The following is a 72,089-nucleotide window of genomic DNA, read 5'->3' on the forward strand; positions in this document are numbered from 1 at the left end:
GCTAGATTTGAAGTTCAAGTACTTATACAACATAAGTTCACCGTCAGTGCAAAAAAGAAGCAAGTTTCATTTTTTTAATTAATGCAGACCAGTGCCCATCGATGGCGAAAGCTATACTACAATCATTTCCAAACACCGTCCACAAGCTATGCCGTTGGCACATCATGAAGAAGTACATGGAATACCTCGCGTTGCTGTACAAAAAGTATAAAACATTCAAAGAGGAGTTCACATCTATATTAAACTGCCCGCTGATGCCAACGGAGTTTGAAGATGCCTGGGCTGAACTCGTGCACAAGTACAACCTCGAGAACGACCAGATGATGATGCAGCTCTGAGTGATAGGTGATACGTCTCCAACGTATCTATAATTTTTGATTGCTCCATGCTATATTATCTACTGTTTTGGACATTATTGGGATTTATTTTCCACTTTTATGTTATTTTTGGGACTAACCTATTAACTGGAGGCCCAGCCTAGAATTGCTGTTTTTTTGCCTATTTTAGGGTTTCAATGAAAAGGAATATCAAACGGAGTCCAAATGGAATGAAACCTTCGGGAACGTGATTTTCTCGCCGAACATGATCCAGGAGACTTGGACCCTACGTCAAGAAACAAAGGAGGAGGCCATAAGGTAGGGGGCGCGCCTACCCCCCAGGCGCGCCATCCACCCTCGTGGGCCCCCTGTTGCTCCACCGACGTACTCCTTCCTCTTATATATACCTATGTACCCCCAAACGATCAGATACGGAGCCAAAACCCTAATTCTACCACCGTAACTTCCTGTATCCACGAGATCCCATCTTGGGGCCTGTTCCAGAGCTCCGCCGGAGACCATAGCCTCTCTGATGAAGTGTGAGTAGTTTACCTCAGACCTTCGGGTCCATAGTTATTAGCTAGATGGCTTCTTCTCTCTTTTTGGATCTCAATACAATGTTCTCCCCCTCTCTTGTGGAGATCTATTCGATGTAATTGTTTTTGCGGTGTGTTTGTTGAGACCGATGAATTGTGGGTTTATGATCAAGTTTATCTATGAACAATATTTGAATCTTCTCTGAATTCTTTTATGTATGATTGGTTATCTTTGCCAGTCTCTTCGAATTATCAGTTTGGTTTGGCCTACTAGATTGATCTTTCTTGCAATGGGAGAAGTGCTTAGCTTTGGGTTCAATCTTGCGGTGTCCTTTACCAGTGATAGTAGGGGCAGCAAGGCACGTATTGTATTGTTACCATCGAGGATAACAAGATGGGTTTTTTGTCATATTGCATGAATTTATCCCTCTACATCATGCCATCTTGCTTAAGGCGTTACTCTGTTCTCATGAACTTAATACTCTAGATGCATGCTGGATAGCTGTCGATGAGTGGAGTAATAGTAGTAGATGCAGGCAGGAGTCGGTCTACTTGTCTTGGACGTGATGCCTATATACATGATCATACCTAGATATTCTCATAACTATGCTCAATTCTTTCAATTGCTCAACAGTAATTCGTTCACCCACCGTAAAATACTTATGCTCATGAGAGAAGCCACTAGTGAAACCTATGGCCCCCCGGTCTATCTTCATCATATTAATCTTCAAAAACTTAGTTATTTCCTTTGCTTTTACTTTGCCTTTATTTTACTTTGCATCTTTATCACAAAAATACCAAAAATATTATCTAATCATATTTATCAGATCTCACTCTTGTAAGTGATTGTGAAGGGATTGACAACCCCTTATCGCGTTGGTTGCGAGGAGTTATTTGCTTTGTGCAGGTACTAGGGGACGCGCGCGCAACCTCCTACTGGATTGATACCTTGGTTCTCAAAAACTGAGGGGAAATACTTATGCTACTTTGGTGCATCATCCTTTCCTCTTCGGGGAAATCCAACGCAGTGCTCAAGAGGTAGCAAGAAGAATTTCTGGCGCCGTTGCCGGGGAGGTTCGCGCAAGTCAATATTTGATTCCTGACAACGAGCCATTTCTGGCGCCGTTGAGTCAACATACCAAGTACCCATCACAATCCTTATCTCCCACATTACATTATTTGCCATTTGCCTCTCGTTTTCCTCTCCCCCACTTCACCCTTGCCGTTTTATTCGCCCTCTCTCTCTCTCTATCCTCCCTCTCTTTCTCTATTTGCCTCTTTTTGCTCGCTTGCTTTTTGTTTGCTTGTGTGTTGGATTGCTTTCTTGTCACGATGGCTCAAGATAACACTAAATTGTGTGACTTTACCAATACCAACAACAATGATTTTTTTAGCACTCCGATTGCTCCCCTTACCGATGCTGAATCTTGTGAAATTAATGCCGCTTTGCTGAATCTTGTTATGAAAGATCAGTTTTCCGGCCTTCCTAGTGAAGATGCTGCTACCCATCTAAATAGATTCGTTGAATTGTGTGATATGCAAAAGAAGAAAGATATGGATAATGATATTGTTAAATTGAAGCTATTTCCTTTTTCGCTTAGAGATCATGCTAAAGCTTGGTTTTCGTCTTTGCCTAAAAATAGTATTGATTCTTGGAACAAGTGCAAAGATGCTTTTATCTCTAAGTATTTTCCTCCCGCTAAGATCATCTCCCTTAGAAACGATATTATGAATTTTAAGCAACTTGATCATGAACATGTTCACAAGCTTGGGAGAGGATGAAATTAATGATACGTAATTTCCCTACTCATGGTTTGAATTTGTGGATGATTATACAATTTTTTTATGCCGGATTGAATTTTGCTTCTAGAAATCTTTTAGATTCGGCCGCGGGAGGCACTTTTATGGAAATCACCTTAGGAGAAGCTACTAAACTCCTAGATAATATTATGGTTAATTATTCTCAATGGCATATTGAAAGATCTACTAATAAAAAGGTGCATGCGATAGAAGAAATTAATGTTTTGAGTGGAAAGATGGATGAACTTATGAAATTATTTGCTAGTAAGAGTGTTTCTTCTGATCCTAATGATATGCCCTTGTCTACCTTGATTGAGAATAATAATGAATCTATGGATGTGAATTTTTTTGGTAGGAACAATTTTGGTAACAACGCGTATAGAGGTAATTTTAATCCTCGGCCTTATCCTAGTAATCCCTCTAATAATTATGGTAATTCCTACAACCATTCTTATGGAAATTATAATAAGATGCCCTCTGATTTTGAATCTAATATTAAAGAATTTATTACTTCACAAAAGAATTTCAATGCTTTGATTGAAGAAAAAATGCTTAAGATTGATGATTTGGCTAGAAACGTGGATAGAATTTCTCTTGATGTTGATTCTTTGAAACTTAGATCTATTCCACCTAAGCATGATATCAACGAGTCTCTCAAATCCATGAGAATTTCATGAGTGCAAAGAAAGAACCGCTAGGATGCGTGCTAAGAAAGATGCCTTTATAAGAGCGTGTTCTTCTAGTTCCTATGAAAATAAAGATGAAGATATAAAAGTTCTTGATGTGTCCCCTATTAAATCTTTGTTTTTCAATATGAATCTTGATAATCATGGGACTGAATATGATCCACCTTTACCTAGAAGACGTTCCAAAAATTCGGAGTTTTTAGATCTTGATGCTAAAATTGATGAAAGTGGGATCGAAGAAATTAAAACCCTAGATGTTGCTAAACCCACTATTTTGGATTTCAAGGAATTTAATTATGAAAATTTCTATTTGATTGATTGTATTTCCTTGTTGCAATCCGTGCTAAATTCTCCTCATGCTTATAGTCAAAATAAAGTGTTTACTAAACATATCGTTGATGCCTTGATGCAATCTTATGAAGAAAAACTTGGATTGGAAGTTTCTATCCCTAGAAAACTTTATGATGAGTGGCAACCAACTATTAAAATTAAAATTAAATATCATGAATGCTATGCTTTGTGTGATTTGGGTGCTAGTGTTTCCACGATTCCAAAGACTTTGTGTGATTTGTTAGGTTTCCGTGATTTTGATGATTGCTCTTTAAACTTGCACCTTGCGGATTCCACTATTAAGAAACCTATGGTAAGAATTAATGATGTTCTTATTGTCGCAAATAGGAATTATGTGGCCATAGATTTTATCGTACTTGACATAGATTGCAATCCTTCATGTCCTATTATTCTTGGTAGACCTTTCCTTAGAACGATTGGTGCTATTATTGATATGAAGGAAGGAAATATTAGATTCCAATTTCCGTTAAAGAAAGGCATGGAACACTTCCCTAGAAAGAAAATTAAATTACCTTATGAATCTATTATGAGAGCCACTTATGGACTGCCTACCAAAGATGGCAATACCTAGATCTATCCTTGCTTTTTATGCCTAGCTAGGGACGTTAAACGATAGTGCTTGTTGGGAGGCAACCCAACTTTATTTTTATTCCTTGCTTTTTGCTCCTTTTTAGTAATAAATAATTTATCTAGCCTATGTTTTGGTTGTGTTTTTTGTGTTTAATTAGTGTTTGTGCCAAGTAGAACCGTTGGGAAGACTTGGGGAAAGTCCTGATATCTTGCTGTAAAAAACAGAAACTTTAGCGCTCACGAGAACTGCTGCCATTTTTATTTGGAAAGTGATATTTAGTTAATTATTTTTGCATATGATTAATATATAAATTCCTCACTTCCAGAAATTTATTTTAGAATTTTTGGGGTTCCAGATATTTCTCTAGCTACAGATTACTACAGACTGTTCTGTTTTTGACAGATTCTATTTTTCGTGTGTTGTTTGCTTATTTTGATGAATCTATGGCTAGAAAATAGTTTATAAACCATAGAGAAGTTGGAATACAGTGGGTTTAACACCAATATAGATAAAGAATAGTTCATTATAGTACCTTGAAGTGGTCTTTTGTTTTCTTTCGCTAACGGAGCTCACGAGATTTTCTACTTTGAGTTTTGTGTTGTGAAGTTTTCAAGTTTTGGGTAAAGATTTGATGGATTATGGAACAAGGAGTGGCAAGAGCTTAAGCTTGGGGATGCCCATGGCACCCCCAAGATAATCTAAGGACAACTAAAAGCCAAAGCTTGGGGATGCCCCAGAAGGCATCCCCTCTTTCGTCTACTTCTATCGGTAACTTTACTTGGAGCTATATTTTTATTCACCACATGATGTGTTTTGATTGGAGCGTCTTGTATGATTTGAGTCGTACACACCTTTTGAGAGAGCCATACATGATTTGGAATTTGTTAGAATACTCTATGCGCTTCACTTATATCTTTTGAGTTATATAGTTTTGCTCTAGTACTTCACTTATATTTTTTAGAGCACGGTGGTGGATTTGTTTTATAGAAACTATTGATCTCTCATGCTTCACTTAGATTATTTTGAGAGTCTTAAATAACATGGTAGTTTGCTTAAATAATCCTAAATATTCTAGGTATTCAAGATTAGAAAAAAATTCCTATGAGTATTTTGAATACTAAGAGAAGTTTGATGCTTGATGATTGTTTTGAGAAATGGAGGTAATAATATCAAAGTCGTGCTAGTTGAGTAGTTGTGAATTTGAGAAGTGCTTGTGTTGAAGTTTGCAAGTCCCGTAGCATGCACGTATGGTAAACATTGTGTAACAAATTTGAAACATGGGGTGTTCTTTGATTATCTTCCTTATGAGTGGCGGTCGGGGACGAGTGATGGTCTTTTCCTACCAATCTATCCCCCTAGGAGCATGCGCGTAGTGCTTGGTTTTTGATGACTTGTAGATTTTGCAATAAGTATGTGAGTTCTTTATGACTAATGTTGAGTCCATGGATTATACGCACTCTCACCCTTCCATCATTGCTAGCCTCTTCGGTACCGTGCATTGCCCTTTCTCACATTGAGAGTTGGTGCAAACTTCGTCGGTGCATCCAAACCCCATGATATGATACACTCTTTCACACATAAACCTCCTTATATCTTCCTCAAAACAGCCACCATACCTACCTATTATGGCATTTCCATATCCATTCTGAGATATATTGCCATGCAACTTTCCACCATTCCTTTTATCATGACACATTCATCATTGTCATATTGCTTAGCATGATCATGTAGTTCCCATAGTATTTGTGGCAAAGCCACCGTTCGTAATTTTCATACATGTCACTCTTGATTCATTGCATATCCCGGTACACCGTCAGAGGCATTCATATAGAGTCATGTTTTGTTCTAGTATCGAGTTGTAATCATTGAGTTGTAAATAAATAGAAGTGTGATGATCATCATTTTCTAGAGTCCCAAGTGAGGAATAAAAAAAAGAGAAAGGCCATATAAATAAAATAAGAAGGCCCACAAAAAATTAGAGAAAAAGAGAGAAGGGACAATGCTACTATCCTTTGCCACACTTGTCCTTCAAAGTAGCTCCATAATCTTCATGATAGAGAGTCTTTTGTTTTGTCACTTACATACTAGTGGGAAATTTTCATTATAGAACTTGGCTTGTATATTCCAACAATGGGCCTCCTCAAGTGCCCTAGGTCTTCGTGAGCAAGCAAGTTGGATGCTCACCCACTTAGTTTCTTTTATTGAGCTTTCATACATTTATAGCTCTAGTGCATCCGTTGCATGGCAATCCCTACTCCTTGCATTAACATCAATCAATGGGCATCTCCATAGCCCATTGATTAGCCTCGTTGATGTGAGACTTTCTCCCTTTTTGTCTTCTCCACATAACCCCCATCATCATATTCTATTCCATCCATAGTGCTATGTCCATGGCTTGCGCTCATATACTGCGTGAAAGTTTATAGGTTTGAGATTGCTAAAGTATGAAACAATTGCTTGGCTTGTCATCGGGGTTGTGCATGATGAGAGCATTCTTGTGTGACGAAAATGGAGCATGACTAAACTATATGATTTTTTAGGGATGAACTTGCTTTGGCCATGTTATTTTGAGAAGACATAATTGCTTAGTAAGTATGCTTGAAGTATTATTATTTTTATGTCAATATGAACTTTTATCTTGAATCTTTCGGATCTGAATATTCATGCCACAATTAAGAAGAGTTACATTAAAATTATGCCTAGTAGAATTCCACATCAAAAATTCTGTTTTTATCATTTACCTACTCGAGGACGAGCAGGAATTAAGCTTGGGGATGTTTGATACGTCTCCAACGTATCTATAATTTTTGATTGCTCCATGCTATATTATCTACTATTTTGGACATTATTGGGCTTTATTTTCCACTTTTATATTATTTTTGGGACAAACCTATTAACCGGAGGCCCAACCCAGAATTGCTGTTTTTTGGCCTATTTTAGGGTTTCGAAGAAAAGGAATATCAAATGGAGTCCAAACGGAATGAAACCTTCGGGAACGTGATTTTCTCGCCGAACATGATCCAGGAGACTTGGACCCTACGTCAAGAAGCAAAGGAGGAGGCCACGAGGTAGGGGGCACGCCTACCCCCCAGGCGCGCCCTCCACCCTCGTGGGCCCCCAGTTGCTCCACCGACGTACTCCTTCCTCCTATATATACCTACGTACCCCCAAACGATCAGATACGGAGCCAAAACCCTTATTCAACCGCCGAAACTTTCTGTATCCACGAGATCCCATCTTGGGTCCTGTTCTGGAGCTCCGCCGGAGGGGGTATCCATCACGGAGGGCTTCTACATCAAGACCATAGCCTCTCCGATGAAGTGTGAGTAGTTTACCTCAGACCTTCGGGTCCATAGTTATTAGCTAGATGGCTTCTTCTCTCTTTTTGGATCTCAATACAATGTTCTCCCCTCTCTTGTGGAGATCTATTCGATGTAATCTTCTTTTTGCGGTGTGTTTGTTGAGATCGATGAATTGTGGGTTTATGATCAAGTTTATCTATGAACAATATTTGAATCTTCTCTGAATTCTTTTATCTTTGATTGGTTATCTTTGCAAGTCTCTTCGAATTATCAGTTTGGTTTGGCCTACTAGATTGATCTTTCTTGCAATGGAGAAGTGCTTAGCTTTGGGTTCAATCTTGCGGTGTCCTTTCCTAGTGATAGTAGGGGCAGCAAGGCACGTTGAGGGAGTCCGGGATTAGGGGTCTCCGGACAGCCGAACTATATCCTTTGGCCGGACTGTTGGACTATGAAGATACAAGATTGAAGACTTCATCTCATGTCCGGATGGGACTCTACTTGGCGTGGAAGGCAAGCTAGGCAATACGGATATGTATATCTCCTCCTTTGTAACCGACCTTGTGTAACCCTAACCCCCACCAGTGTCTATATAAACCGGAGGGTTTTAGTCCGTAGGACACAATAACATACAATCATACAATAGGCTAGCTTCTAGGGTTTAGCCTCTCCGATCTCGTGGTAGATCAACTCTTGTAATACCCATATCATCAAGAATAAATCAAGCAGGACGTTGGGTTTTACCTCCATCAAGAGGGCCCGAACCTGGGTAAAACATTGTGTCCCCTGCCTCCTGTTACCATCCGCCTTAGACGCACACCCGAGATCCGCCGGTTTTGACACCGACATTGGTGCTTTCATTGAGAGTTCCTCTGTGTCTTCATCATCAGGCTTGATGGCTCCTTCGATCATCGTTAGCAATGCAGTCCAAGGTGAGACTTTTCTCCCCGGACAGATCTTTGTGTTCGGCGGCTTTGCACTACGGGCCAATTTGCTTGGCCATCTGGAGCAGATTGAAAGCCACACCCCTGGCCATCAGGTCAGGTTTGGAAACTTAAACTACACGGCCGATGTCCGTGGAGACTTGATCTTCGACGGATTCGAGCCCCTGCCATGTGCGCCAGGCGGTCCATATTCTGGAGATCGCACCAGCAGCCACTCCGAGCCTCAATTCGGAGCCAATCGTGCCATCCATGGATGGGTGGATAGACCCCGTCATGGAGGCCGTATCCTCAGCGGCGATCAAGCCGAATATCGACCTTACCCTTCACGAGAGCCGTGTTGCCAAACTGCCGGATTCTTCCCCGGCCACGGACTCCGAACCGCCTGCGCCCGTGCCTATCAAATCCGACTAGGCGCCAATCATGGAGTTCACCTCCGCGGATATCTTTCAGCACTCGCCCTTCGGCGACATACTGAATTCATTAAAGTCTCTCTCCTTTTCAGGAGAGTCCTGGCCGAACTATGTCCGGCAGGATTGGGATGCGGATGATGAGGAAATTTGTCGCCCACCCACCACCCACTTAGTAGCCACTGTCGATGACTTAACCGACACGCTCGACTTTGACTCCAAAGACATCGACGGTATGGACGACGGTGCAGGAGACGAACAGGAACCACTGCCCACAGGGCACTGGATGCCCACTTCATCACATGACGTATACATGGTGGACACACCAAAAGAAAACGACGACGAGGAACGGAAGGACGCAACGAAGGGTTGTCCCCTCGAGAAGCAGTCAAGGCGGCTGCGTAAGCGCCGCCCCAATCCCGCCTCGGCAGAAACAATGATCATATAGACCCAGCCTTAGAGCAGGGTGAACAATCGCCGGACCACGGCAAAACGGAGAATCAAACCGAACAACCCAAATCTGTCAAAGATAATAGTCCGGACGACATCACACCAGACGGACACCTGGAGCAATAGAATGCCCGTCAAAGGCTTGTTGCCACCGCGAGGAGTCTAAAAAAGCAGAAGCAAAGGCTCAAGGCTACGCAAGACACACTCAGAATCAGATGGAGTAAAGTACTCAACACAGCAGCGAAGTACGGCGGTAATCTCCCCACCAAGAGCTACCCGAAGCGGAAGTTGCTACCTAAATTCGATGAGGAGGCCTTAGATCCCTCGCAACCAAAAATTAAAACGGCCATCTGCCCGGATAGACGACCTCACGGCCAACATAGAGCAGCAAACAATGCCGCACATAAGCCAATACGCGATCCACGTGAGGGCTCGCATCAAAATTACGGCGCAACCAGATCCATCTATGGACCACGCAAGCGCGCTCCGGCATACGATGCAACACAAAAAACATCCGAACATCACGGTACACCCAGATACAGGGGTGCCTCACACCCCCTATGTTTCACCGACGAGGTGCTGGACCATGAATTTCCAGAGGGATTCAAACCTGTAAACATAGAGGCATACGACGGAACAACAGACCCTGGGGTCTGGATTGAGGACTATATCCTCCATATCCATATGGCTCGAGGAGATGATCTCCATGCCATCAAGTACTTACCCCTCAAGCTCAAAGGGCCAGCTCGGCACTGGCTCAAAAGCCTCCCCGAAATCTCCATTGGAAGCTGGGAAGAGCTCGAAGACGCTTTTCGGGCAAATTTTCAAGGGACTTATGTCTGACCTCCGGATGCGGACGATTTAAGTCATATAACTCAACAGCCCGGAGAGTCAGCCCGAAAGCTTGGGAACATGTTTCTTACAAAAAAGAACCAAATAGTCGACTGTCCGGACGCCGAAGCCTTGGCATCTTTTAAACACAGCGTCCGAGACGAATGGCTCGCCAGACACCTCGGCCAAGAAAAGCCGAGAACAATGGCAGCATTAACAAGCCTCATGACCTGCTTTTGCGCGGGCGAGGACAGCTGGCTAGCTCGATGCAGCACCAGCGACCCAAGTACATCCGAAGTTAGAGATGGAAATGGGAAATCACGACGCAGCAAAAATAATAAGCGCTGGAATAAAGAACACAACCCGAAGAGCACGACGGTAAACGCCAAATTCAAAAGCTCTTGGCCAGGTCAGCAAAAGCCGCCCTCTAAAGGCGCTAGAGATGAACTATCCAGCCTAAACAAAATTCTAGACCAAATATGTCGGATCCATAGCACCCCCAATAAACCTGCAAATCATACCCACAGAGAATGTTGGGTCTTCAAGCAGTCCGGCAAGCTCAATGCCATACACAAGGGGGAGGATACACCAAGCGAAGACGAGGATGAGCCTCTCAAGCAAGACACTGGGGAACAAAAGAAATTTCCACCAGAAGTCAAAACAGTAAACGTGTTACACGCGATCAAGGGGAGAAACAAAGCGGCACTCCTAGAGAAATATGCCCAAGGGCCTATCACCGCGGAGTCCTGCCACTGGCCATCTCAACCGATCACTTTCGACCATCGGGATTACTCAGCAAGTATCCGGCGTGCAGGATGGGCTGCCTTGGTATTAGATCCAATAATTGATGGATACCACTTCACACGAGTCCTGATGGACGGTGGCAGTAGTCTAAACCTGATATATCAGGATACAATCTGCAAAATGGGGATAGACCCAACGAAATTTGCCACAGCAATACTACCTTTAAAGGAGTAACGCCAGGCCCAGGGGCTCATTGCACGGGGTCCCTGCTACTAGAGGTTATATTCAGCTTCCCCAATAACTTCCGTAGCGAAAATTTAACCTTCCACATTGCTTCGTTCCAAAGTAGCTATCAAGTACTTGGACGCGAAGCTTTCACTCGCTTTAATGCAATACCGCATTACGCTTCCCTCACGCTTAAGATGCCCGGTCCATGTGGCATCATTACAGTAAATGGAAATATTGAGCGATCCCTGCGCGCCGAAGAGAGTGCGGCTGCCTTGGCAGCCGCATACTAAAACGGCCTCACCAACTAAAGCATTCGATAGGTCGTCAAGACTATAGACACGGCTAGACGAGTCCGACGCAGCTATATGTAATTCATACAGGTTTGATGGCCACACCCCTATTACAAATACAAGGGGCTCAACGCGCGTAGACAAGTGACAATTTTTACGCATCTTGAATTCTACATGGTTTCTTTAATATGACCTACTTTTTTGCACGACAAGTTTTCACCTAAGTTCCTCTCTTTTACAGATGACCATCGTGCTACACCCGTCCAGGATACGGCACAACGGAGACACAGGCGTAGACATGCAGCAGGGACCCATTCCAAGGATTCTTTTTAGATTAAGACCCTGCGTAAACCTTTCTTACTGTCTCTTGTTGATACACATCCCTCGGATTCTCAATACTATTGAGAAGGATGCTGGCGTCTTGGCATGTGGCCACGTCAGAATAATGCACGTACCTGGACACTAGGGGCTTCTTACAAAGGGCACTATTTAGGCCCGGTTTATACCATAAAGACCGAATACCTTAGGAAGTGTTCGGCGTCGCGAGTTTGGCCTTATATGCATCAGCTCTGAATCATGTCTTTGGTAAAATGTTGGGTTTGCCCGGCTCCTGTGTTTTGCTACCTTATTTTCCGCTCTATCGGCTAAGGCGGCACCAGGATAACTACTGCGATTGTTCCCTGGTTCATCCGGACGAGCACCTCAATAGAGAAAGCCGAAAACTGACTGTCATGATATAGCGTGAGACTGGTCAACCACTCGATGACCTATTGGAATGTTAGAATTCCTCCGCCTTAACGAAGGGCCGTTTCCCGGCTAGGCATGTACGCACCCTGAATTCGGGAGAGTGCGGAGCCACCAGGGGCTATATAGTAGCCCCACCATCAAACTCCTATGGCTAAGTGAAAGTGTTAAAGCATTATAGTCCGGTTGCCTCATTCGCTGCACTATCACCTCCTTATTAGGACCAAGACGTTGGATTAAGTGTGAAGACGCGTCTTCTGCGAACACCCCCGCATTATATGCGTGGGGGCTGAAGGCAACGACTGCAATCTTTCAGGTTATATACATATATACATAAACGGCCGCACAGGAGGCATCATATTACTTTCAGGCAAAAGTATAAATACAACCTTAATAAATTTCGTAAACATTGTTTTTATAATGGGAATACATGTCACTCAAACATAATATTCTTCGAGCACTGGGCCTCTATCAAACGAGCACCCTCAAGAACTTCTTCAAAATAGTGCTCGGCAGCCACTCGACCTATGGCCGAACCCTGCGCCACAACAGTGGTAGCATCCATCTCCGCCCAGTATGCTTTGACACGGGCAAGGGCCATCTGCAAGCCTTCTATGCACGCTGACCTCTTCATAGCATTGATGCGCGGCACCGCACCAAGGAACTGCTGCACTAAGCTTAAATAGTTGTTCGGCTTCGGCTTTTCCGACCATAGATGATCTATGACGAACCTCATGGCGAGTCCGGACAATCTATTGAGTTCGGCCCATCCGACAACTTGATCAGTTAGTGGAAGAGGACGCTCTGGAACGTTAAACTGCGACCAGAATAGCTTGTCCACTTCACGATCTGTTTGATCTCGAAAGTATTCGGCCGCATCGACAACACTCGCCGTCAAATCAAGATATGCGTCTGCCGAACTCCACAGCCGATCCAGGGGGGCATACCGCGGATCTCTGAACATCCTCCGCAGCAAAAAGGGCTTCCCAGCCACAATATCACTAGCTTTACGCAGCTCTTCCTTCTTTTCCCTCATGGCAGAGCGGGTGTCTTTGGCCGCCATCGTGGCCTTTCGAGGTCCGTCGCATTCGCTCGGTTTTCTTCTTCAAGGAACTGCCAACGGTCGGCAGTGTCTTTTAACTTTACAGCCATCTTGGCCATCTTTTCTTTGCTCTCGCAATGCGCGGCCTTCTCGGCTCTTAACTCTTCGGCCGCCTTTTAAGCGGCCGCATTACTAATCCTTGTTTGTTCGTTGGCTTGGGCAAGTTCCGCCCGAAGGGTCTCCACGGCAGCAGCTCCATTTGCAGTCACAACATATTAAAGATACTGGCATCACGCTGCTCTTACTATGTGACATTGACCGGAAAAACATTACTTACCCCGTGCCTCGTCAAGCCGCTTGTTAACAAGCTCGATGTCGGCATCTTCCGCATCCAGTTGCCACTTTAGTTTGGCAAACTCATTAGTCCGGCCAGCCACCGGAGCTTCCATCACCTGCACATAAAGCGGTATGGTTATTACCTGGGACTACGATCCTCTGTTTGCGCCGTTCTCGGTGACAACCAGAGTCTCAGGGGCTACTATCTACACAGGGCACACCTAAAAATGTGCTGTACCATCACAAATGTACATCATTTTATGTACCTCAAAGCCCGTCAGTAGACTCATAATGGCGTCATGCAACCCGCTTTCGTGGATGAAATCCTTTCCATCACCGTACCCATCAATGTACGGTGTTCTTCCGAGATGGTCACCCGCCTTAGCAGATCCCTCAGTGCGTCCGACCGCATACCAGACGGCGCCGGACTCTTTTGTTTGCTCTCTTCAAGAGCCGGATGCTGGGGACTTCGGGTGACTATAGGATTATCTTATGGCCTCACTGGATCCAGAGAGGCCCTCCGTGACGACAATTCAAGGTCGCCCGCTTCTTGAGCGGGGGAGTCCGGGGGAGGCGTTTCACTCTCCATCTTCTCTGGAAGAAGGTCCCCTGAAGACGAGCTCCGTTGAGAAGGGCTAAGATCCGAACTGCAAGATAAACGCTTCGGTTATTTTCCTCGGAAGTAAGGTAGAATATCTTTACTATTAAGTATTTTTTTATCACTTACGGCTCGTTAGAGGGCTGATCCCCGCGCGGACTTTGTGCGGCAAAAGCACCCTCCGAGGCAGGACCCTCTGGTGGAGACTTCTTCTCTCGTTTGGAAGCCTTGGTTTCCGGATCTTCAGAGGCAGTCCTCTTCCTTCCCCGAAACGAGAGAAGGTCAGATTCTTCCCCTTGGTTATCCTCCTTCACGTAGGCGCTCATTCCCTCGGTTGGAATTGGTAGAGATGGGGCCCCGCTTTTGACCTCATTATTCCCCCTTTATCTTCCTTTGAGGGCTCCGGGCAAGGTGCTAGCTCGAGCATCTTTTCCAGTACCGGATTGTCCAAACCCTCAGGAAGGGGGGCCGATCACCGAATCATATTCGCCTTTGTTAGCTAGTCCTGGTCAAAGAGCGATTTCTTAGAATGACGTCATGGTAAATGAAAGATGGTGTGTTTGGCTAGAGGATTACTTACTTGGTCGGCGATACGGTTGCTGCTCAGGCCCACGTCCTCGGTAGTATCCGGACACTCTATTTGGGGTCCGAAGAATGATTTGTACATCTCCTCGTGCGTCAGGCCGAGGAAATTCTAAATAGTGCGCGGCCCTTCTGGGTTGAACTCCCACATGCGAGGGGCCGGTGTTTGCAAGGCTGGACTCGATGAACCAGCATGACTTGCACCACCATAACCAGACTAAAATCTCCGTCGAAGAGATCTTGAATGCGGCTTTGCAGTATAGGCACGTCCTTGGCTGGACCCCAGCTCAGCCCTCTGCTAATCCATGACATCAGTTGTGGTGGAGGGCCCGAGCGGAAAGCAGGGGCGGCCACCCACTTGGCACTTCTAGAAGCTGTGATGTAAAACCACTCCCGCTGCCATAATCCGGACACCTCTAGAAAGGAACCCTTTGGCCATGGAGCTCCATCAATTTTACTTATTAATGCGCCTCCGCGCGCTACGTGCTGCCCCTCGACCATCTTCGGCTTCACGTCAAAGGTCTTGAGCCACAGGCCGAAGTGAGGGGTAATGTGGAGGAAGGCCTCACATACGACAATAAATGCCGAGATGTGGAGAAAGGAGTCCGGGGCTAGATCGTGGAAATCTAGCCCGTAATAGAACATCAAACCCCTAACAAAGGGATCCAGAGTGAGGCCTAGGCCTCGGAGGAAGTGGGAGATGAACACAACGTTCTCGTTGGGTTCGGGAGTAGGGACGACCTGCCCTCGGGCAGGCAACCGATGCAAAACCTCGGCGGTCAGGTATCTGGCCTCCCTCAACTTCTTGATATCCTCTTCCGTAAAGGAGGAGGGCATCCACCGGCCTTGAAGGCTAGATCCAGACATGATTGATTATCCGAAGCACCTGACCTGGGCTTTGGGTGTTAGAACTCGAGGCGGGGGAAGGATTCGATTGAGCACGGGAGGGAAAAAAGTAAAAGCCTTGTCCCTTTATAAAGAGGGTGAATATCAAGCGTCCTCCTAGTGGCCGTTTGGGACTTGCCTAAAATCTATGAGTCCTAGGCATGGTTGGGTTACCCATGACCGTATTGACGAGAATCCCATAATTAGGGGAACACGATCTCTGCTTTGACAAGACGTGTCAAGAAACCGCCTCGCGTTATGTGTGGAGCTGGTTGAAGAAAAACGGTTCGAATAATCACCAAGCCATGGCCTGATGTCATGTTGCCAAAGCGTGTCAGCAGATTAAGATTTTTGGAAATATTACTCTTTCTACGGTGGTATGTGGAATTTATTTTGCAGGGTCGAACACTATCCTGGTATTCAAACTCTTCCGTGATGTGTTCGGAGGAGGAACCCGCCTTGCAATGCCGAAGACAACACTGTGCGCCGGACTCATCGTCATTGAAGCCTGGTTCAGGGGCTACTGAGGGAGTCCGGGATTAGGGGTCTCCGGACAGCCGGACTATATCCTTTGGCCGGACTGTTGGACTATGAAGATACAAGATTGAAGACTTCATCTCGTGTCGGGATGGGACTCTACTTGGCGTGGAAGGCAAGCTAGGCAATACGGATATGTATATCTCCTCCTTTGTAACCGACCTTGTGTAACCCTAACCCCCTCTGGTGTCTATATAAACCGGAGGGTTTTAGTCCGTAGGACACAATAACATACAATCATACCATAGGCTAGCTTCTAGGGTTTAGCCTCTCCGATCTCGTGGTAGATCAACTCTTGTAATACCCATATCATCAAGAATAAATCAAGCAGGACGTAGGGTTTTACCTCCATCAAGAGGGCCCGAACCTGGGTAAAACATCGTGTCCCCTGGCTCATGTTACCATCCACCTTAGACGCACAGTTCGGGACCCCCTACCCGAGATCCGCTGGTTTTGACACCGACACACATATTGTATTGTTGCCATCGAGGATAACAAGATGGGGTTTTTTATCATATTGCATGAATTTATCCCTCTACATCATGCCATCTTGCTTAAGGTGTTACTCTATTTTCATGAACTTAATACTCTAGATGCATGCTGGATAGTGGTCGATGAGTGGAGTAATAGTAGTAGATGCAGGAAGGAGTCGGTCTACTTGTCTTGGACGTGATGCCTATATACATGATCATACCTAGATATTCTCATAACTATGCTCAATTCTGTCAATTGCTCAATAGTAATTCGTTCACCCACCGTAAAATACTTTTGCTCTTGAGAGAAGCCACTAGTGAAACCTATGCCCCCCAGGTCTATCTTCATCATATTAATCTTCAAAAACTTAGTTATTTCCTTTGCTTTTACCTTGCCTTTATTTTATTTTGCATCTTTATCACAAAAATACCAAAAATATTATCTTATCATATCTATCAGATCTCACTCTCGTAAGTGACCGTGAAGGGATTGACAACCCCTTATCGCGTAGGTTGCGGGGAGTTATTTGCTTTGTGCAGGTACTAGGGGACGCGCGCGCAACCTCCTACTGGATTGATACCTTGGTTCTCAAAAACTGAGGGAAATACTTATGCTACTTTGCTGCATCATCCTTTCCTCATCAGGGAAATCCAACGCAGTGCTCAAGAGGTAGCAATAGGAGATGTGGATTTCCGCATATTACAAGAACATTTTCTGTGCTAGAATGACTTCCACACAACGAAGTGAGAGCATGAACCACGTCCTCAAGAAAGGGTTTGTCAAGGGAACCCAGAACCTACACAAGTTTGCTAGGCGGGTCAATGCTTGCATACAAACTCGGATGTAGAAGGAGAATGAGCAAACAATGACCAGCATGGTACGATGACAAAAAACACCCCAACCATGTTCTGTTTACATTCAACATGTGCACTTTGAATTTAAAAAAAAATGAAACCCATGACTCTGCTTCGACTAATATCTTACTTTTTGACATGTGCAGACCAATCCTGTGACAAAAACAACTTACGGCTACGAGGAGGACATGTCTATTAAGTACACAAGAGCCGTGTACACCGAGATGAGGAATAGGATGTGAAAAGCCACGCTATTTCTCTCAAAGCGTACAACAGAGCACACTAAGTACCTTGTGTACTACCACAACAAGCCTACCCATGATGATCAAGAAAGATTTTCCTGGTCAAAGCATGAATTCCAGATTGTAGCTGACCCAGAGAATGAAATATACGAGTGTGAATGCAAGCTCTGGACACACACAGGTGAGCGAAAAAACAAACTCATTAAACAGCTAAACTAGTAGTATCATATCAAAATTTATGAAACTCATTCCTGGCTCACAAACCATGTATTCTGCATTCATCACAAAATGCAGGCCTGTTCTGCCTTCACATCATGAACATACTGGACTACCTGAAGCCTGAAAAATTTCCAAACAAGTATATCCTCAAACGGTACACAAAGACTGCAAAATCACAACCAACCTTTGATACAAGGGACTGCAACACAACCGCATCGGATGGCAGCTCAAGACTATCGAAGTAACACATCTTGCTGCAGCTAAATTTGATGGTTAACAAGAAAGCGATGAGATGTGACCAACAATATGACAGAGCCTACTATGTTATCAAGAGGCTCGTGGAAGAGCTTGATGCAATACATTCAGCAAATCAAGTGGATACTGACGAAAGGATGGCTGAAGAGGACGCTGAAATTGAAGATGACCTTCATTATTATGCAGCTGAAATGCTCAACGCTGCTACTGAAGCCAACCAATGCAAGCATGGTGATGGCCAATCAATGGAGCAACGATAGCAAGAGACGATGAAACTGCCACTGTATTCTAAAACAAACGGTAGGAAGAAAATTACTGCAGCAAAGAAAAGTGACAAGAGAGCTCAAATAAAGGCACCACCTGCAGGAAGAATCGTCGTGCTCGATGAGAATGGAGTGCCACTTGGAGACAGGAAATGTAGTGTGTGCAAGCAGGTTGCGGGACACAATAAGCTGACATGTCCAACACTCTTGGAAAGAAACAATGCCGAGGAGGTCAAGTAACCCAAATCTCAAAAACATCATCCCAAAGTTATAGAACAAAAGAAGGGATCACACCCACAAAAATCAAGCACCAGACTTTGTAGCATATGCAAGGAGTATGAACCACATAATGCAAGAACATGCCCGAAGCGTGCAAATGCTGAAAAGACAAGAAAAAATTCAGAGAAGAAACAGAAAGCAAAACCTAGAGACAGCAACAAGAAAGTGGTGGAAGATGAAGAGGAAGACGAAGGTGAAGACACCGTCGAAGAAGAGGAAGACGAAAAGGAAGAGAACGATGAAGAGGAAGAGGAAGACGATGATGAAGGGGAAGAGGAAGATGAAGAGGAAGAGAAGGAGGAAGATGAAGAGGAAGAGGTACATGTCAAGCAAAAACCTATACAACCAAAGCCTAGGAGGAGCGCAAGGCTGATGAACAGTTAGAATAGGTCAATTAACACAATGCAAACTTATGTCATGTCAATGTGCAGAATATTATGTCATCCCCTTTTATTGTTGAACTTTCAAAGCAATTATACAGTAGAAGTCCTGGTAACATATACTATGAAGTTTAAGTAATATTACTGCAGAAGTCCTGGTATATTATGAGAGGAAGTGTTGTGCTGGTGATGTATTGCATGCAGAGTGCAAGCAGTAATTAATTGAAAAATATACACTATGAAGTTCAAGTAAATTACTGCAGAAGTCCTGGTATATTATGAGAGGAAGTGTTGTGCTGGTGATGTATTGCATGCAGAGTGCAAGCAGTAATAAATTGAAAAACATACACTGTGAAGTTCAAGTAAGATTATTGCAGAAGTCCTGGTATATTATGGCAGGAGGTGCTGGTGTTGTATTCCATACAAGAGCAACCAACAAATAATCATACAGTTTTGAAGTTCAGGTTAGCTTATAGAAGAAGTTCTGGTATATAAAATAAATGTAGGAAAAAATATACTTAAAAAATAAAGTTTCGCCGCATAAACTAAGGTTAGCAAGCCTAAGACGACGCGTTCAAATGTGAAGTTCTGCTTGGATATGTGCAGAAGTTCATGTACAATGCCGACAAAAGATAAAGAAACATCAAGAACACTTCTGCACAAAGTTACATCTGAAATACATTCGCACTTGAAAAAACAAAAAACAAATATAGATTCTATGCAAAAGCATACATATTGGTTGGGTTCAAAATTACCAATACATTCCACAACACAGAATATCCTATCCATCTGAAACCAGCTGCCCAACCACATCTCAAAGCAGAAGTTCAAGTCAACGATCATATGTTGGGGCCCAAAAATAAACAGCACAAAAAATCAAGCAGTTAAACCATTACCGAGGTAGCAGTTCAGGTACATCTGTTGGGGCAAAAACATGCAACACATGGATACTGAAAACGATGCAGTACATTGAAATACACAAAGCCAAATCATTCTTCACACCAAATACATTTGTCCACAATATCATAAGTAATAGTGCTACACCTATAGATACACAAATCACTAAAACATTCTTACAACCAAATCTTTACGAAATTGTTCCAATCATTATCAAACCTAAAAATCTGTATGAAATCAAATCTACAATGAAACTAATGCTTCGAATTCACGGGGCAAAGGACTGGATCTGTTGGGGATATTACTACTGGACGTAAACCGGCCAGGAGTAGCCGGGTTAACTCTATGAACATGGAAGCCCATTAAGATGTGAGGATGGTGGCGCTTTACAAAGGCCCAAGACCCGAAGGCGGGTTAAGGCCTGTAGATGTAAACCGACTCTTTCATGTAACTTGTATTGTAAGTTAGAAGGAATAGAGACCGAGCCGGACACGCTTATGATCCGTCCTCGGGACTCTGTAAACCGGCGGGCGTCAACTGATGTATATAAAGGGACGACCCGGCAGCGGTTTAGGCACAACACACAACAACTCGAGAGCCAGGCAAAGCGGATTCGCTCCCTAGTCATCGAAACTCTAGCAATACCAATACAACTAGACGTAGGCTTTTACCTTCATCGAAGGGGCCGAACTAGTATAAAACCCTCGTATCCCTTGTCCGGTTTAACCCCTTTAAGATAACCCGTAGTGATGGCTCCACGACTAAGTCTTTTCACGAGGACATCTGCCGTTTCAAACCCACGATAGTTGGCGCCCACCGTGGGGCTATCGCATGATGGTTTCGAGTTCTTGAAGGGAAGCTTCGAAGGACTCAAAGGATATGCTGTGGGCCGGATGACGAAGAGTCGCCGTGGCAAGCTCTACATCGACGACGCAGGATGGGGTCCCGAGGCCGGTTCAATCGAATACGGGTACCGGGTCCCCTTTGGTGGGATTCACATCTTCATCGGCGAGATCGGCGAAACGGGTCCTGAGCCGGACACCTGCACCGACATCATCGAGACGGCTCAGCGTGCAAGCCCTGCCCAGGTTCAGCCCGCAGCGAGGCATGTTATCGTAGGTGTCATCCATGGAGCGGAATATGAGGATGGACCGGCATCTGATGGGGAAACTGTTGTCTATTCTGATGACGAGTCTTCAACCGGAGAGACCGAGTTGCTGTATCAGCTATAGGACGGCCGGATTAGTGGAGGTTCCGATGGCAACAGTATTCCGGACCCCCTAGATCTGCCAAACCGGGTCGCTATCTTCATGGCCGGTACACAAACGGCGCAACACTGTTCTACCGCCGCCGCAATGCTCTCCGGTTCAGCAACAACGACGCCAATGGGAGCAGGGGGCTCTGCGCCGCCTCCGGCTCAGGTTTTATCTAATTTGTTCGACGCTTTAGCAACATTGATGGCAGCAGAAGTGGACGCTGCAACCCGAGATCAGCACAATGCGGAGATTGCCAAGGTAAAGGATCAGATAACTCAGGCTAAAGCGGACCTGGCAGTAGAGAACGCCAGGATGGCTACAGAACGGGCCGAGTTGGAAGCTCAGGCCTACCGGCTTAGGCTGGATCAGAGTGCCTCAGAGGATGTCATGAGGAGGAGATACCCGTCGCACCTCCCGCCGGTTTATGAGCCAAGAAATCTCTACAACACGCCAGGAGTAGGAACCAGTAATCAACCGGTGGGAAACCGGATTGAGGCACCGGGAACAGGAGCACCGGTTCAGCTGCGCACGATGGACCCCCCTTGTCAGAACAACATTGTGCCATAGTACGCTCCGACGCCTTCGGGGCATTACTCCAACCAGTTGGATAACATTGTGGCCACCGCTTCACGATTGGCAGCCCTCCCAATGGACATCGAGTAACCAGTGGCGATTGAGACACGACATGCCAGAGAGCTCCTTCAAACAGCTTTAAACCAGCACCAGGCTTATTCGCATAGTCGCTAGAGGATTCACTCCACCCCCCGCCCGAGTTGGAGCTATAGCAGGCACGTTGAGGATGAACCGGCCGTGTCGAGCAGTGCGCGTCACCGTAACTCGCCGCGAGGGCATAACCCGGCAGGTGGTGGTGCTAATGCGCAGGATGTGGTAGATCATGGTCGTGCACGTCGAGAAGCCGAGTTAGCAGCCCAGCATGCGGCTCGTCAGCTCACTCCGGTTCGCCCTACCACTTCAGTGGAGCCAGGTGTGGTCTTTAGTTCCTTAGGGGTGCCGTGTCTTATCCCCGCATTGCGCAATGTGCGGTTACCGAAGGATTTTAAGGGACCTCGCAAGGTGCCCAATTACGCCGCCAATTTGCAACCAGAGTCATGGGTTGAGAGTTATGAGATGGCAATGGAGATGCTGGATGTGGATGAAGCGGTGTGTGCTAAATACTTCACCATGATGTTGGAGGGGACAACTCGCACTTGGTTAAAGAGCTTACCGGCTAACTCTATTGGGTCATGGGCCCAGTTAAAACACCGGTTTATCCAGAATTTTAAAGATACTTGTAAGCAGCCTATGTCGATTGTGGACCTGACCGCTTGTGTTCAAGAGGAGGGGGAATCTACAACCCATTGGGTGAAGCAAGTTTCAGCTATCCTACATTCGTCAGACCGCATCAACGCGGACACAGCAGTTTTGACGTTGGAGGGCAATTGCCAGTTTCTACCGTTAAAGCTGAAGTTAGGAAGGCCCAAATGTCACTGCAACGACATGTCAACACTCATGGCCGCTTGGTGAAATATGCCAATTCAGATAGTACCAAAGACCCTGAGTCTGAGGAGGGCAAACCGGGGAAGGGGAAAAGAAAGGCAATACCAAAGGGCAGCAGCACAATCCGGCAGGTCATGGGAACAATGGTAAGTGCAAGGCAGACAACAGTTTGGACTTTGTGGCTCACACCAACGCTCAGGACAACGGTCAGCGACGTAAGGGTAAACAGCTCCAGAGGGGCGGAGGGTCAGGCCCCAATCTGGAACGCCTGTTGAACCAACCTTGTCCCAAGCACGGATCGAAGGAAAGGCCAGCTTCACATCTTTGGAAGGATTGTTTCATCATGCGGGAGTTCAAGAATTCCAATATGTTTCAATATGACAATGGCCCGCCCGGCGGTTTAGGAGGCGGTTTTCATGGGCCCGATTATGGAGGTGGCAGCTCCGGTTCAGGATTCCAAGGCAATCAGACCAGAAATGGTAATCAAGGTAATCAGGGCAATCAGGGAGGTTATAACCATCAGGGGAATCAGCAACAACAGTAGTCGGGTTATCAGAGCAGTCCGAAGCAGTTGAATAGTGGGTAGTATCATGTCTTCACCACTAGCTTGTGCAAGCGTGATCAGAAGCTTCACAAGAGGGCCGTGAACTCTATTGAACCGGTAGTGCCTCAGTATTTGCGCTCGTCAGAGCAACCTATTTTATGGAGTTGAGAGGATCACCCACCCCGGGTTGATAATCCAGGTCATCTGGCCTTAGTGGCGGCACCTCAAATTGGGGGGTATAAGTTCACCAAGGTGCTTATGGATGGAGGAAGTAGTATCAATATCCTTTATTATGATACCTTCCGCCGTATGGGGTTTACAGAGAGGAATCTTAAACCGTCAAACACCGTTTTTCACGGTGTGGTGCCCGGTAAGTCTGCATATCCAGTGGGCAAAATAGCCCTAGAGGTGGCTCTTGGAGATGATCATGACTCAAGGTCAGAAACATTGACTTTTGAGGTGGTGAAAATCATGAGTCCGTATCACGCCCTATTTGGATGACCGACTTATGCCAAGTTCATGGCGAGGCCGTGTTATGTTTATCTGCAACTTAAGATGCCAGGTCATAAGGGGACCATCACAGTACATGGGAGCAGGAAGATTGCATTGGAATGTGAGGAAGGTGATGCGGCTTTCGCTGAGTCGGTTTGTGCCACAAAAGAGCTAAAGTTTCACAAAGACAAGGTTGATCCGGCAGACATGACTTCTTTGAAAAAGCCAACTACGGAGCACGATCTGGCGTTGAAGTTTAAATTGGCCACAGACACTAAGATGGTTGATTTTGTTCCTGGCGATTCATCCAAGCAGTTCAACATCAGCGCTAACCTGGATCCCAAATAGGAAAGCGCGCTCATCGAGTTCATTCATGAGAACCGGCACATCTTTGCATGGAAGCCTTCTGACATGCTAGGTGTACCGAGGGAACTCGCTGAGCACACACTTAATATAGATCCTAAGTTTAAACCGGTCAGGCAGTTTCTCCACCGCTTCAACAAAGAAAGGTGTAAGGCTATTGGTGAGGAGGTAGCTCGGCTGTTGGCTGCAGGGTTTATTGTGGAGGTCTTTCACCCGGAGTGGCTGGTGATACATCTCCAACGTATCTATAATTTTTGATTGCTCCATGCTATGTTATCTACTGTTTTGGGCAATATTGGGCTTTATTATCCACTTTTATATTATTTTGGGACTAACCTATTAACCGGAGGCCCAGCCCAGAATTGCTGTTTTTTTGCCTATTTCAGTGTTTCGAAGAAAAGGAATACCAAACGGAGTCAAAACAGAACGAAATCAACTGGAGAAGTTATTTTTGGAATGAAAGCTACTGGATGGACTTGGACCCCATGTCAGGAGAGAAGGGAGGTGCCCACGAGGGTGGTGGGCGCGCCCACCCCCCTAGGGCGCGCCCCCTGCCTCGTGGGGCCCCCGAAGCTCCACCGACGTACTTCCTGCACCCATATATAGCTACGTATCCTAAAACTTCCAGAACAGAGAATAGATCGGGAGTACCGCCGCCAGAAGCCTCCGTAGCCACCGAAAGCCAATCTAGACCCGTTTCGGCATCCTACCGGAGGGGGAATCCTTCTCCGGTGGCCATCTTCATCATCCCGGCGCTCTCCATGACGAGGAGGGAGTAGTTCTCGCGCGGGGCTGAGGGTATGTACCAGTATCTATGTGTTTGATCTCCCTCTCTCGTGTTCTTCAGGTGATACGATCTTGATGTATCGTGAGCTTTGCTATTATAGCTGGATCCTATGATGTTTTCTCCCCCTCTACTCTCTTGTAATGGATTGAGTTTCCCCTTTGAAGTTATCTTATCGGATTGAGTCTTTAAATATTGGAGAACACTTGATGTATGTCTTGCCGTGAGTATCTATGGTGACAATGGGATACCACATGATTTACTAGATGTATGTTTTGGTGACCAACTTGCGGGTTCCGCCCATGAACCTATGCATAGGGGTTGGCACACGTTTTCGTCGTGATTCTCCGGTAGGAACTTTGGGGCACTCTTTGAGGTTCTATGTGTTGGTTGAATAGATGAATCTGAGATTGTGTGATGCATATCGTATAATCATACCCATGGATACTTGAGGTGACATTCGAGTATCTAGGTGGCATTAGGGTTTTGGTTGATTTGTGTCTTAAGGTGTTATTCTAGTACGAACTCTAGGGCTGTTTGTGACACTTATAGGGATAACCCAACGGATTGATTGGAAAGAATAATTTTGAGGTGGTTTCATTCCCTACCATAATCTCTTCGTTCGTTCTCCACTATTAGCGACTTTGGAGTGACTCTTTATTGCATGTTGAGGGATAGTTATGTGATCCAATTATGTTATCATTGTTGAGGGAACTTACACTAGCAAAAGTATGAACCCTAGGCCTTGTTCCAACGCATTGCAATACCGTTTACGCTCACTTTTACCATTAGTTACCTTGCTGTTTTTATATTTTCAGATTACAAATACCTTTATCTACCATCCATATACCACTTGTATTACCATCTCTTCGCCGAACTAGTGCACCTATACAATTTACCATTGTATTGGGTGTGTTGGGGACACAAGAGACTCTTTGTTATTTGGTTGCAGGGTTGCTTGAGAGAGACCATCTTCATCCTACGCCTCCTACGGATTGATAAACCTTAGGTCATCCACTTGAGGGAAATTTGCTACTGTCCTACAAACCTCTGCACTTGGAGGCCCAACAATGTCTACAATAAGAAGGTTGTGTAGTAGACATCAAGCTCTTTTCTGGCGCCGTTGCCGGGGAGGTTAGCGCTTGAAGGTATATATTTAGATCTTGCAATGAGTCTTTTAGTTTCTTGTTTTAGCACTAGTTTAGTTTATAAAAGAAAACTACAAAAAAATATGGAATTAAGTTTGCCTCATACGCTTCATCTTTTTGATATCTTTCGTGAGTATGATGGAAAGGAAAATTGTGCCAAAGTGTTAGAAGAAGAATGCATTAAAATGTTTGGCACTAAATATTTGAATGATGAGCATGATTGCAATGTTGTTAGTATGAATTCCTTGAATATCCATGATGCTAAGGATATGCAAAGCCACAAGCTTGGGGAAGCTATGTTTGATGAAGATGATATTGTTTGTACCCTGATAACCCACAAGTATAGGGGATCGCAACAGCTTTCGAGGGTAGAGTATTCAACCCAAATTTATTGATTCGACACAAGGGGAGCCAAAGAATATTCTCAAGTATTAGCAGCTGAATTGTCAATTCAACCACACCTGGAAACTTAGTATCTGCAGCAAAGTTTTTAGTAGCAAAGTAATATGATAGTGGCGGTAGCGGCGACAAAACTAAAGGCAGCAAAAGTAATGTTTTTCGTATTTTGTAGTGATTGTAATAGTACGGAAAGTAAATAAGCGAGAACCAGTATATGGAAAACTCGTAGGCACCGGACCAGTGATGGATAATTATGCCGGTTGCGGTTCATCATGCAACAGTCATAACATAGGGTGACATAGAACTAGCTCCAATTCATCAATGCAATGTAGGCATGTATTCCGTATATAGTCATACGTGCTTATGAAAAAGAACTTGCATGACATCTTTTGTCCTACCCTCCCGTGGCAGCGGGGTCCTATTAGAAACTAAGGGATATTAAGGCCTCCTTTTAATAGAGAACCGGAACAAAGCATTAGCACATAGTGAATACATGAACTCCTCAACCTAAGGTCATCACCGGGAGTGGTCCCGATTATTGTCACTTCGGGGTTGCCGGATCATAACACATAGTAGGTGACTATAGACTTGCAAGATAGGATCAAGAACTCACATATATTCATGAAAACATAATAGGTTCAGATCTGAAATCATGGCACTCGGGCCCTAGTGACAAGCATTAAGCATAGCAAAGTCATAGCAACATCAATATCAGAATGTAATGGATACTAGGGATCAAACCCTAAAAAAACTAACTCGATTACATGATAAATCTCATCCAACCCATCACCGTCCAGCAAGCCTATGATGGAATTACTCACGCACGGCGGTGAGCATCATGAAATTGGTGATGGAGGATGGTTGATCATGACGACGGCGACGAATCCCCCTCTCCAGAGCCCTGAACGGACTCCAGATCAGCCCTCCCGAGAGGTTTTAGGGCTTGGCGGCGGCTCCGTATCATAAAACGCGATGATTTCTTCTCTCTGATTTTTTCTCTCTGAAAGCAAATATATAGAGTTGGAGTTGGCATCGGAGGGCATCCAGGGGCCCACGAGGTAGGGGGCGCGCCCTAGGGGGGCCCCCCCACCCTCATGAGAAGGGTGTGGGCCCCCTGGTCTTCATCTCTGGCGAGGATTTATTATTATTTTTTTCTAAGATGTTCCGTGGAGTTTCAGGTCATTCCGAGAATATTTGTTTTCTGCACATAAAACAACACCATGGCAATTCTGCTGAAAATAGCGTCAGTCCGGGTTAGTTCCATTCAAATCATACAAGTTAGAGTCCAAAACAAGGGCAAAAGTGTTTGGAAAAGTAGATACGATGGAGACATATCAACTCCCCCAAGCTTAAACCCTTGCTTGTCCTCAAGCAATTCAGTTAACAAACTGAAAGAAAGAAAGAAAAACTTTTACAAACTCTATTTGCTCTTGTTATTGTAACTATGTCAAGCCAGCATTCAAGTTTTTAGCATAGATCATAACTAACCACATTTGCAATAATTCTCAGGTCTCATAATCACTCATATCAATAGCATAATCAACTAGCAAGTCATAATAATAAATCTCGGATGACAACACTTTCTCAAAACAATCATAATATGATATAACAAGATGGTATCTCGCTAGCCCTTTCTGAGACCGCAAAACATAAATGCAGAACACCTTTAAAGATCAATGACTGACTAGACATTGTAATTCATGGTAAAAGAGATCCAATCATAGTCATTCGCAATATAAATTAACAGTGATGAATGCAAATGACGGCTGTGCTCTCCAGATAGTGCTTTTTAATAAGAGGGTGATGACTCAACATAAAAGTAAATGGATAGGCCCTTCGCAGAGGGAAGCAGGGATTTGTAGAGGTGCCAGAGCTCGTTTTTGAAAGACAGATAAATTGTATTTTGAGCGGTATACTTTCATTGTCAACATAACAACTAATAGATGGCGATATCTTCCATGCTAAACACATTATAGGCAGTTCCCAAACAGAATGGTAAAGTTTATACTCCCCCTCCACCAACAAGCATCAATCCATGGCTTGCTCGAAACAACGAGTGCCTCCAACATACATCAGGTCCCAGGGGGAGTTTTGTTTGCAATTAATTTTGATTTAGTTTGCATAAAGCATGGGACTGGGCATCCCGGTGACCAGCCATTTTCTCGTGAGTGAGGAGCGGAGTCCACTCCTCTTGAGAATAACCCGCCTAACACGGAAGATAAGGACATCCTTGGTTGGTACATGAGCTATTCGAGCATACAAAACAGAATGTTTATTTGAAGGTTTAGAGTTTGGCACATACAAATTTACTTGGAATGACAAGTAGATACCGCATATAGGAAGGTATAGTGGACTCATCTAGAATAACTTTGGGGTTTAAGGGATTGGATGCACTAGCAGTATTCCCGCTTAGTACAAGTGAAGGCTAGCAAAAGACCGGGAAGCGACCAACTAGAGAGCGACAACAGCCATGTACATGCGTTAAAATTAATAAACATTGGATGCAAGCATGAGTAGGATATAATCCACCATGAACATAAATATCGTGAAGGCTATGTTGATTTTGTTTCAACTACATGCGTGAACATGTGCGAAGTCAAGTCACTTAAATCATTCAAAACAGGATACCACCCCATCACACCACATCATAATCATCTCAATAGCATGTTGGCATACAAGGTAAATCATTATAACTCAGAGCTAATCAAGCATGGCACAAGCAACTATGATCTCTAATTGTCGTTGCAAACATGTTTATTCATAATAAGCTGAATCAAGAATGAGGAACTCATCATATTTACAAAAACAAAAGAGGTCGAGTTCAAACCAGCTTTTCTCATCTTAGTTAGTCCATCATATATCATCATAATTGCCTTTCACTTGCACGACCGAACGGTGTGAATAATAATAAGAGTGTACGTGCATTGGACTAAGCTGGAATCTGCGAGCATACAATAAACAGGAGAAGACAAGGCAATATGGGCTCTTGGTTCAATCAACATTAATGCATATAAGAGCCACTTCAACAATTTAATTATGGTCTTCTCCTACTGGCCCCTAAATAAAAGAAAAGAAATAAAACTATTTATACGGGAAAGCTCCCAACAAGCAAAAGAAGAACGGGAAATATTTTTTTTGGGTTTTCTTTTTAATTATTACTACTACAGCAGAAAAATAAACTACTACTATTTTTTTGGTTTTCCTTAAGGTTTAACAAACACACAAGAAGAAAACAGGAAAAAGAAAATAAACTAGCATGGATATTATAGTGAAAAAGTATGAACACCGACATCTAGCAATGAGTGTGTGTGAACATAAATGTAATGTCGGTGAGAAATACGTACTCCCCCAAGCTTAGGATTTTGGCCTAAGTTGGTCTATTGCCAGGGATAGCCTGGCGGATACCCGTAAGTGTAGCTGGGGTCGTACTGCGACGAAGAATAGTTGGGATCATACTGATGTGCAGCGGTTATCGCCTGCTGTGCTGCAGCATGGAGTCGAGCTGCCTCCGCTCTTCTCTCATACTCTTCCGCCTCCTCTCTGGTAATAACATATCTTCTTTTTGTCTGTGAATCAAAGAAGGCAGGAGCAGGGAGAGTAATATGGAAAACACGTCGTTTATCAAAAATTAAACGATATAAGAGAGGTGATTCAGGCCTCTCGACAAACTGGTGCGAAGCCATAGAGTCATAATCTAAATATGCAGGAGGCAACTCCATATCACCCTCACGAATGTCTATCTCAAGAAAATGAGCTAAGCGGGTTGCATAAATTCCTCCAAAGAAATCTCAATTATGTCTATTATGATGCAACCTACGAGCTACAACGGCTCCCATATGATAAGATTGGTCTCCTAACACAGCACTCCTAAGAATGCTAAGATCAAGGACACACATGTGACATGCTTCATCCTTAGCATTTATGCATCTACCGATGAAGAGAGCAAAATAATGTATAGCAGGAATGTGAATGCTCCCTATGGTAGCCTGCATTATATCTCTAGATTCCCCCATAGTTATACTAGCAAGAAAGTTTCTAAATTCAGATTTAGGGGGATCCCTAACACTACCCCATGATGGAAGTTTGCAAGCAGAAGTGAAATCCTCTAAGTCCATGGTATAAGATTTGTCATAAAGATCAAACATGACTGAAGGAGAATTACGCGAAGATGAATACTCAAGCCTCCTCACAAATGAACTTGTGAGATCATGATACTGGGGGCATTTGTTAGCCTCAAAATCCTCAAGACCGGCATTGCGCAAATATGCTTTGAATTCTTCTTTAATTCCCGCACGGTCCATAAAATTTTCCGACGGCCATTCGCAAGGCCGTACTGGAGCGTCTCTTGGTGGATCCTCGTCAGCATCGCGCATAGCAATCCTGGGTCCTTGCTTCTTAGAGGAACCACCTTGGAACATCTTCCTAAGCATATTGTTTTTCTCTGACAAATTCTGAAATTTTTCGTAGCTTCAAACAAAAGTGAACCAACTTCAATAATATTGATAGCAACTACTCCTACAAGTGCCTAGAGCCTATATCAAGCATTAGAACTACTTGGAACCATATAAATTTGACATGCAAGCTCAAGAACATGGTCACCTATGCAAAAAAAATTTGCAAAGAATAAAGCACTAGAACAGAAACTAATTGGACCAATGGAGGAGTCACATACCAAGGAACAATCTCCCCAAGTAGTTTTGCGAGAGGTGCTTTGAGCAAGGAGATCGAAAATCATAGCAAAAGTGGCTGGAACTCGTGCTTGAGTTGGTTTTTCGGGTTTGTGTGAGACAGAGGAAGAAGATGGGTGCTGGGATAAGTGGAGGAGGGCCACCGTGGCCCCATGAGGCAGGGGGTGCGCCCTAGGGGGGGGCGCCCACCACCCTCGTGGCCAGGTGGCAGCTCCTCCCGCGGTAATTTTTGCACAGTAAATCCTCAAATATTCCCAAAAAATCATATTAAATTGGCATGTCATTCTGAGGACTTTTATTTTCAGGATATTTTTATATTGCACGGATAAGTCAGGAAACAGACAGAAAAATACTATTTTTACTTTATTTAATCTAAATAACAGAAAGTAAAAGTGGGGTACAGAAGTTTGTGCTTCTAGTTTCATCCATCTCATGCTCATCAAAAAGAATCCACTAACAAGGTTGATCAAGTCTTGTTAACAAACTCATTCCGATAATCATGAAACCGGAGAAATTTCGAATAACACTAAGTTACCTCAACGGGGATATGCACATCCCCTATAATAAGAATATCATATTTCTTCTTGACAGTAGGAAGAGGAAATTCAAAACCTCCAAATATAATCGATGGAATTTTTCCAATAGAGTTGATACTATGAACTTGAGGTTGTTTCCTCGGAAAGTGTACCGTATTCTCATTACCATTAACATGAAAAGTGCATTGCCTTTGTTGCAATCAATAACGGCCCCTGTAGTATTAAGAAAAGGTCTTCCAAGAATAATAGACATACTATCATCCTCGGGAATATCAAGAATAACAAAGTTCGTTAAAATAGTAACATTTGCAACCACAACATGCACATACTCACAAATACCAACAGGTATAGCAGTTGATTTATCAGCCATTTGCAAAGATATTTCAGTAGGTGTCAGCTTATTCAAGTCAAGTCTACGATATAAAGAGAGAGGCATAACACTAACACCAGCTCCAAGATCACATAAAGCAGTTTTAATATAATTCTTTTTAATGGAGCAAGGTATAGTAGGTACTCCGGGGTCTCCAAGTTTCTTTGGTATTCCACCCTTAAAAGTATAATTAGCAAGCATGGTGGAAATTTCAACTTCCGGTATCTTTCTTTTATTAGTAATGATATCATTCATATATTTAGCATAAGAATTTGTTTTGAGCACATCAGTTAATCGCATGCGCAAAAAGATAGGCCTAATCATCTCATCAAAGCGCTCAAAATCCTCATCATCCTTTTTCTTGGATGGTTTCGGAGGAAAAGGCATGGGTTTCTAAACCCAAGGTTCCCTATCTTTACCATGTTTCCTAGCAACAAAGTCTCTTTTATCATAATGTTGATTCTTTGATTGTGGGTTATCAAGATCAACAGCAGGTTCAATTTCTACATCATTATCATTACTAGGTTGAGCATCATCATGAACATCATCATTAATATTTTTACTAGGTTCATGTTCATTACCAGATTGTGTTTCAGCATCAGACATACAAATATCATTTGGATTATCAGGTGGTTCAGCAATAGGTTCACTAGAAGTTTGCACAGTTCTATCATTTTTCTTCTTCTTCTTTTTAGAAGAACTAGGAACATCAATATTATTTCTTTGAGAATCTTGCTCGATTCTCTTAGGGTGGCCTTCAGGATACAAAGGTTCTTGAGTCATTCTACCAGTTCTAGTAGCCACTCTAACAGCATAATCATTTTTCTTACTATTCATTTCATCAAGCACTTCTTTTTGAGCCTTAAGTACTTGTTCTACTTGAGTGGTAACCATAGAAGCATGTTTGCTAACAAGTTTAAGTTCACCTTTAATATCAGCCATATAATCACCCAAGCGTCTAATCATATAAGCATTTTCTTTTAATTGTCTACCAAAATAAGAATTGAAGTCGTCTTGCTTAAACATAAAGTTATCAAACTCATCCAAGCACTGACTAGCAATTTTAGTAGGAGGGACTTCAGCTTTATCATATCTATAGAGAGAATTTACCTTTACTACCTGTGTCGGGATATCAGGATCAGGAGGTTCTTCAGTAAATAAAGAATTAAGATCATATGTTTCTTCAATAGGCGGTGAATTAAGACCATGTATTTCTTCAATAGGAGGTAAATTCTTAACGTCTTCAGCTTTAATACCTTTTTCTTTCATAGATTTCTTTGCCTCTTGCATATCTTCGGGACTGAGAAATAGAACACCTCTCTTCTTCGGAGTTGGTTTAGGAATAGGTTCAGTAATTGGAGCAGGAGTTGGCTCAGGAGGTGCCCAATTATTTCATTTGTCAACATATTATTTAATAGAATTTCAGCTTCATCCGGTGTTCTTTCCCTGAAAAGAGAACCAGCACAACTATCCCGGTAATCTCTGGAAGCATCGGTTAGTCCATTATAAAAGATATCAAGTATTTCGGGTTTCTTAAGAGGATGATCAGGCAAAGCATTAAGTAACTTGAGAAGCCTCCCCCAAGCTTGTGGGAGACTCTCTTCTTTAATTTTGCACGAAGTTGTATATTCCCCTCAAAGCAGCTTGTTTCTTATGAGCAGGGAAATATTTAGCAAAGAAGTAATAAATCATATCCTGGGGACTACGCACACAACCATGATCAAGAGAATTAAACCATATCTTAGCATCACCCTTTAATGAGAACGGAAATATTTTGAATATATAAAAGTAACGCGATCTCTCATCATTAGTGAACAGGACAACTATATCATTTAACTTAGTAAGATGTGCCACAACAGTTTCAGATTCATAGCCATAAAACGGATCAGATTCAACCAAAGTAATTATATCAGGATCAACAGAGAATTCATAATCCTTATTAGGAACACATATAGGTGAAGTAGCAAAAGCAGGGTCGGGTTTCATTTTATCTCTAAGTGATTCTTTGTTCCATTTAATTAATAACCTCTTAAGCTCATATCTATCTTTGCAAGCCAAAATAGCGGCAGAAGATTCCATATCAAAAAGATAGCCCTCAGGAATAACAAGCATATTTTCATCATCAGTTTCACCATCGTATTCAGATTCAATAATTTCTTTTTCTCTAGCCCTAGAAATTTGTTCATCAAGAAATTCACCAAGGGGCACAGTAGTATCAGGCATAGAAGAAGTTTCATCATAAGTATCATGCATAGCAGAAGTGGCATCATCAATAACATGTGACATATCAGAACGAATAGCAGAAGCAGGTGTAGGTGTCGCAAACTTACTCATAACAGAAGGTGAATCAAGTGCAGAGCTAGATGGCAGTTCCTTACCTCCCCTCGTAGTTGAGGGATAGATCTTGGTTTTTGGATCTCTCAAGTTCTTCATAGTGTCCAGCAGATATAAATCCCGAGTGACTCAAATAATAGAGCTAAGGGATATTAAGGCCTCCTTTTAATACAGAACCGGAACAAAGCATTAGCACATAGTGAATACATGAACTCCTCAACCTAAGGTCATCACCGGGAGTGGTCCTGATTATTGTCACTTCGGGGTTGCCGGATCATAACACATAGTAGGTGACTATAGACTTGCAAGATAGGATCAAGAACTCAAATATATTCATGAAAACATAATAGGTTCAGATCTGAAATCATGGCACTCGGGCCCTAGTGACAAGCATTAAGCATAGCAAAGTCATAGCAACATCAATCTCAGAACATAATGGATACTAGGGATCAAACCCTAACAAAACTAACTCGATTACATGATAAATCTCATCCAACCCATCACCATCCAGCAAGCCTACAATGGAATTACTCACGCACGGCGGTGAGCATCATGAAATTGGTGATGGAGGATGGTTGATCATGACAACGGCGATGAATCCCCCTCTCCGGAGCCCCGAACGGACTCCAGACCAACCCTCCCGAGAGGTTTTAGGGCTTGGCGGCGGCTCCGTATCGTAAAACGCGATGATTTCTTCTCTCTGATTTTTTTTCTCCGAAAGCACATATATAGAGTTGGAGTTGGCGTCGGAGGGCATCCAGGGGGCCCACGAGGTAGGGGGCGCGCCCTAGGGGGCGCGCCCCCCACCCTCGTGAGAAGGGTGTGGACCCCCTGATCTTCATCTTTGGCGAGGATTTTTTATTATTTTTTCTAAGATGTTCCATGGAGTTTCAGGTCATTCCGAGAATATTTGTTTTCTGCACATAAAACAACACCATGGCAATTCTGCTGAAAACAGCGTCAGTCCGGGTTAGTTCCATTCAAATCCTACAAGTTAGAGTCCAAAACAAGGGCAAAAGTGTTTGGAAAAGTAGATACGACAGAGACGTATCATACCCCAAGTTTTGATGAGAAAATTTATTATGATGAAAGCATGGCTCCTATTTATGATGATTATATTGATGAAAGTGGATTTGGAGAGGTCATGACTTTATTTGGTGATGAATCCACTATTTCGGAAGAGGTTCCAATTGATTATGAGAACAAAGTTGCTATCTATGATGATTATTGTGATGGCTTGTATGCTATAAAGAATAATGATATCCATGAAACTTGTCATCACGATTTTAGTTTTCAATTGGATTATGCCTCACATGATAATTATTTTGTTGAGTTTGCTCCCACTATTATTCATGAGAAGAATTTTGCTTGTGTGGAGAGTAATGAAATTTCTATGCTTGTAGATCATGAAAAGCATGCTTTAGGTGCTGGTTATATTTTTGAATTCATTCATGATGGTACTGAAAATTATTATGAGGGAGGAACAAATGCTTGTAGGAATTGCAATAATATCAAGTTTCCTCTCTATGTGCTTAAAGTTTTGAAGTTATGCTTGTTTTACCTTCCTATGCAAGTTGATTATTGTTCCCATAAGTTGTTTGCTCACAAAATCCCTATGCATAGGAAGTGGGTTAGGATTAAATATGCTAGTCATATTCTTCATGATGCTCTCTTTATGTTTCAATTCTTATCTTATATGTGAGTATCATTGAAATGATCATGCCTACCTAGGGGCATTAAACGATAGCGCTTGTTGGGAGGCAACCCAACTTTACTTTTGTTCCTTGCTTTTTGTTCCTGTTTGGTAATAAATAATTCATCTAGCCTCTGTTTATATGTGGTTTTATGTGTTTAATTAGTGTTTGTGCCAAGTAGAACCTTTGGGAAGACTTGGGGAAAGTCTTGTTGAGCATGCTGTAAAAAACAGAAACTTTTGCGCTCACAAGAATTGCTGCCATTTTTATTTGGAAAGCGCTACTTAGTTAATTATTTTTGCAGATGATTAATAGATAAATTCCTTAGGTCCATAAATTTATTTGAGAATTTTATGAGTTTCATAAGTATACGTTTGATCCAGATTACTACAGACTGTTCTGTTTTTGACAGATTCTGTTTTTCGTGTGTTGTTTGCTTATTTTGATGAATCTACGGCTAGTAAAATAGTTTATAAACCATAGAGAAGTTGGAAGACATTAGGTTTAACACCAATATAAATAAAGAATGAGTTCATTACAGTACCTTGAAGTGGTGATTTACTTTCTTATACTAACAGAGCTTACGAGTTTTCTGTTAAGTTTTGTGTTGTGAAGTTTTCAAGTTTTGGGTAAAGATTCGATGGACTATGCAATAAGGAGTGGCAAGAGCCTAAGCTTGGGGATTCCCAAGGCACCCCAAGGTAATATTCAAGGATAGCCAAGAGCCTAAGCTTGGGGATGCCCCGGAAGGCATCCCCTCTTTCGTCTTCGTTCATCGGTAACTTTACTTGGGGCTATATTTTTATTCACCACATGATATGTGTTTTGCTTGGAGCGTCAATTTATTTTTCTAGTGTTTGGTTGATTTTATTTATAACAATGTTTTTCATATTTTATTTCAATAAAAGTGGCATTGATAGCCTTTACTATGCCTATGTTACAAGTATACATGTTTCTGTTTGAAAACAGAAAGTTTACCGCTATTGCAATAATTCCCCAGAAAAGTCAGAATGTTATAAAATGTTGAAACCTTTTGCATATTAAGATCTGATAAATTTACTACAGTGGTAATTTTCTTTCATAATTTTTGGAGCTAGGGAAGTATGTATGTTGCAGCATTCTTTACAGACTATCCTGTTTAGGCAGATTGCTGTTATGTTTGCATTGTTTGCATATGTTTGCTTCTTTAATGATTCTATTTGAGGATAGGACTATTAAATATGCATAGGAATTTATTATGAAATGTTTAATAATAATTTTAGTGATTTTCTACATTAGAGTATGATAAGGTTTTTGCAATGGTTTATACTAACTTGTCTCACGAGTCCTTGTTGAGTTTTGTGTGGATGAAGCTTTTGAGATTTAGGGTGACCGTGATATGAGAGGAATTAAGGAGACACAAAAGCTCAAGCTTGGGGATGCCCAAGGCACCCCAAGATAATATTTCAAGAAGTCTCAAGCGTCTAAGCTTGGGGATGCCACGGTAGGCATCCCACTTTTCTTCTTCAACAACTATCTGTTAGTATCGGTTGATCCTAAGTTTTTGATTCTTCACATGATGTTTGCTATTCTTAGATGTCATTTTATTTTGTTTTGCTTGCTGTTTAAATAAAATACCAAGATCTGAAATTATTAAATGTTAGAGAGTCTTCACATAGTTGCATACTTATTCAACTACTCATTGATCTTCACTTATATCTTTCGGAGTAGTTTGTCACTTGCTCTAGTGTTTCACTTATACATTTTAGAGCATGGTGGTAGTTTTATTTTGAAGAAATAGATGAACTCTCATGCTTAACTTAGATTATTTTGAGAGTCTTAAACAGCATGGTAATGTGCTTAATCCTAATATGCTAGGCATCCAAGAATAGTAAAAACTTTCATATAGAGTATTGAATACTAAGAGAAGTTTGATGCTTGATGATTGTTTTGAGATATGGAGATAATAATATCAAAGTCATGCTAGTTGAGTAGTTGTGAAATTAAGAAATGCTTGTGTTGAAGTTTGCAAGTCCCATAGCATGCACGTATGGTAAACATTGTGTAACAAATTTGAAACATGAGGTGTTATTTGATTGTCCTCCTTATGAGTGGCGGTCGGGGACGAGCGATGGTCTTTTACTACCAATCTATCCCCCTAGGAGCATGCACATAGTGCCAAGGTTTTTGATGACTTGTAGATTTTTGCAATAAGTATGTGAGTTCTTTATGACTAATGTTGATTCCATGGATTATACGCACTCTCACCCTTCCATCCTTTCTAGCCTCTTTGGTACCGTGCATTGCCCTTTCTCACATTGAGAGTTGACGCAAACTTCGCCGATGCATCCAAACCCTGTGATATGATATGCTCTTTCGCACATAAACGTCCTTATATCTTCCTCAAAATAGCCACCATACCTACCTATTATGGCATTTCCATAGCCATTCAGAGATATATTGCCATGCAACTTTCCACCGTTCCATTTATCATGATGCATCATCATTGTCATATTGCTTTGCATGATCATGTAGTTGACATCATATTTGTGGGAAAGACATCATCCATAATTTTTCATACATGTCACACTTGATTCATCGCAATCCCGGTACACCGCCGGAGGCATTCATATAGAGCCATCTTTGTTCTAGTATCGAGTTGTAATCATTGAGTTGTATATAAATAGAAGTGTGATGATCATCATTATTAGAGCATTGTCCCAAGTGAGAAAAAAAGAGAAAGGCCATAAAAAAGAGAAGGCCCAAAAAAAGAGAAAGGCCATAAAAAAAGAGAAGGCCCAAAAAAATGAAAATGAGAGAAAAAGAGAGAAAGGACAATGCTACTATCCTTCTACCACACTTGTGCTCCAAAGTAGCACCATGATCTTCATAGTAGAAAGTCTCTTGTTTTATCACTTTCATATACTAGTGGGAATTTTTCATTATAGAACTTGGCTTGTATATTCCAACAATGGGCCTCCTCAAGTGCCCTAGGTCTTCGTGAACAAGCAAGTTGGATGCACACCCACTTAGTTTCTTTTGTTGAGCTTTCATACATTTATAGCTCTAGTGCATCCGTTGCATGGCAATCCCTACTCCTTGCATTAACATCAATCGGTGGGCATCTCCATAGCCCATTGATTAGCCTCGTTGATGTGAGACTTTCTCCTTTTTGTCTCTCCACATAACCCCCCTCATTATATTCTATTCCACCCATAGTGCTATATCCATGGCTCGTGATCATGTATTGAGTGAAAGTTTATGAGTTTGAGATTACTAAAGTATGAAACAATTTCTTGGCTTGTCATCGAGGTTGTGCATGATGAGAGCATTCTTGTGTGACTAAAATGGAGCATGACTAAACTATATGATTTTGTAGGGATGAACTTTCTTTGGCCATGTTATTTTGAGAAGACATAATTTCTTAGTTAGTATGCTTCAAGTATTATTATTTTTATGTCAATATGAACTTTTGTCTTGAATCTTTCGGATCTGAATATTCATACCAGTATTAAGAAGAATTACATTAAAATTATGCCAAGTAGCACTCCGCATCAAAAATTCTGTTTTTATCATTTACCTACTCGAGGACGAGCAGGAATTAAGCTTGGGGATGCTTGATACGTCTCCAACGTATCTATAATTTTTGATTGCTCCATGCTATGTTATCTACTGTTTTGGGAAATATTGTGCTTTATTATACACTTTTATATTATTCTTGGGACTAACCTATTAACTGGAGGCCCAACCCAGAATTGTTGTTTTTTTGCCTATTTCAGTGTTTTGAAGAAAAGGAATATCAAACGGAGTCGAAACGGAACAAAATCAACTGGAGAAGTTATTTTTGGAATGAAAGCTACCGGATGGACTTGGACCCCACGTCAGGAGAGAAGGGAGGTGCCCACGAGGGTGGGGGGCACGCCCCCTGCCTCGTGGGGCCCCCGAAGCTCCACTGACGTACTTCCTACACCCATATATACCTACGTATCCTAAAACTTCCAAAACAGAGAATAGATCAGGAGTTCCGCCGCCAGAAGCCTCCGTAGCCACCGAAAGCCAATCTAGACCGGTTTCGGCACCTTGCCGGAGGGGGAATCCTTATCCGGTGGCTATCTTCATCATCCCGGTGCTCTCCATGACGAGGAGGGAGTAGTTCTCCCTCGGGGCTGAGGGTATGTACCAGTAGCTATGTGTTTGATCTCCCTCTCTCGTGTTCTTGAGGTGATACGATCTTTATGTATCGCGAGGTTTGCTATTATAGTTGGATCCTATGATGTTTTCTCCCCCCTCTACTCTCTTGTAATGGATTGAGTTTCCCCTTTGAAGTTATCTTATCGGATTGAGTCTTTAAAGATTTGAGAACACTTGATGTATGTCTTGCCGTGCGTATATGTGGTGACAATGGGATACCACGTGATTCAACTGATGTATGTTTTGGTGACCAACTTACGGGTTCTGCCCATGAACCTATGCATAGGGGTTGGCACATGTTTTCGTCGTGATTCTCCAGTAGGAACTTTGGGGAACTCTTTGAGGTTCTATGTGTTGGTTGAATAGATGAATCTGAGATTGCGTGATGCATGTCGTATAATCATACCCACGGATACTTGAGGTGACATTGGAGTATCTAGGTGGCATTAGGGTTTTGGTTGATTTGTGTCTTAAGGTGTTATTCTAGTACGAACTCTTGGGTTTTTTGTGACACTTATAGGAATAGCCCAATGGATTGATTGGAAAGAATAACTTTGAGGTGGTTTCATACCCTACGATAATCTCTTCATTCGTTCTCCGCTATTAGCGACTTTGGAGTGACTCTTTGTTGCATGTTGAGGGATAGTTATGTGATCCAATTGTGTTATCATTGTTGAGGGAACTTACACTAGCGAAAGTATGAACCCTAGGCCTTGTTTCAACGCATTGCAATACCGTTTATGCTCACTTTTACCATTAGTGACCTTGCTGTTTTTATATTTTCAGATTACAAAAACCTTTATCTACCATCCATATACCACTTGTATTACCATCTCTTCGCCGAACTAGTGCACCTATAAAGTTTACCATTGTATTGGGTGTGTTGGGGACACAAGAGACTCTTTGTTATTTTGTTGCAGGGTTGCTTGAGAGAGACCATCTTCATCCTACGCCTCCTACAGATTGATAAACCTTAGGTCATCCACTTGAGGGAAATTTGCTACTGTCCTACAAACCTCTGCACTTGGAGGCCCAACAACGTCTACAAGAAGAAGGTTGTGTAGTAGACATTAGCTGGCTAATCCGGTGCTGGTCCTTAAGAAAAACGGCACTTGTCGTATGTGTGTGGACTACACAGACTTGAACAAGGCTTGTCCAGCTAATCCCTTTGCCCTCGCCCGTATTGATCAGATTATTGATGCTACGGCGGGCTGTGGCCGTTTGTGTTTTCTGGATGCTTACTCTGGTTATCATCAGATAAAAATGGCAGTTAAGGACCAGGAGAAGACAACTTTTATAACTCCCGATGGAGCTTTCTTCTATGTTTCCATGCCCTTTGGGCTCAAGAGTGCCCAGGCGACTTATCAGCGCTGTGTTCAGAATTGTCTTCATAAGCAGATTGGGCGCAATGTTCATGCATATGTGGATGTTATTGTGATAAAGTCCAGGAAGGAGGAGACATTGATAGATGACTTGACAGAAACCTTTGACAACCTCCGTGTTTATAAGATGATGCTTAATCCGGACAAATGTATCTTTGGTGTTCCGGGAGGCAAGCTTTTGGGTTTTCTGGTGTCTAACAGGGGCATTGAGGCTAATCCGGAGAAAATCACAGCTATCACCTCTCTGGCTAAGCCGGCATGTATCAACAACGTTCAACGTTTAGCAGGCCAGATTGCGGCTTTGAGCCGGTTTATCAGTCATCTTGGGGAGAAAGCTATCCCTTTATACCAGATGTTAAAGAAAACACATGATTTTGTCTGGAGTGAGGCGGCTGATAAAGCGTTTGAAGATTTGAAGAGACACTTAGCTGAACCGCCTGTCCTTGCGGCTCCGGTCGATAAAGAGCCTTTACTGCTATATATGGCTGCTAATGCATGGGCTGTCAGTGTGGCTATTGTTGTGGAGCGCAAGGATGTTGTAAAGGAGTATCCGGTTCAACGGTCGGTTGATTATATCAGTGAGGTGCTTATCGAATCAAAGCAGAGGTATCCACATTAGCAGAAGCTGGTGTATGGAGTTTTTATGGCAAGCCGGAAGGTCAAGCACTATTTTCAGGGTCATCCTATCACAGTGGTTAGTTCAGCCCCTTTGGGAGATATCATCCAAAACAGAGAGGCGACTAGCCGGATTGCCAAGTGGGCTATTGAGCTTGGACCTCACGGGCTCAAGTATACACCTCGCATAGCGATTAAATCTCAGGCACTCGTGGACTTCATCAATGATTGGACAGAGTTGCAGGCACCAGAGGAAAAACCAGACAATACTTATTGGACTATTCACTTTGATGGGTCCAGGCAATTGGAGGGCTCGGGGGCTGGAGTCATATTAACTTACCCACGAGGTGACAAGTTTTGTTATGTTCTTCGCTTAATGTTCCCTTGCACTAACAATGCAGCTGAGTACGAGGCCTTACTCCATGGTCTTCGGATGGCTAAGGAGATGAACTTAAGCCAGGTTAAGTGCTTCGGTGACTCGGACCTGGTGGCTCAACAGGTATCTGGCACTTGGGATTCTAAGGACCCACTCATGGCTGCATATCGACGAGAGGTGGACATATTGGCTGGTCATTTCAAGGGCTATCAAGTTAACCATATATACCGGCGAAAAAATGAAGCAGCACACGCTTGAAGTCGTCTAGGCTCTCAGCGTAAACCGGTGCCACCAAATGTCTTCCTCGACGTACTACATAATCCGTCAGTCAAGATACCCACAGAGGAGGAGTTGGCTATTCCTGACCCGGAGACCCAATTGGTGGCAGCTTTGCATGTCATACCGGATGGGAAAGTCCCGTACCTGGCTTACATGAACCGGGGCGAGGTACCGGAGGATGAAACCTTGGCCCGACAGATAATCTGGGGATACAAGACAATGAGCATTATCCATGGGGAGTTACATCATTACAGCGTCACAGGAGCAATTCAGCGTTGTGTGTCTCCTCAAGAGGGTTGTGAGATTTTGCGAGAAATCCACGAAGGAGATTGTGGTCACCACGTCGGTTCAAAATCCTTGGTGGCTAAGGCTTTTCTTCACGGCTTCTATTGGTTGAGGGCTCATGCTGATGCTGAGGATTTAGTCAAAAGGTGTGACGGTTGTCAGAAATTTGCACGCCGTGCTCATGTTCTGGCTCAGGAGTTGAAATGATTCCAATTACTTGACCGTTTTCAACTTGGGGCTCGATATGGTTGGACCCTTTAAGAGATCCAAGGACAAAAAGACCCACCTGTTAGTGGCGGTTGACAAGTTTACCATGTGGGTAGAGGCAGAGCTAGTCAGTAAGTGTGATGCAGCCACGGCGGTTCAATTCATCAAAAAGGTGATATTCCGTTTTGGTTTTCCACACAGTATTATAACTGATAACGGTACTAATCTGTCCAAGGGTGATATGGAGGAATTTTGTCAACATGAGCACATCCGGCTTGATGTAGCGTCAGTGGCTCACCCCCAATCTAATGGTCAAGCAGAGAGGGCAAATCAAGAAATTTTGAGAGGTATCAAAACCCGGCTTATGGTTCCTTTAAAGAGGACGCCGGGTTGTTGGGTAGAAGAGTTACCTTCTATGTTATGGAGTATCAACACCACACCAAACAGATCGACGGGTTACACACCTTTGTTCATGGTTTATGGAGCAGAGGCGGTTCTTCCCAGTGACATCCGTCATGACTCGCCCCGGGTGGCGGCTTACGTTGAAGCGGAGAATGAAAAAGCATGTCAGGACTCACTGGACCTGTTAGATGAAGAGCGTGATTTAGCAGCAGCATGTTCGGCGATTTATCAACAAGATCTCCGACGTTATCACAGCCACCGGGTTAAGACCAGAACCTTTCAAGAAGGCGATCTGGTGCTCTGGCTCATCCAGGATCAAACTGATATGCACAAGCTATCCCCACCTTGGGAAGGACCTTTTGTGGTCAGCAAAAATCTGCACAACGGGTTATACTACCTCATCGATGTTCGAGAGCACAAAGATTCACGCAAATCAGAGGGGGAGACCCAGCGGCTGTGGAATATAGCTCTTCTTCGTCCTTACTATACTTGAGCCACATGCTCTTCTTATGTACATACTTATGACAATGTATATATTATATAATCAACTGGAGGCCCAGCTAAAGCGGGGTCTCTGTTCTTTTTTACATCATGTGTGGTTCCATGGGGGCTTCTACTTACAAAGCGGAGTTCTATTAACCCGGCTTATAAAGCCACACAGATATAAAGGAAATCACTAGGGGGCTTGGTCATATCCGAACCATAGCTACACCTCTTGATCGGTTTAAAACCGAAAAGGGAAATCACTTGGGGGCTTGGTTGTATTTACACCATAGCCACACATGTTGATAGGCTTAAAAGCCACAAGGAAATTATGTGGAGCCAAAGAGAGTCTGTTGCATAAAGCACAACTCAAACATAGGTCACCACTAAGCATTGCTCAAATATTACTTGGGGGCTCCTTGCTTCTCAAAGAACAAACGAGCTTGCACCCTTGTAATAGGCTATCAAGCCAGGCTTGGAAGCCAGGTGTATTCACCGAAAACCCCGGGTTATCCTGCCTCTTTAAGTAAGCCACTCCGTCCAGGTAAACCTGGTATGACCCATCGAACGTTTGACAAGTCAATCTCATAGACCCTAAACTTGTCAAAGTTAAACCAGTGATTGGTTAAAGATCGAGGTCCATCTTAAAAGGCTTTGCAAAACGGTTTGACTCAGCGGCCTGGCAGCCCATGAAAAGCCTTGCATATTTCTTTTGTATTTGCTATTTTAAAATCTTTTGATCAGGGGTTTATGAATATTTTATGATAAACCGGTATTTATTACAACCCGACGTGGCTTTCAACGCTCAGTTGTCAGTACATGATCAGTTCTAAACCGGTAGTAAATTGCTCCGGTCTGGTTTTAGCTACACGTCACCAGAATTATACAATCCGGTGGTAATCATCAACTGGGATGGTTTTTATATGAACCAGCAAGAGGGAAAGGAGTCATCAACCCTACAAATGGGTATTTTCACTCCTACTATACCAACAGTTGATTAGCCAACGAAGATATATCATAGGTATCATTTATTTTATGTCTGGTTAATACAAATCTTGGTTATCCATCCAAGTTATATATTTTTGGGCATCATGACCCATCCTGTGGAAAACCACTAGGACACTTTCAAGTTCTTATATGCAGGAACAAAAATCATAATGGGCTATGCATAAATAGATCCCAAAGGCAGGACAAGTTTTCAGTATCAAGCAAAACAAACATGCTCGATGGCATGGCAGATAAGGTGTTCATGCTATCCTATTACAAGGCGTTTTCAATACCCCAAAATCAAATAAGTGTTTTCAAAGAAGTGGCAGACTGCAGCTGTTAAAACGGCCACCGGTTTAGGATTCCTCATTAGGACGGCTTGACGATTGAGGGTCATCTTGCGCGGTCAGATTCTCTTCATCCCTCCCCAGACGCTGGAAATCAATCGTTGACCAATCGATTCCGGTTAAGGCTTGAAAAACGGCCTCTTCATGGATAAGGTTGGAGGGGTCAATGTCAGGAGCGTAAGTATGCTTACGGATTGGCGGCACAAGATCTTCAACATTATGAATCAGTGCGGCCTGTCTTTTTCCCTCGGCATCATAAACCGGTTGAAAATTAGATAAATCTGTATCCTCCGCCAGTTTGCTTGCTATCGGCCGCATCTCCTTTGTCAGCCTTCGGAGATCATCATTATTGAAGTATGTGCCGTCTTCTTTCACACCAGGATAGCCTTTGATGATATCTGCCAGTTCAAGATCCGGAATCCACGCCTTGGCCCGGATTAGCGCGGTCAGCGCACCTGACCTTGCGGCTGATCTCTTCAGTTCATTGATCCGGGCAGGCAGCATGGCCAGTTTTTCGATAGTTTCCTTTTCAGCGATGGCGGAGGCTTGTTATAAGATGCAGTACAAATGGCTCGCTGGGATCCAGAGAACAGTTGTTCTATCAAGGTATAGGCCGCTTCCAGCTTCATCCGCATGTCAGAGCCAAGATGAGCAATGCGGGTCCCTATCATGGTTAAACATCAGTAAACCGGTTGTTGATAAGATATTATGAAATTAGACAAACTGCAGGAGAGGGTAGTTACCAAACACAGCAGAAGTCATGGCGTTAATCTGCCGCTTTAAACCGGCCAGTTCTTCAACCACCGGCTTCAGGGCTGCCTCTGCGTCCTCGGCCTTTTTTGTTAAACCGGCCTTTTCTGTCTCCCAGTCTGCACGCTCTTTGTTAAAGGTTTCTTTCAGTTTCCCCATAGCTGCTAGGGCATTGGTCAGCTCTTCTTTGGCTTTGGAATCCTCTGCTTGCTGAGATTTAACATTCTCTTGAAGATCCATGGTTTGAGCATCCTTTTTACTCAGCTCAGCCTACAAAGGTGCGATATATCATCAAAACAGGCTATGAAGTACCAAGCGTATAACAAGTTATGCACTTTGTACTTGGGGGCTAATGCCTATTTGCTCTATCATCAACATATTTTTCACAAGTCTCAAGTACAATGCAAGCATTATCCTTAACACTTGGGGGCTAATGTACATCTGTTCAAAGTTGATGCATTGATTCAAGACCTAGTTTACTTTGGAAAGATAAACCGGCCCTTGGGGGCTACACCGATGAAAACTACAGGAATACAATGATAAAGTACCGGTTTGTTTCCAAATATCATTTGACATATGGAGGATCAGCATGCAAGTATTGAGATATTACAAAGTCCCGATTTATGATTGTTATCATAAACCGGCCCTTGGGGGATACTTGAGTTGATATTGACAAAATTGGATTTACGAAAAGGGGAAGTGATGAAAATACCTCATAGCGCTCCTTCATCAGGTTCACCAAACCGGCTTCATAATCATGGTTTGAGTGCAGACGGTTTAGGAAACCAGAGTGGAGCTCTTGAGCACTAAGATGGGCATAGCTAGATAAATCAGTGCTCCATTTCCCTTTCTCCATAGCAGCACACTCTTCCTTGGCACTATGTTTTGCCAAAATTACAGGATGGCTAGGAGGAGTGTGACCAATACCAGTAATGATAACCTTGCCTTCTTTGTCTCCAGCAGCCTTTTTTGGAGTTGATGGAGTGTCAATGGTTCTCACCGGACTAGAAGGTTTGTCATCAGTCTGGATTGGATTGGCCGGTTCATCATCTGGCACAGCAATATCAACTTCTGCTTGTTCATCAGTATTGTGATCTTGAGGAGGTGGTTCATCAAAGGTGGCTTCAGCACTTGGACCCTCCGGTTCAGCAGTCTGCTCTGGTTCAATAACCACCTGGTCTTCGGGCGGATTAGTCACCTGAGCCTTTTTACTGGGTGTAGCTTTGGCTCTAAAAATAAAAAGATGCAAGGGTTAGCATAGCGGATAAAGTATGAAACATCAAAGGAAGGGGGTGAAATACTTACCCAGCTACGGTCTTGAGAGGAGGGAGTTGGGTCGTTGTTGACTCGCCAGAGGATGAAGGAGGTGTCACCTGATAATTCAAATCGAACAGATTAAGAGGATGTCGGAAATAGCATGCCTTGGGATAAGAAGTGTCAGAAGAAGGTGAGACCTCAGATCGGCGTTTCCTAACTGGGGTGTGTGGTAAACCGGCCGAAGTAACCTTTTGGCCGCTGTGCTGGGTTATGCGGTGAGCCTCGTGCTGCTGCTTCTTCAAAGTAAATGTTGGATCCAAGTGAGCAAGAGGATGTGAAAAGCTTACTTTCCGGATCTCTTGACGGATTTTTTGTGTTGGCAGAGAGTCTGAACCGGAGGAAAGGATAATTACCTCTACATCGTCAGCTTGGCTGCCCTCCACGTCCTCCTGATAAGTATCTTTGTTAATGAGATGCATGAAAAGGGAACCAAGTGAATCAAGTTCTACCTCAACTTCCGGTTCATCAGGGTCGTCATCCAGTTCCATGCTGATGCGTTCAGCTGTCTTCGGCTTTGAGGTTTTCTTGACGGCTTTTGTTTTAGGACGGGAAGGCTTTGCCGCTTTTTGTAGAGGTTTCTTCTTCCAGAACGGATCATCACCCTGTTTATAAACAAGCAGAAGGGTATTCACAGGTTGTGCAGTCTAAAAGATATCAAGTGTAAAGCGGAAGGACAGTACTTACAGCAGGCGGTTTGTTTTTTGTTTAAAAGGGGTCTAAGCTGGTTTGGCGGCAAACAGCTTCCGATTCGTTCAATATCTTCTTGACAGCCTCGATGACTTCTTCATCGGTTAGCTGAATGTTGATGTGATGTTGGGAGTCTTCTACTTCACCAGTATACTCGCACATTAAGCCGGAGCGGCGACTTAATGGCAAGATGCTCCAAGATATCCAACAACGGACAAAGTCTACACATGTTAAACCGTTCGCCGAGAAGGCTCTCACCTTGGCGAGTTGAGGTGCATACGGGGCCCGTTCCTGGGCATTTAGGCGTTGTGGAAGAGGATGAATATTGGCAAGCCGGTGGGCATGGTAACCCGGCAGAGGATTCTCGTCTTCAGGGGAGGTGTCTTTACAGTAGAACCAAGTTTGGTTCCACTCTTTGGGGTGACTGTGCAGCTTGGCATGAGGAAATTCAACCTCTTTTCTTGTTTGAATGGAGACTCCACCGAGTTTAGTGTTGGGCCCATCTACAAATTCAGTGCGCCGGTTCAGATGGAAGAAATCCCGGAACAGTTCAACAGTTGGCTCTTCTCGTAAGTACACTTCACAGAAGACTTGGAAATTGCATATATTGGATACCGAGTTGGGTCCAATATCTTGAGGGTGGAGCTGGAAACTGGCAAGCACATCCCGGAAAAACTTTGACCCGGGCGGTTTGAAACCATGGCCTATGTGATCAACAAACACCACTACCTCACCCTGCTTAGCGGTGGGAGGATTTTCTGGCCCAGGAACTCGCCAACGGATCTCATTCTTCTTTGGTAAGGTGCCGATCTTAACCATACCATTCATTTGCTCCTCCGTAACCTGGGAGGGAGCCTAGTTATAGGAATAAAACTGCTTGGCCATTGTAAGCGAAAAGCTGAAAAGAAATGTCGGTTTACAATTCATTCATGGTAAGGCATAAGGTTCAACAAGATAAAGAAATCCAAATATGTGAAATTGGTAAACCGGAGGATGATATAGTTATGAATGACAAGGCAATATGTGGAAAAAGAGATATACACATATTATTAAACCGGAGTATGATGACGGACACAAAGGAGTTGCCGGTTTACAAAGGAGTTGCTGGTATGTGATAGATTGTTTTCTACAAAGGTAAACCGCCTATGTAATGAAGAAGATACAGATCTAAGGCAAGAACGACTAAGTAAGGTAAAACAGGTTTCACAAGATTACTTGGAAATTTTAGATCTACCATAAGACAGGAAAAGCAAAAAGATTTAGACCTAAAAAGGTTGGTCCCGAAGTAGTTCACAATGGTCTAGATGAGTTTTTATGTGTATAAGGGTTTGTTGTGATAGCAAAAGATAAGGAATGCTATAGCTACTACACGAAACACATCAAGCTTGAGGGTTCTTCCATGGACTAAGAGCATCTCCAGCCGCGCCGCCAAGAAGGCCCCCCAGGCCATTTTTCGGCCGCCGTCACCAAAAAATCGGCCCAGTCGCGCCCCCAAGGGCACAGTTTTCACCGGCTCGGGCCGAAATTGGCACCGTCGGACCCAACCCAAACCCGGTGCGCTGGGGGTCGCTCGGGGGCGCCGGGCGAATCTTTTTTGGTTCGAAGAGCTGCGGGCCAGCCGCGTCAGCGACTCGACACTCTTCTTGCCGCTTCGTCGTCCTCATCGCCTCGTTTCCTGCGACGAATCAATGCTAAAGTTGCGCGCTGCGCACGCTGCCGCGCCTATCAGCCTCCATTGATGCCTCACGGGCAGCGCAATGAAGGCCGGGCGACGCGCGTCCCCTCGGCCGCCACGCCAAAAAGCCACGCGTAACGAGCCGGCCAAGCCTACCACGCGGTGCCTCCGCCTATATAACCACCAGCGCGCCGGAGGCACGCACAGACACTACACCGCCGACGCGCCCATTTCTCCTCCCTTCCTCCTCTCGCCGTCTCCAGTCCAGAAGAATGGCCGAGCGCTTTCCAGGCGACTGCGCGGCGGCGAATGGCTTCAGGCGCCGCCATCTTCACGAGGAGGAGGCTCGCCTCCTTTTCGAGGCCGAGTACCCGGTCCCGCCGGACATGCGAGTGCCCGGGGCTTGGAGGATCAGCGCCGGTGGCATGCCGGTGCCACCACCACCCACCGGGGCGGTGCAGCGTGCGGAGATCGCATGTATCCGCGCGTCCCTGCCACGGGCGGCGAGGGAGGGGCCACGGTACGTCCTCGACAGCCCGCTCTGGGAGCCCTACTTCCAACGCCGTCACACCGAGCAGCTCGAGGCCACCAACGGCGTCGTGCCCTCCGGCAGGCTCAACTCCGCTGGCCGGCACGGTGGTGGAGCGTGCCGGGCCGCACGTTGGAGGCCGTCCTCGAGTACATCGAGGGCGGCAACACGCCACGCCTCGAGTACCGCGCTCCTCCATCCTTCTCACGCTACCGTGGAAGCTCCTGGACACCGAGGCGCATGGAGCTGCCCGGGGCGTCCTCCTCCTCGTCTGGCCGCTTGTCGGGCTCTCCCTGCCTCCGCCCCGTCAAGCTGGAGCCCCATGACACGCCTATCAGCACGCGCACCCGCAGCTCCAGCGTCCGCATCGGCGACTCCGCCCCCCCACCGGCCGCTTCGTCCTCGTCGAGCCCAAGCCGGAGCCCGGCCAAGGTTGTCAGAATCGCGATTTTGAATCGGATAGGAGCTTCTATGGTAGGATCGCAAATCGTAGAATCTTCACTATCAGGATCGTAGAAACATAGATTCTAAGAACTAAAATCGTAGAATCAGAGGGCTAATCTTGGGTCGTAAAGTCGTAGAATCGTATAATAGAATCACGATTCTGACAACCTTGAGCCCGGCCTCCCCGCGGAGTATGAGGAGATAGCCCGGCGCGGCTTCTCCGACGAGGACGCCCTGCGGTGGGCGCGGGTCGACTACCTCCTGACGGAGATGACCCGGCAAACCCGGGCCCTGGAGGAGATCACTGCCCGTAAGCGTGGGCGCGAGGACGAGCACGGCATCGTCGTCCTCGACAACGACGACGACGACGCCCCCGGACCGTCCAACCCGCCGCGCCAACCGGGGGAGGGATGCAGCAGGGACGGCAGCGGCGGTGGCGGAGACGACAACGACGATGACGACGACGACGGCGGCGGCGACTACACGCGGTTCTACCGCCTTCTCGGCATGTAGACGGCGAGGAGCGACGAGCGGCGAGGTAGACAACGAGGAGCGGTGATGAAGACGGCGGGGGCAGCCCGTGCTGGTTTTTTTCTTTTTTGTAAAATATGTTTAAATTTGAACGAACTCGCCGATGTTTGCGATAAATTTGAGCCGTGTTTGCGCCGTATTTGACTTTTTCAAAAAAAACGCGCCGCGACTGGGGGCATCTCGCCCCCAGTGCACGGTTTAGCGCCGGTGCGCCCCCAGGGGGCGATTTTTAGCCCCTCCTGGGGGGCCAACGGCTGGAGATGATCTAAGGAGGAACATGGAAGAACAGTTGGCGGAGACTCCATGAACATTCATGAACACTGAAACCCTAAGTAGATCTATAGAGGAGGAAGGGGAAGATCTTACAGCGGCTGTTGAAGCAAGCGGAGTTACACCACGGCTATCTGGTGCAACCAGGTCGATGCAGCGGCCAACGGAGATGCAGAGGCGAAGCTCGGCGACGGCGGTAGCGCTCGGTGCAAAGGCGTCGCGAGGAGGAAGAAGGAGCAAAGAGACGGAGGGAAAAAAGGAAATGACCCGTGGCCCTATTTATAAGGTAACAGGCGCAAGAATCAAGGGGCCAAAATATTGGATACCTAACAGGTGCGGTCGCCTCGATTGTCGAAGGTTCATTAACTGAAGGTGAGATATATCATTTTTAAATAACAAGGTGACATCATGGCGATTTATCATGATCCTGGAGTATGACGTCACGATGGTTTACAAGATCAAGGTGAAGATGCAAAGGAGGAATTTGTCTATGTGTTGAAGATTGACATGAACAAGTTCAAACCAATCTGGGGCCTAATGTTGGGGATATTACTACTGGACGTAAACCGGCCAGGAGTAGCCGGGTTAACTCTATGAAGATGGAAACCCATTAAGATGTGAGGATGGCGGTGCTTTACAAAGGCCCAAGGCCCGAACGCGGGTTAAGGCCTGTAGATGTAAACCGACTCTTTCATGTAACTTGTATTGTAAGTTAGAAGGAATAGAGACCGAGCTGGGCATGCTTATGATCCGACCTCGGGACTCTGTAAACCGGCGGGCGTCAACCTATGTATATAAAGGGACGACCCGACAGCGGTTTAGGGACAACACACAACAACTCGAGAGCCAGGCAAAGCAGATTCGCTCCCTGGTCATCGAAACTCTAGCAATACCAATACCACTGACGTAGGCTTTTACCTTCATTAAAGGGGTCGAACTAGTATAAAACCCTCATATCCCTTGTCCGGTTTAACCCCTTTAAGCTAACCCCTTTCACAAGGACATCTGCCATGACAAACCCACGGCAGGATCTCTTTAGGGAGCTCTGAACGAATTACTTCGTTCTTCTCGCTAAACATTAGAGTGTGCATGAACTTAGCCTTCCAGTCATCTACAGCAGCCTGCAAACAAAGAAAATGAAACGATGGTTTAGTAACGGATAACTAAAACTACAGCAGGAGCGCCTCAGCAAAAACACACAAGAAAAATGAAAGGATGATGAGACAAGAACAAGGACAGAACATACTTCCACATCACCAAAATCTTCAACAATCTCATCGCCATGATATGAAGAGCGGAACTTCATGGCAAAGAAACCATAATCATTATTCTTCTGCTTTGGAACATCGATAAAAGTCGGCCTCTTTGCAATAGTCACCCAGTTAGGCTGCTTGCTCACTTTTATACGCAGCCTTGCCGTAAGACTCCTCGAGCAACCCAACAAATCTCTTGATCTGCCAGAAACAACAAAATAAGATGAAGTCAAAAACATGTTAACCAAAATAGTTAAGTTCAGGTACATAAAAAGCGACACTTACATAAGATCCAGCTAAACAAATAGCAGAAGTTCAACATCCAAATGATAGTCAGTACAAGCAGTATTACCAAAACAGAGACAACAACATATTTTGTCAACACAGGGCATAATAAACTTCGTGTCAAACAAGAGAATGTGAAAGGAGGTTCAGGCTAAGAAACACTCACGATATTTTGACAGTCCCCGTGGAAACTCGTTCGCGACGTTTCCATATTAGCATAAGGAAGCAAGGATATCAATGCTCCCACGATATTTATTCACCACGTACAGACTGTAGTGCTCCATTGTGCCAATTGGCTTGAATAGAATCAAGAAAACCTGCCAAGAATGAAAGGACCGGTGAACACAAACTATAAAAGCATATGTACTGAAGAACCGGCATGAACAAAAACTTCTTGACAAACTCAGCAAATGGATGCACATGAAATTAAAAAAAGAAAGATTTATGAAAAACCTAACCAGCTTTGCGTTAAGAAGGTCTTCTTCCTTGCGAACAAACATTGGGAGGAGACCGGCAAATTTTTTTGCATCAAACTTTGGAACTGTTGCAGTGAAGAAATCATACTCCAGGCAGTACTGTGCATTCACAAAAACACAATTAAAACACCTCCCAAATGCCACTACAACAAAACTAAGGAAAAAAAGGGAGATAGGGGTGCAAAGAACTAAAACCTGTATGAAGTAGAGACTAAGTACAACCCTGTCAGCACTAGTGAATATCTCAGAGGTCTCCAGCTTATCCTTCCACAAATTTATGAGATAATCCATTATGTCTCCTTCCATCTGCTGCCCTTCACCGAAAAGAGTATAAAGCACACGTCATGTGAGGTCAATCACATTTGCAGGGATGCTAAACATGCAGTAGCTTGTCCTATAGAATACAAAAGGATGGTAAAAAAATTAGAAGTTCAGATGCAACAACAAACAGAAATTCAGACACTATAACTCAAAAGGCAAGAGGAGACAAAAAACAGAAGCTCAGATACTACAACAATGGCAGTTCAAACAATATAACAATAGAAGTTCACACACTATAACTCCAAGGCAAGGGAGAAATGAACAGAAGTCCACATACTACAACAACAGAAGTTCAGACACAGAGTAGGATCTCTGGCAGCAACAAAGTTAAGAAGAAGAAAACTCACTCAGAATACTTCTCTAGACCCTCTTCACTAAGCACATACTGTTTCAGCTTCCGGGCCTCGGATAGATGAGGGTAACTGTATTTTTTTAGGGGAGCGACAGGAGAACGCCACTTCAAAGGCAATCTTGATGCTCTCTTGGAGGAAGTAATGTTGCCAGACTCAACTGCCGGTTTCCTCCTGGTGATGACAGCATTCTTCCCACCTCTCCCAGCAACAATACCAGCAGCAGATTTACCATTCTTTGGGTAAGCAATCTTCTCAAAATCATCATCAGACGAAATAACTTCTGCTTCGGATGCTTCGACTGCACTAACCTTCTTGGAGCAAGGGTTTTTTGGAGTACCACGAATACCACTAGCCCGCTTCCCTAACTTGGAAGGAATAAGGATTCGACGTCTACCATCTTCTATCGGAGTTGTACTCATCGATTCCTCCCAAGGCTGGTATTCCTGTCACCCGAGGAATGTGTAGTGGTAATCGGTCAAGTCCAAAGGATCCACTTTCAAAGAAAAGGAAAAGAAAACATCACCATTAAATATCACTAAACTTCAGGAATAGCGCAATGTGGAGTCCAACTAATAAAGATGACATGGTTACTACTCAAGCTGACCTAAAAAAATAGTTGCATTAAAAAACTAAATGAAGTTCAGGCACAACCAAAGGCACAGTTCAAGATAAAACCGATGAACTGGAAAACATTCAACTACAGCTAACAAAACCATAGAAAGCATCATCTCTGAAGTTCAATTATAAAGAAATGCTCAGGTACAAGTAAGCAATGGAAGGAAAGAAATTACTGGAAAAAAACACACAAGCGAAATAAAAAGGATAGAAACGAAGTTCATGTACAAGAAAATGCTCCTCTCCTTCTGAAACCAGCTGCCCAGCCAGATCTCAAGCAGAAGTCCAAGTTTAGAGAAAAATATGAAGTTCAGGTAGAATAAAAGATGCAGTGGAGGTAAGCAGTCCAAGTTCCAATACTTACATGTGTAGTAGCCAAACAGAGCTTGGAAGTCTGTCTCAAACAGGTTGGAAGAAGCGATTGAGTACACTCACGTCTTCCTGATATCTGCGATATTTTCATGGGAATAATTTGCAAGAACCCCATCATGATACGAATTAACATTCGTAAGCATGAAGAATCCGTAGTCGATACTGCCATCAAACGTTGTAAAAGAATAGTGTTAGAACAGAAAAATAAAGCCAACGAGTAAAACACGTGCAGCTTAAGTACAACTACAGATAAAAAGAAGTGATAAAGAGAAAAAGTGGAACTCATACTTGTTTTGCTGCTGGGGCACATCAATCCAATCCAGAGCGAAATGGTCGATGGTAAGAGGACTGAAGGGTGTCTCCCTGTCGTTGCTGGCATCGCTCCAAAGCTTTTTGATGTTGTCGGTCATCCGTCAAAACAGGCGTACTGCACATTCATCATCTGGTCCATAATAGGAGTCGAGAAGCTGGAACCTTGAATTCTTCAGGTCAAGAAATATGGAAACCCAATGACCAACACCACCCATGAAAGCAGGAATCTCAGGCGGGTCAAAAGTGGGGAGAACAACCTGAAGCAACATAAACACACGAATCATTAAAAACTGAGAATTGATATCAAATGGTACAAAGAAAAATCAAACAATATTAACACAGTGGATCGTAGTGCAAAACTAATACAGAGGCAAAGAACAAGATATTGCATACCGAATCATGTGCATCCATGCTATCTAGACCACTCGCCAAGAAGTACTTCCTCACACGGGAATCAAAATGACCTCTGAAAATCTTGTCTTAAAATAATGCAGACAACATCAACATATGAAAATAAAAAAATGAGACAAACAAGTTTTAACTAAAATGATAAGGAACAAAACAGAAAAGAAATCACTATATGGTTGACTTACACAAACCCAATACGGTAGGATGAGTTTATTCGATCCCTGGTACTTCACACGTAGACAGTAGAGTGCAACCTCAGCCACATTAGATCGAAGCATTCCGCGAGGAGCAAAAGATATTGCGACATCCTCAACAGAAGCTTCACACTCCTTGTTTTGGAACATAATCATTGATCTAAAACAAGGAAATAGAAAGTAAAACAAGTTCAGCATCTGGAACTCAGGAAGTTCATAACACATGTTAGCACAGAAGTTCAGCTATATCACAACAGGCAGTACAGTACAAAAGAGGCAAGAAGTTTAGCACCAGAGTAGTAAAATAAGAAGTTCAGGTACATATAGCAGAGAAGTTCAGGTATGAAACCACATGCAGTTCACAGGGGGTACATGGATGATGTAAATATTGACTAGCTGAACTCACCTCTTGGAATGATTATTCTTAAGCCTAGTTACACTGTAATAAAAGTCATTAACCTTCTTTTGGACGATAGCAAGGTCGCTATCTGCTCACCAAAAAGAAATAGAAATTGAGAGCGACACTCAAGCACATTCAATTAAGAGCAACATTCAAGCACAACATTCAAAACATAAGCACATCTCAGCTGCTACATCAGAAAAGATAAAACCACAACATCACAGACATCACAACCCATGCATAACAAACCTTCACCCACATAGAAAACAGGTTCACTTAACATTCTTTACAATCCACATGACAAACAACAAAACCAGAAGTTCAACTTAGCCACACAGGCAGTTCACAGTGGATATCATGGACTAAACCAAACAACAAAAGGGAAGGGGACGGGGAAAGAAGAGAGAAGCATGCTCCTCTCTTCATGGATCCTTGCCTAGACCAGTGGCAGCACTGGAATGATCAACCTCCTCTCCATAGTTATCGCTTTCGGTCTCTTCATCGTCGTCTCCAATAGACGTTGTAGCGTCATCGGGAAGGACACCAGCAGCAGCTGGAGCAACTGGAGAATCTGAAACAAGAAAAACTTTTGGTTGTGTCTGTACAGCATCAACATCAACAAATGGCTCTACTGCAGGAGACTTCTCCGGGCTTGTAGCAGCACTACCACCAGTCTCAGCAACAGACTCAACATGATCTTTCTCCAAAATGATGTCTCCAGTTGTCTTGCCCTGCTCAGCATCAGAAACCTCAGCGCCAATGGACGACTGAGCTTCAGTTAGATCCACCCCGTCGGAGGAGCCGGTGCCTAAGACGTACTTGTCTGCAACCTTCTGTGGAGGAACACTAACATCATCATTCTGATTACAAAGGGTTGACTGAACCTCATGCACAAGGGAAGCAAGTCCGTCTCAGGGGCAACAAGACAAATGGACAAGAAAAATGGTACCTTATTTTCACTGCCATGAACCTCATCAACTAATACACCACTAGCGGGAGCAGGTTCATGCACAGGGGCAGCCTCATGCACAGGAGCAGCTTCATGCGCAGGTAAAACATCATCCTCAACCCTAGCACCATCATCAACAGCCTACAAAAAAATCATGTAGAAAACAAATACCTAATCAGCAGAAGTTCACATTGCATAATCAGAGAAGGTCAGCTATCACAACTGACACATAATGGAATTCCAAATACAGTAAACATAGCAGGTCAGATATCAAACTACTCTAAGATACAAAAGGGAAAAATAAGGGCCAGTCATCGAAGTCATGGAAGTTCAGCTGCTGTAGCTCTTGACGTTCAGGTTCTATAAACAGAGAAGATCACCTAGGAAACACTAGTACTAAAAAAATAGTTTATGACACATGAAATCAATAACGGACACCTATGACTACAAATAGTAATAACTGAAAGCTAACATTGAACATTAGTGCAAAGAAATATCAAAAGCCAACATAAACAAACCTCTTTGGTATGCTCCACGTGGCCTCCTTCACGACCCGAACAACCAGAATCCTGCCTCTGAATCTGTCTCACAACAACACTTGCCTCATCTTCAAAAGGCTTGCAACGAGCATCCTGCATTTCCTTGAACATCCCAACGCTAGTCCGGAGGTGGGAAGTGCTCTGACGAAGCTCTTCAAGAAATTTAGCTTCAATATATAAGACCTCCTTCGAAGACTCAACATCAAATCCGTGTCCGGGAGGAAGAATCCCATCAACGTGAATAAGACGCTCAACAGTTGAAGGAACACGAGCCAACTCCCCACAAACAGTTTCAAGAAGACTGTTAATCCTAACCAGCGAAACATTGGCAGCTTCAAACAAATTCTCGGAAGAGACGCCACCTGCAGCACTCACACGGGCAGAAGAACCTCCTGGATCTATAGCGGGGGCACCAGTATTAACATCCCGGGAGAATTCAAATATAGGGCAAGTTCCACTCCCTAGGCCGACAAAACGAGGCATAGTTAGAACATGAAGTTCACTAACCCTAAAGAACACAACCTCAGCCTGTGTCTTCCACTGCATACAAAAACAAAAGTCAACGCGTCAGAAAACAAATGAAGGAACATGGGAAGAAAAATATACAAGACAATACTAGAAGTTCAAGTTAAACAACACAGTAAAGAATAATGCATAGAAACACTCACATGCAGTCTCCCAAACACCCAGTTGGCTGGATCATCATCACCCTTCATGACCAAGTCAGCCGCAGCAAGCTCAAGAAGTTTGGCCTGATCCATGAAATTGATGCGAGGGGTCCTCAAGTCAATATTAGGTGTCTTGCCAATGATAAGGCAGTCCAGATACGTAAGAAGCAACGCGATGGCACATCCCGTGACAACTTTTCCTCTGCTAGTACCTTGCTGATACCAAACAACAACACTCCGAATATCGTCAACAACCAACTGGCAGTAGTCCGTGTCTACCATATCCTCAAGCAGAAGTTTCTCGGCCATTGCTGCCTCCCTGGACACTCGTGTAGACATTCCAGGGATAACCACACACCTTCATGAAAATAATAAGGTAAAACACCTGCAGAGCAAGATCATCCTTCATCTCATCCTTCACAAGTTCAGCAAGGATATTCCGCGAATCCTTTGTCTTGATGTCGTCACTCCTAGCATACCCAAGCTTGCCCTTCAACCTCATAACAACATCATCGAAACCATCATTCGAGGGCCTAGGGGGGTATGATTACCTTGAGGGAACCCAAAGAGATGGTGAATACCATCACTTGTAATATGCAGAACCTTGTTCGCCTCACCCATGTCCAGAATCATGGTTGTAGGGTCGATCCTCGTGTAGATGTTGCCCATCAAAGGACGAGAAATGTTGGAATCAACCTTCAAGTCAAACACACAACCAAAACCAGCCTTGATAACCCTCGTCTTGTGCCTAGTTTGTAGCATTTTCGCACACGTCTTGACCTCTCCTAGTGAGCAGTGAACCATCTTGTTAAAACGTTTCGCCTCACCTCCTCCTTGGCCACCTTTTTCGGGCGCTTGGCCTCCTCTCTTCCTCCTCTCAGGCCGCTCCACAAGCTGATACTGAAAAAAATACATTGACAAGGAAAAAAGGCAGAACAATGAGACACACAAGCTTTACCAAAATTCCACTAATGCCTACATACACACTACATCTCAGAAGTCAAACTATGTCTACATCAGCAGTACAACCATGTATGACCACAAGTTAACATGCTTTCAAAAATGTTGGAAATTTAAAAAGCAGAAGTTCAACCATCTATACCAAGGCAATAATCAAACATGTATCTCAGAAGTCCAACTATGTCTACATAGGCAGTACAACCATGTATGACAACAAGTTAACATGCTTTCAAAAATGTTGGAAATTTAAAAAGCAGAAGTTCAACCATGTACACTAAGGCACTAATCAAACATGTATACCAGCAAGTTAAGCTAATTTCTTCATGTATATACCCAGAAGTCCAACTATGTACACAAAGGCAGTAATACCATAAAAGCAAAGCACATCGGCTAATTTATTCGTCTATATGGAGCAGAAGGTCAGCTATGTACGCCAAGGCAGTGCTAAAAACACAAAAACTACAGCAATAGCGACAAATGCTCTAAAAACAGTAAACATGAGACATTCATACCTGATTAGCGGCAGCATCATCGTCGTCGTCGTCCTCACCATCAACATTGAAATCAGCATCATCCTTGTCCTCTGGATTAACACGAGAACGCTTCTTCACACCCTTGTTGACCTTTGCAGGTGGAACCTTGTGCTTCACGCCGCATTTCTTCCCCTTACTAGATGCACCAGCACCAAGCGGAGAAGGTGTAGGCGCGGCAGTGGCAAGCACACGAGGACTACAGCATGGCGTACCACCAAGGCCTAGCCCTTCATCTTCAACAACTTCTGTAGGCCTTGAAACACATGGGCTCCTCTGAGGAGTAACTTCACCAACTACTAGCTTCCTCGCAGCGGTCTTCTTGATTTTCTTCTTAACGAGGACAACCGTGCCATCGCTGCCACATGTCACATCTTCCTCAACAGTGAGCTCAGCCGCATGAACAGATCCAGGAACATCAGAACCTTTCTCAAGGCGGGCCACCCTCTTCTTGCGAAAATCTTCTTGCTTCTTCCTCTTACGTTGGTCCTCCAGGAGAAGCTGAATAGGCACATCCTCGGGTTGAGTGACAGGTTCAGTGCCATCAATAGACTGCAACAACGACATCTGAAGAGAGTGTAAAGGATCCATAACGGAATCACAACCTTTGACTGACGGAGCCCCCTCCTCAGTAGCAGTAGGGGTTTCTGATAAACCCAACTCAGATAAAACATCGTTGATGGTGTTCAAAACTTCCTCCTCTATGGACACATCTGCAAAGAACACAAAAAATTGAAGCAAAAATAAAAAAAGTCAGGAACAAAAAAAACCGACATGAACAAGCTAAAAAACATGGCTCGAGACTTTAAAATGAAAAGAAAAGGGGTTTCACATACTAGGTGAAGCAAGAGCTGCAGAAGCAAGATCCTCGAGGCTTGAAAAATTCTCAAGGCTCGAAGCAACCTCGGCAATCACAGTCAAAGGGATCATGGGTGATTTAGCTGCATTAGATATTGGAGCATCAGTATTAACCTCTAAAGCTCCATCTTGATCGCAGGCATTTTTTCAGAACTATTCAACTCATCCCCAACTACAAAAAATGCAAGTAAAAAAGGCAGCTGAGTTCTAATGCGCAATCCTACACCAAAGGGACTTCTACTTTGACAACAATGTCCAATACCCAGAAGTTCAACAATACCTATGATGTCTACTACACAACCTTCTTCTTGTAGACGTTGTTGGGCCTCCAAGTGCAGAGGTTTGTAGGAAAGTAGCAAATTTCCCTCAAGTGGATGACCTAAGGTTTATCAATCCGTAGGAGGCGTAGGATGAAGATGGTCTCTCTCAAGCAACCCTGCAACCAAATAACAAAGAGTCTCTTGTGTCCCCAACACACCCAATACAATGGTAAATTGTATAGGTGTACTAGTTCGGCGAAGAGATGGTGATACAAGTGGTATATGGATAGTAGATAATAGTATTTGTAATCTGAAAATATAAAAACAGCAAGGTAACTAATGATAAAAGTGAGCGTAAACGGTATTGCAATGATAGGAAATAAGGCCTAGGGTTCATACTTTCACTAGTGCAAGTTCTCTCAACAATAATAACATAGATAGAACATATGACAAGCCCTCAACATGCGACAAAGAGTCACTCCAAAGCCACTAATAGCGGAGAACAAACTTAGAGATTATGGTCGGGTACGAAACCACCACAAAGCTATTCTTTCGGATCAATCTATAAAAGAGTTCGTACTAGAATAACACCTTAAGATACAAATCAACCAAAACCCTAATGTCACCTAGATACTCCATTGTCACCTCAAGTATCCGTGGGCATGATTATACGATATGCATCACACAATCTCAGATTCATCCAACCAACATAAAAGTACTTCAAAGAGTGCCCCAAAGTTTCTACCGGAGAGTCAAGAACATGTGCCAACCCCTATGCATAGGTTCCCAATATCACGAAACCCGCAAGTTGATCACCAAGACATACATCAAGTGTTCTCATAAAAGACTCAATCTGATAAGATAACTTCAAAGGGGAAACTCAATTCATCACAAGAGAGTAGAGGGGGAGAAACATCATAAGATCCAACTACAATAGCAAAGCTCGGGATACATCAAGATCGTGCCATAGAGGGAACACGAGAGAGAACACGAGAGAGAGAGAGAGAGAGATCAAACACATAGCTACTGGTACATACCCTCAGCCCCGAGGGAAAACTACTCCCTCCTCGTCATGGATAGCGCCGGGATGATGAAGATGGCCACTGGAGATGGATCCCCCCTCCGGCAGGGTACCGGAAAGGGGTCCCGATTGGTTTTTGGTGGTTCTGGAGGCTTGCGGCGGCGGAACTCCCGATCTATTGTGCCCTCGGATGTTTTTAGGGTATATGGAGATATATAGGCGGAAGAAGTACGTCAGGGGGCACGAGGGGCTCACGAGGGTGGAGGGCACGCCCAGGGGGGGTGGGCGCGCCCCCCTGCCTCATGACTTCCTCGCAGATCCCCCGATGTGCACTCCAAGTCTTCTGGGCTTCTTTCCTTCCAAAAATGAGTTCCGTGAAGTTTCAGGTCAATTGGACTCCGTTTGATTTTCCTTTTCTTCGAAACCCTGAAACAGGGTAAAAACAGAAACTGGCACTGGGCTTTGGGTTAATAGGTTAGTCCCAAAAATGATATAAAAGTGTATAATAAAGCCCATAAACATTCAAAACAGTAGATAATATAGCATGGAGCAATCAAAAATTATAGATACGTTGGAGACGTATCAGCATCCCCAAGCTTAATTCCTGCTCGTCCTCGAGTAGGTAAATGATAAAAACAGAATTTTTGATGCGGAGTGCTACTTGGCATAATTTCAATGTGATTCTTCTTAATTGTGGTATGAATATTTAGATCCATAAGATTCAAGACAAAAGTTCATATTGTCATAGAAATAATAATACTTCAAGCATACTAACTAAGAAATTATGTCTTCTCGAAATAACATGGCCAAAGAAAGCTATCCCTACAAAATCATATAGTCTGGCTATGCTCCATCTTCACCACACAAAATATTTAAATCATGCACAACCCTGATGACAAGCCAAGCAATTGTTTCATACTTTTGATGTTCTCCAACTTTTTCAATCTTCATGCAATACATGAGCATGAGCCATGGACATAGCACTATAGGTGGAATAGAATGGTGGTTGTGGAGAAGACAAAAAGGAGAAGATAGTCTCACATCAACTAGGCGTATCAATGGGCTATGGAGATGCCCATCAATAGATATCAATGTGAGTGAGTAGGTATTGCCATGCAACGGATGCACTAGAGCTATAAGTATATGAAAGCTCAACAAAAGAAACTAGGGCATTTTGAGGAAGCCCATCATTGGAATATACAAGCCAAGTTCTATAATGAAAGATTCCCACTAGTATATGAAAGTGACAACATAGGAGACTCTCTATCATGAAGATCATGGTGCTACTTTGGAGCACAACTGTGGTAAAAGGATAGTAGCATTGTCCCTTCTCTCTTTTTCTCTCATTTTTTTATATTTTTTATTTGGGCCTTCTCTTTTTTTATGGCCTCTTTTCTCTTTTTTTCTTTGGGCTTCTTTGGCCTCTTTTATTTATTTATTTTTATCTGGAGTCTCATCCCGACTTGTGGGGGAATCATAGTCTCCATCATCCTTTCCTCACTAGGACAATGCTCTAATAATGATGATCATCACACTTTTATTTTCTTACAACTCAATAATTACAATTCGATACTTAGAACAAGATATGACTCTATATGAATGCCTCTGACGGTGTACCGGGATGTGCAATGATGCATGAGGGACATGTATGAAAGAATTATGAACAGTGGCTTTGCCACAAATACAATGTCAACTACATGATCATGCTAAGAAATATGACAATGATGGAGCTTGTCATAATAAACGGAACGGTGGAAAGTTGCATGGTAATATATCTCGGAATGGCTATGGAATTGCCATAATTGGTAGGTATGGTGGCTGTTTTGAGGAAGGTAAATGGTGGGTTTATGGTACCGGCGAAAAGGTGCGCGGTACTAGAGAGGCTTTCAAGGGTGGAAGGGTGAGAGTGTGTATAATCCATGGACTCAACATTAGTCATAAAGAACTCACATACTTATTGCAAAAATCTACAAGTTATCAAAGCAAAGTATTACACGCATGCTCCTAGGGGGATAGATTGGTAGAAAAAGACCATCGCTCGTCCCCGACCGCCACTCATAAGGAAGACAATCAATAAATAAATCATGCTCCGACTTCATCACATAACGGTTCACCATACATGCATGCTGCGGGAATCACAAACTTCTTTCTGTGAATATGGACTTGACTCTGAAATAGTAGCTTCTTTCTGTGAATCTTTTGCTACTTATGTTGATCTCCCCAAGGAGAAGTGGTTTAAATATCATCCTCCCAAAGAAGTAAAAGTGGTTGCACCTATTAAAGTTGAAGAAAAGACTATCACTTATAATGATCCTATTGTTCCTACTTTTTATGTTGAGAAACCACCTTTCCCTGTTAGGATAAAGGATCATGCTAAAGCTTCAACTGTGGTTCATAAAAGCAATACTAAAACATATACACCTCCTGAGAAAGTTAAAGTTGAACCTAATATTTCTATTGTTAAAGATCTCTTGTCTGATAATATTGATGGGCATGTTATTTATTTCTATGATGAAACTGCTAGAATTGCTAAACCTTGTGCTAAAGATAAACCTAGACCTGTGGTAGGCATGCATGTTATTTCTGTTAAAATAGGAGATCATTATTATCATGGCTTATGTGATATGGGTGCCAGTGCTAGTGCAATACCTATTGGCCTATATAGAGAAATTATGCATGATATTGCACATGTTGAGTTAGAAGATATTGATGTCACAATTAAACTTTCCAATAGAGATACTATTTCACCAATGGGAATTGTTAGAGATGTTGAAGTCTTGTGTGGGAGAACTAAATATCCTGCCGATTTTCTTGTTCTTGGTTCCCCACAAGATAACTTTTGTCCCATTATATTTGGTAGACCCTTCTTAAACATTGTTAATGCTAAGATAGATTGCAAAAAGGATGTTGTTACTATCAGTTTAGATCATATGTCTCAAGAATTTAATTTCTCTAAATTTAGTAGACAACACCGTGAAGAAGAATTACCTAGTAAGGATGAAATTATCGGTCTTGCTTCTATTGTCGTACCTCCTAGTGATCCTTTAGTACAATATTTGCTAGACCATGAAAATGATATGTTTATGAATGAAAGAAAGAAGGGAAATAGATGAAGTATTCTTTAAACAGGAACCTATTCTGAAACACAATTTGCATGTTGAAATCCTAGGGGATCCTCCTCCACCTACTGGTGATCCCGTGTTTGAGCTTAAACCGTTGCCTGATACTCTTAAATATGCTTATCTTGATGAGAAAAAGATATATCCTGTTATTATTAGTGCTAACCTTTCAGAGCATGAGGAAGAGTGATTATTGAAAACTCTAAAGAAGCACCGTGCTGCTATTGGGTATACTCTTGATGATCTTAAGGGCATTAGTCCCACTCTATGTCAACATAAAATAAATTTGGAAGAAGATGCTAAACCAGTTCGTGATCATCAACGACGGCTAAATCCTAAAATGAAAGAAGTGGTAAGAAAGGAAATGCTAGAAAGATTATCCAAACATACACATTTTTGCTTTCTAGATGGTTATTCTGGTTTCTCTCAAATACCTGTGTCATCCAAGGTTCAATCAAGGACTACTTTTACTGGTCCTTTTGGTACTTTTGCTTATAGACGTATGCCTTTTGGTTTATGTAATGCACCTGCTACCTTTCAAAGATGCATGATGGCTATATTCTCTGACTTCTGTGAAAATATTGGTGAGGTTTTCATGGATGATTTCTCCGTCTATGGATCCTCTTTTGATGACTGCTTAAGCAACCTTGATCGAGTTTTGCAGAGATGTGAAGAAACTAATCTTGTCTTGAATTGGGAAAAGTGCCACTTTATGGTTAATGAAGGTATTGTCTTGGGGCATAAAGTTTCTGAAAGAGGTATTGAAGTTGATAAAGCCAAGGTTGATGCTATTGAAAAGATGCCATGCCCCAAGGACATCAAAGGTATAAGAAGTTTCCTTGGTCACGCCGGATTTTATAGGAGGTTCATTAAGGACTTCTCAAAAATTTCTCGGCCTATGACTAATTTATTACAAAAAGATATACCATTTGTCTTTGATGATGATTGTGTAGAAGCATTTGAAATACTTAAGAAAGCATTGATCTCTGCACCTATTGTTCAGCCACCTGATTGGAATTTACCTTTTGAAATTATGTGTGATGCTAGTGATTATGCTGTAGGTGCTGTTCTAGGGCAAAGAGTTGATAAGAAATTAAATGTTATTCAATATGCTAGTAAAACCCTAGACGATGCTCAAAGAAATTATGCTACTACTGAAAAGGAATTCTTAGCAGTTGTATTTGCTTGTGATAAGTTCAGACCTTATATTGTTGATTCTAAAGTAACTATTCACACTGATCATGCTGCTATTAAATATCTTATGGAAAATAAAGATGCTAAACCTAGACTTATTAGATGGGTTCTCTAGCTACAAGAATTTGATTTACATATTGTTGATAGAAAGGGAGCTGAGAACCCCGTTGCAGACAACTTGTCTAGGTTAGAAAATGTGCTTGATAACCCACTACCTATTGATGATAGCTTTCCTGATGAGCAATTAAATGTCATAAATGCTTCTCATACTGCTCCATGTTATGCTGATTATGCCAATTACATTATTGCCAAATTCATACCACCTAGTTTCACATACCAACAAAAGAAAAAGTTCTTCTATGATTTGAGGCATTACTTTTGGGATGACCCACATCTTTATAAAGAAGGAGTAGATGGTGTTATTAGACGTTGTGTACCTGAGCATGAACAGGAACAGATCCTACGCAACTGTCACTCCGAAGCTTATGGAGGACACCATGCTGGAGATAGAACTGCACATAAGGTATTGCAATCTGGTTTTTATTGGCCTACTCTCTTCAAAGATGCCCGTAAATTTGTCTTATCTTGTGATGAATGTCAAAGAATTGGTAATTTTAGTAGACGTCAAGAAATGCCTATGAACTATTCACTTGTTATTGAACCATTTGATGTTTGGGGCTTTGACTATATGGGACCTTTTCCTGCCTCTAATGAATATAGACATATTTTAGTTGCTGGTGATTACGTTACTAAGTGGGTAGAAGCTATTCCAACTAGTAGTGCTAATCATAACACATCTATTAAAATGCTTAAAGAAGTTACTTTTCCAATATTTGGAGTCCCTAGATATTTAATGACTGATGGTGGTTCACATTTTATTCATGGTGCTTTCCATAAAATGCTTGCTAAGTATGATGTTAACCATAGAATTGCATCTCCTTATCACCCACAGTCTAGTGGTCAAGTAGAATTGAGTAACAAAGAGCTCAAATTAATTTTGCAAAAGACTGTCAATAGATCTAGAAAGAATTGGTCAAAGAAACTTGATGATGCATTATGGGCCTATAGAACTGCATATGAAAATTTTATGGGTATGCCTCCGTATAAAATGGTCAATGGTAAAGCATGTCACTTTTCTCTTGAGCTAGAACATAAGGCATATTGGGCCATTAAAGAGCTCAATTATGATTTAAAACTTGCCGGTGAGAAGAGGTTATTTGATATTAGCTCACTCGATGTGTGGAGAACCCCAACCTACGAAAACGCCAAGTTGTTTAAAGAAAAAGTTAAAAGATGGCATGATAAAAGAATACAAAAGCATGAGTTTAAGATTTTATACGGAGACTCTCGTTTAAGATTTTGTGCATCCAACCACGGGAAGGTCCTTACATTATCGCGGAGGTCTATCGTTCCGATGCCATAAAAATCAACAACTTCGAAGGCACAAATCCAAAGGTGGTGAACGGCCAAAGAATCAAACATTATATCTCAGGTAATCCCATAAATGTTAAAACCAATGTTATTGAAACCGTAACCCGGGAGGACTACATAAGGGACACTTTCCGGAACGTTTCAGACTCTAAAAAGGAATAGGTATGTGGTACGGTAAGTAAACCGACTCCAAAACAGTTTTTAAGGCAATATTTCTCCGTTTTGGAATATTTAGGAAAATAGAAAAATAAGAAGAAGTCTAGGAAGGAAACAAGGCCTCCACGAGGGTGGAGGTCGCGCACTACCCTACTGGGCACGCCCCCTACCTCGTGGGCACCTCATGCGCTTTCCGGACTCCATTTTCTTACATGACACGTATTTTGGTCGGTAAAAATTCATTATATAATCTCCGGGAGGTTTTGACTCCCGTATCACGCAAAAATCTCTTGTCTTTGTCTCGAGCTGTTTTCTGTCAGGGTTGTCAAGGCCAGGCATTATGTCGTCTCCCTCCTCCTCCAACCATGAGGGCAATGATGCTTGGATAATGAAGATATAGCTGAAGAGAGAAGAACCCATGGAGATCAACAAGGACGAAGGGATCAAGAAGGCTACGGAGGACCAAGTTCCGGCAACAAAAGACATCCTTCAACTTGATCACAATCTTCTTACCCCAACTGAGATCGAAGCTTTCAAGATGATTGAGTTAGCTCGTATACAAAATAAGTATCTCACACATGAAAATATTTTGTTGAAGGAGCATATCATCGCACTCAAAGGCATTATCCGCAAGTTAGAAGACCTCCTACGCTCGATGTGTGATTATCCATCATCAACAACTCCACCTTCTTCACCAACAAATGAGACATAATCACATGGGTATGGGCACTCCCCTTGGCAACTACCAAGCTTGGGGGAGTGCCCCGGTATCGTATCACCATCACTTTTATCTTTACCGTTTTTCTTAGTTCGATCCTTTTGGTAATATCTTGATCTAGTAGAATAAAAGTTCTTAGTATGATCTAGTTGTGAGTTTTGCTTTATGATACTTCTATATAATCGAGACTGTGAGCTATATACAATAAAGATTAGTGTTGAGTCAAGGGCTTGATTATTTTGCCATGATCTTAAGTGAATAAAAGAAAAGAGAAAGAAATAAAAAGGAAACAAAGAGATCATAAGGATCTTATGGAGAGTAATGAGCTCACATAGAAAGAGTATGATGAATAAAAGATGTTGAGAGTTGACAAACATAGTTTTGGTCATCATTGTAATTAATAGGAAGTAATAAAGAAAGAGAGGTCTTCACATATAAATACACTATCTTGGACAGCTTTTATGATTGTGAGAACTCATTAAAATATGACATGCTAAAGAGTTTACGTTGGACAAGGAAGACAACGTAATAGGTTATGTTCTTACATTTGAGATAAATTACATTGTCATGGATCATCCAACATGGTTGAGCTTGCCTTTCCCCTCATGCTAGCCAAATTCATCGCAGCAAGTAGAGATACTACTTGTGCTTCCAAATACCCTTAAACCAGTTTTGCCATGAGAGTCCACCATATCTACCTATGGATTGAATAAGATCCTTCAAGTAAGTTGTCATCGGTGCAAAGCAATAAAAATTGCTCTCTAAATATGTATGACTTATTAGTGTGGGAGAACATAAACTTTATACGATCGTGTGATATGGAAGAAATAAAAGCGTCATACTGCATAATAAAGGTCCATATCACAAGTGGCAATATAAAGCGACGTTCTTTCGCATTAAGATTTTGTGCATCCAACCATAAAAGCGCATGACAACCTCTGCTTCCCTCTGCGAACGGCCTATCTTCTACTTTCATCTCCTACCTTGCATAAGAGTCATGGTGATCTTCACCCTTCCTTTTTACATTTTATCCTTTGGCAAGCACAGCATGTTGGAAAGATCCTGGTATATATGGCTAATTGGATGTGAGTTTTCATGAACTATTATTGTTGACATTACCTTTGTGGTAAAATGTTGGGAGGAAAAACTATAAGCCCATATCTTTCTCTGTGTCCGATTAAAACTCCATACCCATAAGTATTGCGTGAGTGTTAGCAATTGTGAAAGACTATATGATAGTTGAGTATGTGGACTTGCTGAACAACTCTTATATATTGACTCTTTCCTATGTTATGATAAATTGCAATTGCTCCAATGACCGAGATTATAGTTTGTTAGTTTTCAATGAAGTTTATGATTCAAACTTGAAATTATGATTGAATTATTACCCTAGCATAATAGATCATGTGACAAGAATTATATAAGTTGTTGTTCTAAGAAAGATCGTGATGCCCTCATGTCCGTATTTAACTTTTCTCGACACCTCTATCTCTAAACATGTGGAAATATTTTTCGATTTCGGATTTCGCTTGAGGACAAGTGACGTCTAAGCTTGGGGGAGTTGATACGTCCATTTTGCATCATGCTTTTATATCGATATTTATTGCATTATGGGCTGTTATTACACATTATGTCACAATACTTACGCCTATTCTCTCTTATTTTACAAGGTTTACATAAAGAGGGAGAATGTCGGCAGCTGGGATTTTGGGCTGGAAAAGGAGCAAATATTAGAGACCTATTCTGCATATCTCCAAAAGTCCTGAAACTTCACGGAAGTCAATTTCAGAATATATAAAAAATACTGAGCGCAAGAAGTTCACCAGGGGGGCCACACCCTGCCCATGAGGGTGGGGGCACGCCCCCTAGCTCGTGGGCCCCCATGGTGGCCCTCCGATGGCCATCTTCTGCTATATGAAGTCTTTCGATGAGTAAAAAATCAGGAGCCATCTTCTCGGACAAAAACTCCGCCGCCACGAGGCGGAACCTTGGCGGAACCAATCTAGGGCTCTGGTGGAGCTGTTCTGTCGGGGAAACTTCCCTTCGGGAGGGGGAAATCATCGCCATCGTCATCACCAACGCTCCTCTCATCGGGAGAGGGCAATCTCCATCAACATCTTCACCAGCACCATCTCCTCTCAAAACCCTAGTTCATATCTTGTATCCAATTCTTGTCTCCAAGTCCGGGATTGGTACCTGTGGGTTGCTAGTAGTGTTAATTACTCTTTGTAGTTGATGCTAGTTGGTTTATTTGGTGGAAGATCATATGTTCAGATCCTATATGCACAGTAATACCCCTCTGATTATGAACATGAATATGCTTTGTGATTAGTTACATTTGTTCCTGGGGACATGGGAGAAGTCTTGCTATTAGTAGTCATGTGAATTTGGTATTCGTTTGATATTTTGATGAGATGTATGTTGTCTCTCCTCTAGTGGTGTTATGTGAACATCGACTACATAACACTGCACCATTATTTGGGCCTAGAGGAAGGCATTCGGAAGTAATAAATAGATGATGGGTTGCTAGAGTGACAGAAGCTTAAACCCTAGTTTATGCGTTGCTTAGTAAGGGGCTGATTTGGACCCATATGTTTCATGCTATGGGTAGGTTTACTTTAATACTTTTGTTGTAGTTGCGGATGCTTGAAATAGAGGTTAATCATAAGTGGGATGCTTGTCCAAGTAAGGACAGAACCCAAGCACCGGTCCACCCACATACCAAATTATCAAAGTACCGAACGCGAATCATATGAACGTGATGAAAACTAGCTTGACGATATTCCCATGTGTCCTCGGGAGCGCTTTTCTCTAT

Source organism: Triticum dicoccoides, chromosome 7A (genome assembly GCF_002162155.2).
Source record: "Triticum dicoccoides isolate Atlit2015 ecotype Zavitan chromosome 7A, WEW_v2.0, whole genome shotgun sequence".
NCBI lineage: Eukaryota > Viridiplantae > Streptophyta > Magnoliopsida > Poales > Poaceae > Triticum > Triticum dicoccoides.